Source organism: Lolium rigidum, chromosome 3 (genome assembly GCF_022539505.1).
Source record: "Lolium rigidum isolate FL_2022 chromosome 3, APGP_CSIRO_Lrig_0.1, whole genome shotgun sequence".
NCBI classification, from domain to species: domain Eukaryota; kingdom Viridiplantae; phylum Streptophyta; class Magnoliopsida; order Poales; family Poaceae; genus Lolium; species Lolium rigidum.
In genome coordinates this window covers 149,809,156-149,881,244 of record NC_061510.1, presented here as the reverse complement: position 1 = coordinate 149,881,244, position 72,089 = coordinate 149,809,156, and the positions used below count along the sequence as shown (strand labels likewise).

The 72,089-nt window shown below is 44.7% G+C and overlaps 3 protein-coding genes across 3 annotated transcripts; 1 reads left to right on the top strand and 2 right to left on the bottom strand.

Moving 5' to 3' along the window:
- Positions 1 to 29,010: 29,010 nt before the first annotated feature.
- Positions 29,011 to 33,297, top strand: LOC124698410 (peroxidase 2-like). The gene is made up of 2 exons (XM_047230891.1): positions 29,011 to 29,621; positions 32,931 to 33,297. The coding sequence occupies exons 1-2, from the start codon at positions 29,011 to 29,013 to the stop codon at positions 33,295 to 33,297; spliced, it is 978 nt and encodes a 325-aa protein (XP_047086847.1).
- A 264-nt stretch (positions 33,298 to 33,561) lies between these two features.
- Positions 33,562 to 46,785, bottom strand: LOC124698409 (flavonoid 3',5'-hydroxylase 2-like). The gene is made up of 3 exons (XM_047230890.1): positions 46,087 to 46,785; positions 45,726 to 46,011; positions 33,562 to 34,352 (listed from the first exon to the last, which is right to left on the bottom strand). Exons 1-3 carry the CDS (start codon positions 46,710 to 46,712, stop codon positions 33,723 to 33,725), a joined length of 1,542 nt encoding a protein of 513 aa, XP_047086846.1. The 5' UTR covers positions 46,713 to 46,785; the 3' UTR covers positions 33,562 to 33,722.
- Positions 46,786 to 49,811: 3,026 nt separating this feature from the next.
- LOC124702493 (peptidyl-prolyl cis-trans isomerase PASTICCINO1) lies at positions 49,812 to 59,801 on the bottom strand. Its single transcript, XM_047234635.1, has 20 exons — positions 59,540 to 59,801; positions 59,229 to 59,313; positions 58,537 to 58,606; positions 57,637 to 57,734; positions 57,407 to 57,529; positions 56,471 to 56,503; positions 56,125 to 56,183; positions 54,748 to 54,829; positions 54,229 to 54,387; positions 53,991 to 54,048; positions 53,402 to 53,550; positions 53,204 to 53,301; positions 53,058 to 53,127; positions 52,533 to 52,592; positions 52,064 to 52,120; positions 51,218 to 51,286; positions 51,010 to 51,087; positions 50,511 to 50,612; positions 50,361 to 50,432; positions 49,812 to 50,291 (listed from the first exon to the last, which is right to left on the bottom strand). The coding sequence occupies exons 1-20, from the start codon at positions 59,608 to 59,610 to the stop codon at positions 50,004 to 50,006; spliced, it is 1,881 nt and encodes a 626-aa protein (XP_047090591.1). The 5' UTR covers positions 59,611 to 59,801; the 3' UTR covers positions 49,812 to 50,003.
- Positions 59,802 to 72,089: the final 12,288 nt, after the last annotated feature.

Sequence of the window (72,089 nt, the reverse complement as noted above, 5' to 3'; positions counted from 1 at the left end):
TATCTCCAACAGTCTCCCACTTGCACTAGAGTCAATAATCTAGATTTACATTGTAAGGTACCTAACACCCATGGCATTCTTGTGTTGGTCATTCTTTGCCCTTGGGAGAGCTTTAGTCAACGGATCTGCAACATTCAGATCCGTGTGTACTTTGCAAATCTCTACTTCACCATCTTCGATGTACTCGCGAACCGAATGAAAACGCAGTTTGATATGCTTCAGCTTCTTGTGTGACCTTGGTTCCTTTGCATTGGCGATGGCACCCGTGTTGTCACAGTAAATGACTAGCGGGTCCAATGCACTAGGAACCACACCAAGCTCAACAATGAACCTATTCATCCATACCGCTTCTGATGAAGCCTCTGAAGCCGCTATATATTCAGATTCTGTTGAAGATTTCGCCACCGTGCCTTGCTTGGAACTGCTCCGACTTCTGCCGCACCATTCAATATAAACACGTACCCAGACTGAGACTTAGAGTCATCAGGGTCGGTGTTCCAACTTGCATCGGTGTAACTGATTACAACAAGCTCTTGGTCACCGCCATAACAAAGAAACATATCGTTAGTCCTTTTCAAGTACTTCAGGATATTCTTGACCGCTGTCCAGTGTTCCATCCCTGGATCACTTTGATATCTGCTGGTCAAACTAACAGCATGTGCGATATCCGGTCTAGTACACAGCATGGCGTACATGATAGAGCCTCTTTGCCGAAGCATAGGGGATCTTGCTCATCCTTTCTCTTTCATCTGCCGTAGCCGGACCTTGAGTCTTACTCAAGACCTTACCGGCAACATAGGCAAGAACCCTTTCTTGCTTTCATCCATTCTAAACTTCTTTAGAATCTTGTCCGGATATGTACTTTGTGAAAGGCCTATTAGGCGTCTTGATCTATCTCTATAAATCTTGATGCCTAAAATGTATGCTTGCTTCACCAAGGTCTTTCATTGAAAAAGACTTATTCAAATAACCTTTAATGCTTGCTTAAAAGTTCTATATCATTCCCAATCAATAATATGTCATCTACATATAATATCGGGAACGCTACTGAGCTCCCACTCACTTTCTTGTAAATACGAGGCCTCACCATGAGTCCGTATAAAACCAAAGTCTTTGATCACTCTATCAAAGCGTAGGTTCCAACTCCGGGATGCTTGCTTCAGTCCATAAATGGAACGCTGAAGTTTGCATACCTTGTCAGCATTTTTAGGATCGACAAAACCTTTAGGTTGTACCATATACAACTCTTCCTCAATGTCTCCATTAAGGAACGCCGTTTTGACATCCATCTGCCAAATCTCATAATCGAAAAATGCAACTATTGCTAACAAAATCCTCACAGACTTTAGCTTCGCTACAGGTGAGAAAGTCTCACCGTAGTCAACTCCTTGAATTTGTCGGAAACCCTTTGCGACAAGTCGAGCTTTATAGACAGTAATATTACCATCAGCATCTTTTTTCTCTTGAAGATCCATTTATTCTCGACAGCCTTGCGGCTATCAGGTAAGTCTACCAAAGTCCATACTTTGTTATCATAAATGGATCCCATTTCGGATTTCATGGCTTCTTGCCATTTGTTGGAATCTGGGCTCATCATCGCTTCTTCATACGTCGCAGGGTCCTCATCATTGTCGTCCACAATCATGGCATTTAGACAGGGATCATACCAATCAGGAGTGGTACGTTCCCTCATTGATCTGCGAGGTTCAGTAGCTTCCTCGTTCGAAGTTTCATGATCATCATCATTTGCTTCCTCTCCTATCGGTGCGAGCTGCACGGGAATTTCTTCCGACCTCTGCGCTACTCTGATATATGAGAGAAGGTTCATCAACCTCGTCGAGTTCTACTTTTCTTCCAGTCACTTCTTTAGTGAGAAACTCCTTCTCAAGAAAGGATCCGTTCTTGGCAATAAAGATTTTGCCTTCGGATCCGTGATAGAAAGTATACCCAATTGTTTCTTTAGGGTATCCTATGAAGACGCATTTCTCCGCTTTGGGTTCTAGCTTGTCAGGTTGTAACTTCTTTACATAAGCATCGCAACCCCAAACTTTAAGGAACGACAGCTTAGGTTTCTTCCCAAACCATAATTCATACGGTGTCGTTTCAACGGATTTAGATGGTGCCCAATTTAAAGTGAATGCGGCTGTCTCTAAAGCATAACCCCAAAACGATAATGGCAAATCGGTAAGAGACATCATAGAACGAACCATATATAAGAGAGTTCGATTACGACGTTCGGACACACCATTGCGCTGTGGTGTTCCCGGCGGTGTCAACTGTGAAAGTATTCCGCATTTCTTTAAATGCATGCCAAACTCATAACTCGAGATATTCGCCTCCGCGATCGAGACGCAGAAACTTAATCTTCTTGTTACGTTGATTTTCTACTTCACTTTGGAATTCCTTGAACTTCTCAAAAGTCTCGGACTTGTGTTTCATAAAGTAAATATACCCATATCTACTCGGATCATCCGTGAAGGTTAGAACATAACGATAACCACCGCGCGATGCTACACTCATTGGTCCGCATACATCGGTATGTATGATTTCCAATAAGTCTGTAGCTCGCTCCATTGTGCCAGAAAATGGAGTCTTAGTCATTTTTCCATCAGACATGCTTCGCATCTGTCAAGTGACTCAAAGTCAAGTGACTCAAGAAGTCCATCGGAATGGAGTTTCTTCATGCGCTTCACTCCAATATGACCAAGACGACGAGTGCCACATATAAGTAGAATTATCATTCAATTTAATTCGCTTAGCATCAATGTTATGAACATGTGTATCACTACTATCGAGATTTAACAAGAATAAACCATTCATCTCGGGTGCATGGCCATAAAAGACATTACTCATATAAATCGAACAACCATTATTCTCAGACTTAAACGAATAACCGTCTTACATCAAACAAGATCCAGATATAATGTTCATGCTCAACGCAGGTACCAAATAACAATTATTAAGGTTTAAAACTAATCCCGAAGGTAGATGTAGGGGGAGCGTGCCAACGGCGATCACATCGACCTTGGATCCATTTCCAACGCGCATCGTCACCTCGTCCCTTGCCAGGCTTCGTTTATTCCGCAGTTCCTGTTTCGAGTTACAAATGTGAGCAACCGAACCAGTATCAAATACCTAGGCACTACTACGAGAACCAATAAGATAGACATCTATAACATGTATATCAAATATACCTTTCTTCTTGACGTGGCCGCTCTTCAGATCGGCCAAGTATTTGGTGCAATTCCGCTTCCAGTGCCCCTTCCCCTGGCAGTAGTAGCACACAGTCTCAGGCTTAGGACCAGCCTTAGGCTTCTCAGGAGGCGCTGCAACTTTCTTGCCGCCCTTCTTGAAGTTGCCCTTGTTAGGCTTGCCCTGCTTCTTGAAACTGGTGGTCTTCTTGACAATTAACACTTGGTTCTCCTTCTTTATTTCTACTTCAGCAGACTTCAGCATGGAGAAGAGTTCAGGTAACTCTTTGTTCATGTTCTGCATGTTGTAGTTCATCACGAAGTTCTTGTAACTTGGTGGCAGTGATTGGAGGACACGATGAATACCTAGCTTGTTAGGGATCACAATCCCCAAGTCACTGAGCGTCTTCGCATGTCCGGACATGGCGAGCATGTGCTCACTAACGGAGCTGCCCTCTTCCATCATGCAGTTAAAGAACTGTTTCGAGGCCTCATAGCTCTCCACGGCTGCATGAGTCTCAAAGATAAGTTTGAGCTCACGCATCATCTCACATGGGTCGTGGTGCTCAAAACACTTTTGGAGCTACTGCCTCTAAAGCGCACAAGATGGCACGCTGAATTTCGGAGTACCGAGTTACCGAGACTCATAAACATTCTTTATGTCCTCGGACACTGCGAGGAGGTGGTGGGGGACCTAGCGGTGCTTCGAGCACATATTGCATGCTTACGCCGGTGAGGAAAATCCTCACATGACGGGACCGATCGGTGAAGTTGCTACCATTGCCCTTAAGCTTTTCTTTCTCTAGGAGCTGGTTAAAATTGATGGAGGGGCGCCATGATCTACAACATATTTGCAAAGAGTTTAGACTAAGTTTATGATAAAATGAGTTCAATTTTAATTCTTAAATTAACTAGGTGAACTCCCACTCAAAACAACATCCCTCACATTGTCTTAGTGATTACACGAACCAAATCCACTACACCGAGTCCGATCTTCACGAGAAAAGATGTAGCTTCAAAGGCGAACACTCAAAGTGTTCATCATATCATTCATATGACTCATGCTCTACCTTTCGGTATCCCGTGTTCCGAGACCATGTACGTACATGCTAGGCTCGTCAAGGCAACCTTAGTATCCGCGTGTGCAAATCGGCTTGCACCCGTTGTATGCACATGTAGAGTCTATCACACCCGATCATCACGAGATGCTTCGAAACGACAAGTCTTAGCAACGGTGCATACTAAGGATGAACACTTTATTATCTTGATATTTAGTGAGAGGGATCATCTTATAATGCTACAGTCGCGATCTAAGCAAAATAAGATGCATAAAAGGATTAACATCACATGCAATTCATAATGTGTGATATGATATGGCCTTTCTTCTTGTGCTTTTGATCTCCATCTCCAAAGCACGGACATGATCTCCATCATCAACAACATGGCGTCAAGGTCAGTGGCGCCGCTTCATGGTTGTCCATCACTTATAGCTACTATAACAACTACTTGAAATAAAGCTATTACATTATGAATAGACACGCAGGTCTTTAACAAAAATTAAAGACAACCATTAGGCTCCTGCCGGTTGCCATAATACAATAATGAACATCTCATACATCAAATATAATCATCATCACATCATGGCCATATCACATCACCAAACCCTGCAAAAACAAGTTAGACGCCTCTAATTTGGTTTGCATATTATACGTGGTTTAGGGTTTTCGAGCAAGATCCAATCTACCTACGAACATGAACCACAACGGTGATACTAGTGTTGACAATATAAGTGCAAATTACAATCTTCACTATGGTGGGAGAGACAGACACCCGCAAAGCCACTTATGCAATACAAGTTGCATGTCGAGCGTGGAGCAAGTCTCATGAGACGCGGTCATGTAAAGTTAGCCCGGGCCGCTTCATCCCACCATCCCGCAAGAAGCAAAGTACACAAACTAAAGCAACAAAAGCATCACCGCCCACAAAACCATTGTGTTCTACTTGTGCAACAGATCTATGCATAGACGTGGCTCTGATACCACTGAAGGGGTTCGTTGCATAGAAAACAAAAATTTTCCTACCGCAAAGCGAATAAAACCAACAGATCTAATCTATGGAACACCCAAGATCCAATCTACTAGATCTAAGCAACGAGATGGAGATGAGACTAACCCTCAAAGATTCCAAAGCCTACGAGATTAATCTCGTTGTTGGTGTAGACGATCGTCCCCGGTGCTGCAATCCGGAAGCACTTCCGTACTCGGTCGCGCGTACGGTGTCGATGAAGCTCCTTCCTCTCCCCGTTCCAGCGGGCAGCGGAGGTGTGGTAGATCTCCACGGAATCCCAACAGCACGACGGCGTGGTGGTGGTGGTGGAGAAGAATTCCTGCAGGGCTTCGCCTAAGCCGGAGCAGGAGAAACTAGGAGGGAGGAGAGGTGGCACATTAGGTTTTCGTACGGAGCAGCAATGGCCGGCCAAACTATCCCACTATTTATAGTCGGGAACTAGGGTTAGGGTTTCACAAAACCCATCTAGTGTCGGCGCCTGGTGGGCCCAGACAACACCCTGGCGCGGCCTGGGGGGGGCCCGCGCCGGCCTGTTGTGTGGCCCACCCCTGGCTCTTCCCCTTCTCCCCTTTGGACTCTGTTTACGTGACAGAAAAATAAGAACCTCTGTTTTTATTTCATCCAATTCCGAGAAAGTTTCCAGAACAACTTTTCTTGAAATACAAAACAGCAGAATTCTTCCAGAACAATTCCGGTCCTCCTCGTGATGTCTTGGATCCCATCCGAGACTCCGAACAACATTCGGTCTCCATCTCATATTCGAATCTACTTATGCGACATCGAACCTTAAGCGCGTCACCCTACGGTTCGTGAACTATGCAGACATGGTCGAGACTCCTCTCCGAGCAATAACCAATAGCGGGATCTGGAGATCCATAATGGCTCCCACATATTCAACGATGACTAGTGATCGATTGAACCATTTACATACGATGCCGATTCCCTTTGTCTCGCGATATTTTACTTGTCCGAGGTTCGATCATCGGTATCTCCATACCTTGTTCAACCTCGTTACCGACAAGTACTCTTTACTCATACCGTGGTATGTGATCTCTTATGAACTATTCATATGCTTGCAAGCTAATCGAGATGACATTCCACCGAGAGGGCCCGGAGTATATCTATCAGTCATCGGGATGGACAAATCCCTTTGTTGATCCATATGCCTCAACTCACACTTTCCAAATACTTAATCCCATCTTTATTGCCACCCATTTACGCAATGGCGTTTGATGTAATCAAAGTACCCTTCCGGTGTAAGTGATTTACATGATCTCATGGTCGAAGGATTAAGGCAACTATGTATCGAAAGCTTATAGCAAATTGAACTTAATGACTTGATCTTATGCTACGCTCATTTGGGTGTGTGTCCATTATATCATTCAACTAATGACATAACCTTGTTATTAATAACATCCAATGTTCATGATCACGAAACCATGATCATCTATTAATCAACAAGCTAGTTATACAAGAGGCTTACTAGGGACTCCTTGTTGTTTACATAACACACATGTATATATGTTTCGGTTAATACAATTATAGCATGGTATATAAACATTTATCATAAACACAAAGATATTATAATAACCACTTTATTATTGCCTCTTGGGCATATCTCCAACAGAGAACTCTGGCAGGGCTTCGCCTAAGCGTTTGCGGGAGAGGTATGAGGAGGAGGGCGGCTAGGGTTTGGGGAGAGGGGGTGGTGCGGCCAAATCATGGCTTGGAGTGGCCGGCCCCCTCCTCTTGCTCCTCATTATATAGGTGGAAGCCCCAAGAGTTGTATTCCAAGTCTTCGAATAAGACCCGAACACCAAAACTTGCCTTTGGTGGGAAACCTACTCAAGATGGGAGTCCTACTCAAGGTGGGACTCCCACCTTTCCTTGAGGGGGGTGGCCGGCCACCTTAGGTGGAGTCCACCTGGGACTCCTCCCCCTTAGGGTTGGCCGACCATGCTAGTGGAGTCCCTCCGGGACTCCGCCTTCCATAGTGATTTCTTCTGGACTTATCTAGAACCTTCTAGAACCTTCGATAAATGCACCGGATCATTTTCAAACTTATAAAATGACTTCCTATATATGAATCTTATTCTCCGGACCATTCCGGAACTCCTCGTGATGTCCTGGATCCCATCTGAGACTCCGAACAAAACTTTGAACTCCATTCCATATCTACTTAAACGACATCAAACCTTAAGTGTGTCACCCTACGGTTCGCGAACTATGCAGACATGGTTGAGACTTCTCTCCGACCAATAACCAATAGCGGGATCTGGAGATCCATAATGGCCCCCACATATTCAACGATGACATAGTGATCGATAGAACCATTTACATACGATACCGATTCCCTTTGTCACACGATATTTTACTTGTCCGAGGTTTGATCATCGGTATCACGGTACCTTGTTCAACCTCGTCTCTGACAAGTACTCTTTACTCGTACCGTGGTATGTGGTCTCTTATGAACCATTCATATGCTTGCATGCTAATTAGACGACATTCCACCGAGAGGGCCCAGAGTATATCTATCCAGAATCGGGATGGACAAATCCCACTGTTGATCCATATGCCTCAACTCATACTTTCCGAATACCTAATCCCACCTTTATAACCACCCATTTACGCAGTGACGTTTGATGTAATTAAAGTACCCTTCCGGCATAAGTGATTTACATGATCTCATGGTCGAAAGGACTAGGTAACTATGTATCGAAAGCTTATAGCAAATGAACTTAATGACGTGATCTTATGCTATGCTTAATTGGGTGTGTCCATTACATCATTCACATAATCACATAACCTTGTTATTAATAACATCCAATGTTCATGATCATGAAACTATGATCATCTATTAATCAACAAGCTAGTTATACAAGAAGGCTTACTAGGGACTCCTTGTTGTTTACATAACACACATGTATCAATGTTTCGGTTAATACAATTATAGCATGGTATGCAAACATTTATCATAAACACAAAGATATATTATAATAACCATTTTATTATTGCCTCTTGGGCATATCTCCAATAGTCTCCCACTTGCACTAGAGTCAATAATCTAGTTTACATTTGTAAAGATATAACACCTTGGCCTTCTGGTGCTCTATCATGTTTTGCTTACGGGAGAGGTTTTAGTCAACGGATCTGACACGCTCAGAAACGTATGTATTTTGCAATTCATTTGCGTCTCAACGCATCACTCATTTTCCAAATAAGTCGGCATTAAATATGTTTGGTCTTTCGGTGGAACCTTAATTCCGCGGTCTGAAATATGTCACTAATATTGTCACACACAATATAGCTTCAAAGTTCTGACACTATCGGAACTACACTAACTTCTCAAAGAACTTTTCGACTTAACATCCTTAGTCATTGTCAAAACAATGACATACTCTGCCTTCGTTTGTAGAATTCGTCACAATATTTAGAACTCTTCTAAATCTAGCATAGACAACTTCTAGCTCATTGTGCTACCTTTCAAACAACACTTAACCTAATTGAGATTTGAAATTCATTTTTATATGTGACCAACTAATATCGGTGCAACACATTACAACGATTTGTTTGTCATTACCACATACAGAACTATATATATATCCTTGGTTCTTCTAAAGTACTCAAGGATATTGTTACTGTCGTCCAATGATCATCACATGAATCATTCTGGTATATACTCATAACACTTTAGAGCACAGGACATCTGATTTTGTACATATTATTCGTGATCTATAATCACTCATGTGTTTTTACTCATTGAGTGTCATATACACTCAAGTCTTGTTAAACCTTCACATGAAAAGAACACCTTCTTAATATTTTTATATTGAACTACTTCAATATTCATTCTATGTACTTTGACTTAAACTTATTATGTGTTTCAATCTATCTTCATAGATATTGACACTAAATATGTTTCAGTCCATATCCTTTCATTGAAGCTAATTCTCAATGAAACCTTTTAATCAATTATATAATTACACTATTTATAATCAACGATATGTCAGCTACATAAAGTATTACAAATATGTCTCAGCGCTCCCACTTAATTTCTTGCAAATGCAAGCATCTTCATCGTTTCTGATGAAATAAAAAACTCTTTGACTATTTCATCTGGTGAAGATTCCAACTCCGCAATACCCACTTCATCCAATTGAAGTTCGTATTCCTATCTAGTATTCTATGGACTAGCAAAACTCTTGGTTGTATCTTGTATACACCTTTAATATACACTTCTGTTAAGTAATATATTTTGCCATCCTACTAACATATCTCATAAAAGAAATATGTAGCGATTACTAGAATAATCCACATAGACTATAAGCATTGCTATGGAAGATCTAATCTTATTGTAGTCAACTCTTTGAACTTTGTCGTAAACAACTTTTCGACAAGTCAAGCTTCTTCAAGGATATTTCATCCAAGTCCATCAATTTCATAGATTCATTTACTTTCAAAAAGTATTCACCTATCTTGGATTTCATGGCGCATAGCCATTTTAACAGAGTCAGGGCCCATCATAACTTCTTTGTATGTAGTTGGTTTATCATTGTTCAAAAACAATCCTTTGTCCACAAATCATTTATTTGATCACAAAGTAAACCAAACATACAATGTTCAATAGGTACTTCGATCTCCATGGCTAAAACACTTTGTAGTCATGGGAGCCATGATCATCGTGGCCGCTTCCAGAACCTATTTACGATGCTTGCGCTACTACGATCATCATGCTCAGGTTCATCAACCTTATCAAGTTCTATTGTCCTCCCACTCAAATACTTCACTAGAAAACAATTTCTTGGAAATAAGCAAGTAACATTAACAAACACTTTTGTCTTTTACTTCATAGTGGAAAAAATTCCCAATCAATTCTCTGGGATAACCAACAAAGACATTCATCCGATTTTGGTTGTAAACTCACTTACTTATGCTATGCATACCAAAATTTAAGAAAAAGACTATTATGGTTCATACCCATGCCATAACTCGTATGGTGTCATTTCAACGGATCATGATGATGCTCTATTTAGTGTAAAAGCGGTAGTCTCTAAAGCATAATCCACAAAAAATATAATGTTTTCATTTTATATTATCTCATCATTAATCCAACAAGGTTTGGATACATCTCTTGGATACTCCATCATCATTATGATACTCCAAGAAATGTGAGTTGTAGAACAATTTCATAACTCTCTTAGATGTTCGCTAAAACTCGTAATTCAAATATTTCCACCATGATCCAATCATAGATATTTGACTTTTCTATTACGATGATTTCCACTTCATGCTGAAATTTATTTGAATCCATTCAAATGTTTCAAACTTCTTCCTTATCGAATATATCCACATATATATACTCAATTCATTGTTGGAAGTTTTCATGAAGTAGAAGAATCTCCCGCACACAACTATGTCCAGTGAACCACATACATCATCATGTATGTTTCCACTAAGTTAGTTGCCCGTTCAACTCTTGGCCTATGAACGGTATTTTAGTCATTCTCTTTAGAAAAGATTTGCAAGGGCCAAACGATTCAAAAATCAAATGACTCCAAAAATCCATCTGCATGGAGTTTCTTCATGCGTTCCTTTCTAACATGACCTAAATGGCGGTTCCACAAATAAGTAGAATTCAAATCATTTGCCTTATGGCATTTTAGCGTCAGTGTTATGTATGTGTGTTTCACCATTAAGATTTATAATAACTTATCCATCGTAGATGGAGTAATGTCATAATTTGAACAACTCATTGTTTTCATTTGACCAGAGCAAAATAACAATTATTAAGTTCTTTATTATAAATTCTAAGGGCTAGGTAGAATGCCAACGACAAACATAATAACACTTTATTATGTTCCAGACGTGCATTATTACCATATTCCTTATCAGTCACTTAGGCCATCGTATTCTTGTATTGCGTTGTATTGTATGACATCTCATACCAACCAATCTGGTACAAATACCCAAGAATTTCATTATGTCACAAAACAAGGAATACATCCATAATATGTATATCATGTATACACACCTGAGCTAGACTTTCTAGTCTTTTCTTTCTTTTACGCCAAAATATCTTTTGTAGTTTCTCTTTTAGCTCTCCTCATTCTTAGAAAACACTACACTTTCAATAACTTCTAGGTCCATTGGTCAAATACCAATAACCTTGAGGTTCTTACTTTGAAGTTGATCATCATATGACAAGTGTTCCAGATTTCACTATTAGTAACTTTCTAATATGATGAACAATTTCACTCATAATTTTATCCAACATATCATGACGACTTTCCGAGACCATGTCTGTACATGCTAGGCTCGTAAAGTTTAACCTTAGTATTCGCATGTGCAAATCTGGCTTGCACCTATTGTATGCACACGTAGAATCTATAACACCCGATCATCACGAGATGCTTCGAAACGACGAGTCTTAGCAACGGTGCATACTAAGGACGATCACTTCATGGATATGCGAATGTTGTTAGTGCCCCAATAGTTGGAGCTATTCGCCTCCGCGATCAGAATGCAGAAACTTGATCTTCTTGTTACGTTGATTTTCTACTTCACTTTGGAATTCCTTAAACTTCCCAAAAGTTTCGGACTTATGCTTCATGAAATAGATATACCCGTATCTACTCAGATCATCTGTGAAGGTTAGAACAAAACGATAACCACCGCGCGAGGCTACACTCATTGGTCCACACACATCAGTATGTATGATTTCCAATAAGTCTATAGCTTGCTCCATTATACCAGAGAATGGAGTCTTAGTCATTTTTCCCATTAGACATGCTTCGCATCTATCAAGTGACTCAAAGTCAAGTGATTCAAGTAATCCATCGGAATGGAGTTTCTTCATGCGTTTCACTCTAATATGACCAAGACGACAGTGCCACATATAAGTAGAATTATCATTCAATTTAATTCGTTTAGCATCAATGTTATGAACATGTGTATCACTACTATCGAGATTTAACAAGAATAAACCATTCATCTCAGGCGCATGACCATAAAAGATATTATTCATAAAAATAGAACAACCATTATTCTCAGACTTAATGAATAACCGTCTTGCATTAAACAAGATCCAGATATAATGTTCATGCTCAACGCAGGCACCAAATAACAATTATTGAGGTTTAAAACTAATCCCGAAGGTAGATGTAGAGGGAGCGTGCCGACAACGATCACATCGACCTTGGATCCATTTCCAACGCGCATCGTCACTTCATCCCTCGATAGGCTTCGTTTATTATGTAGTTCCTGTTTTGAGTTACAAATGTGAGCAACCGAACCAGTATCAAGCTGCATCTAGACCAAGCGGATTAGGTAGTACTAGTAATGTTCTTTCCTTTCTCGATATCGGTTCTTTTTTCTCACCTCGAGATCTTGCGCATCTCTTTCCTATTAGAGCATCTCCAACAGGCGCTGTAAAAGTCCCGCGCGGCAAAAAACCGCCGTTTTGGCGCGCGCGGACGCTGCCGCGCTGCTCCAGCGGACGCGGGAAAACGGCGCGCGCGCTAAAAGTTTTGCCGCCCGCGCGCTTTCGCGCTATCCCGCGCGGGAAATCTGCCGCGTGCGTTGCCGCGCGCGCTTATAGATGACACGCGCGAGCGGCTCGGCTGCCACTCCGCCCACGCGTCTTCCTCCCGCGCCCACTCTTTCCCCGCCGCTCTCCCTCCCGCGCCGCTCCACCTCCGGCCGTTCCTCCTCGACGCGAAGATGCCGCCGCGCCGCCGCTCGTTCTCCGGCTACCGCGGCGTCCGCAAGCGGCCGAGCGGCCGATTCGACGCGGAGATCCGCTCCGGCGAGGAGCGGATCCGTCTCGGCACCTTCGACACAGCGCACGAGGCGGCGCGTGCCTACGACGCCGTCGCGTGGCGGCTGGGCCGCAGCCGCCGCGCGATGAACTTCCACGACGTGTTCACGCGCGAGCAGGCGGAGATGCTCGCGCCGCCGCCGCCGATGATCACGCGGGAGGAGCAGCGCCGGCAGCGGGAGCTGGAGCAGCGCCTGGTCATCGCCGAGCGCGACGAGGCGTTCCGCGTCGAATGGGCGCGCCGCTTCCCGGAGGACGTCGCCGCCACGGCGGCCTTCTACGCGGAGAAAGAGAAGAAGGAGGAGGAGAAGGCGGCGGCGAAGGCGGCAAAAAAAGCTTCCCGCGAGAAGCGTGATGGCGTGTAACTCACACGTTCGTTGGGAACCCCAAGAGGAAGGTATGATGCGCACAGTAGCAAGTTTTCCCTCAGAAAGAAACCAAGGTTTAATCGAACCAGGAGGAGCCAAGAAGCACGTTGAAGGTTGATGGTCGCGGAATGTAGATGCGGCGCAACACCGGAGATTCCGGCGCCAACGCGGAACCTGCACAACACAACCAAAGTACTTTGCCCCAACGAAACAGTGAGGTTGTCAATCTCACCGGCTTGCTGTAACAAAGGATTAAACGTATCGTGTGGAAGATGATTGTTGCAAGAGAAAATAGTAAAACAAGTATTGGAATTTGTATTGCGTATGTAAAAGAATAGGACCGGGATCCACAGTTCACTAGAGGTGTCTCTCCCATAAGATAAAAGCATGTTGGGTGAACAAATTACGGTCGGGCAATTGACAAATAGAGAAAGGCATAACAATGCACATACATGACATGATAAATATAGTGAGATTTAATCCGGGCATTACGACAAAGTACATAGACCGCCATCCAACTGCATCTATGCCTAAAAGTCCACCTTCGAGTTATCATCCGAACCCCTTCCGGTATTAAGTTGCTAAGCAACAGGACAATTGCATTAAGTATGGTGCGTAATGTAATCAACAACTACATCCTTGGACATAGCATCAATGTTTTATCCCTAGTGGCAACAGACACATCACAACCTTAGAACCTTCACGTCACGATCCCGGTGTCAATGAAGGCATGAACCCACTATCGAGCATAAATACCCCCTCTTGGAGTTAAAAGTAAAAACTTGGCCGAGCCTCTACTAATAACGGAGAGCATGCAAGATCATAAACAACACATATGTAATAGACTTGATAATTAACATAATCATGGTATTCTCTATCCATCGGATCCCGACAAACACAACATAGAGTATTACGAGATAGATGATCTTGATCATGTTAGGCAGCTCACAAGATCCAACAATGAAGCATAATGAGGAGAAGACGACCATCTAGCTACTGCTATGGACCCATAGTCCGGGGGTGAACTACTCACTCATCACTCCGGAGGCGACCATGGCGGTGTAGAGTCCTCCGGGAGATGAATCCCCTCTCCGGCGGGGTGCCGGAGGAGATCTCCGAGAATCCCCCGAGATGGGATCGGCGGCGGCGGCGTCTCGGTAAGGTTTTCCGTATCGTGGCTTTCGCATCGGGGGTTTCGCGACGGAGGCTTTAAGTAGGCGGAAGGGTCGAGTCGGGGGCCGCACGAGGGGCCACACGATAGGTCGGCGCGCCGGGCCCCTAGGCCGCGCCGGCCTTCGTCGTGTTGCCGCCTCGTGGCCCCACTTCGTTAGGTTCTTCGGTCTTCCGGAAGCTTCGTGGAAAAATAGGACCCACGGGTCGTAAGTTTCGTCCAATTCCGAGAATATTTCGTTACTAGGATTTCTGAAACCAAAAACGAGCGAGAAAACGAAGCGGCATCTTCGGCATCTTGTTAATAGGTTAGTTCCAGAAAATGCACGAATATGACATAAAGTGTGCATAAAACATGTAGGTATCATCAATAATATGGCATAGAACATAAGAAATTATCGATACGTCGGAGACGTATCAGCCTTGCCGGGTTCTTGTCGATTTAGAAGTGCACCGTCGCTATGAGGATGCTTGCATACGGAGCACCTATCGATACACTTGACGAACAAAACACGTCCCGAAATGTTAAATCCGACGCTATTTGGGGTCGTTTTAGGGACGCGGCTGGAGATGCTCTTACTTCATGCTCTCAGGTCACGGTAGGCAGATTTTCTTTTCACCGCAGGAGGTTTCATTGGGTAAAACCTTCTTACCATGCCAACTCAAACTAGTACTTCTCCGCCTGTCCTAGAAAGTATGACACAAATTTATCTAAATTAAAATATATCTGAACACTATTTATCATATAAATACATTTAATTTTTCAAAAAATTCTACACCATTATTTTGGAAGGAGTAGTATTTTACACAGTTTACGCGGCGATTTGACAAAAATAACTCTTTTCTGAAAGAAAAGCACTGACCCTCTGGCCAAATTATTTCACCGGACTAACCCTTTTGTGTGGCGCCTCCCCATCGGCGCCACACCTCACTGTGTGGCGCCCAAGCGAGCGGCTCCACACATCCATACCGACGTGGCGTGGTCGACGCTGGGTGCCGTTGACCAGCCGACTGAAGGAGATATGCCCTAGAGGCAATAATAAAAGTAGTTATTATTTATATCTCTATGTTTATGATAAATGTTTATATATCATGCTAGAATTGTATTAACAGAAACATTAGTACATGTGTGATATGTAGACAAACAAGAAGTCCCTAGTATGCCTCTTAAACTAGCTTGTTGATTAATGGATGATTAGTTTCATAATCATGAACATTGGATGTTATTAATAACAAGGTTATATCATTATATGAATGATGTAATGGACACACCCAATTAAGCGTAGCATAAGATCTCGTCATTAAGTTATTTGCTATAAGCTTTCGATACATAGTTACCTAGTCCTTATGACCATGAGATCATATAAATCACTTATACCGGAAAGGTACTTTGATTACACCAAACACCACTTTGCGTAAATGGGTGGCTATAAAGGTGGGATTAAGTATCCGGAAAGTATGATTTGAGGCATATGGATCAACGGTGGGATTTGTCCATCCCGATGACGGATAGATATACTGGGGGCCCTCTCGGTGGAATGTCGTCTAATGTCTTGCAAGCATATGAATGAGTTCATAAGAGACCACATACCACGATACGAGTAAAGAGTACTTGTCGGGAGACGAGGTTGAACAAGGTATAGAGTGATACCGAAGATCAAACCTCGGACAAGTAAAAATATCGCGAGACAAAGGGAATTGGTAATGTATGTGAATGGTTCATTCGATCACTAAAGTCATCGTTGAATATGTGGGAGCCATTATGGATCTCCGGATCCCGCTATTGGTTATTGGTCGGAGTGAGTACTCAACCATGTCCGCATAGTTCTCGAACCGTAGGGTGACACACTTAAAGTTGGATGTTGAAATGGTAGTACTTGAATTATGGAATGGAGTTCGAATATTTGTTCGAAGTCCCGGATGTGATCCCGGACATCACGAGGAGTTCCGGAATGGTCCGGAGAATAAGATTCATATATAGGATGTCATTTTATGTGAATAAAATGTCGCGGAAGGTTCTATGGAAGGTTCTAGAAGGTTCTAGAAAAGTCCGGAAGAAACCACCAAGGAAGGTGGAGTCCACAAGGGACTCCACCTCCATGGCCGGCCAACCCTAGTGGGGGAGGAGTCCCAAGTGGACTCCGCCTAGGGGCCGGCCACCCCACATGGGAGGTGGGAATCCCACCTTTGGGTGGGAGTCCTAGTTGGGCTAGGATTGCCCCCTCCTATGGAAGGATTTGGTTCGGGTCTTATTCGAAGACTTGGACACCACCTCTTGGGGTTCCACCTATATAATGAGGGACCAAGGGGAGGGGGCCGGCCACCTCAAACACCACCAAGGTGGCCGCACCCCTATAGTGGCCGGCGCCCCCCTCTCCCCAAACCCTAGCCGCCCGCTCCTCCACATCCCGCATAGCTTAGCGAAGCTCCGCCGGACTTCTACACCGCCACCGACACCACGCCGTCGTGCTTTGTCGGATTCAAGAGGAGCTACTACTTCCGCTGCCCGCTGGAACGGGGAGGTGGACGTCGTCTTCATCAACAACCGAACGTGTGACCGAGTACGGAGGTGCTGCCCGTTCGTGGCGCCGGAACCGATCGTGATCAAGATCTTCTACGCGCTTTTGCAAGCGGCCAGTGAACGTCTACCGCAGCAACAAGAGCCTCATCTTGTAGGCTTTGGAATCTCTTCAAGGGTGAGACTCGATACCCCCTCGTTGCTACCGTCTTCTAGATTGCATCTTGGCTTGGATTGCGTGTTCGCGGTAGGAAAATTTTTGTTTTCTATGCAACGTTATCCTACGGTGGTATCGAGCCGTGTCTATGCATAGATGGTTGCACGAGTAGAACACAATGGTTTTGTGGGCGTTGATGCTCTTGTTATCTTTAGTTGAGTACTTTGCATCTTTATGGCATAGTGGGATGAAGCGGCTCGGACTAACTTTACATGACCGCGTTCATGAGACTTGTTCCTCGTTCGACATGCAACTTGTATTGCATAAGAGGCTTTGCGGGTGTCTGTCTCTCCTACTATAGTAAAGATTCAATTTACTCTTCTATTGACAACATTAGTATCAACGTTGTGGTTCATGTTCGTAGGTAGATTAGATCTATATCGAAAACCCTAAACCACGTAAAATATGCAAACCAAATTAGAGAGCGTCTAACTTGTTTTTGCAGGGTTTGGTGATGTGATATGGCCATAATGTGATGATGAATATGTATGAGATGATCATTATTGTATTGTGGCAACCGGCGAGAGCCTTATGGTTGTCTTTAAATTTCATGTTGAGTAGTATTTCAAAGTAGTTGTAATAGTTGCTACATGGAGGACAATCATGAAGACGGCGCCATTGACCTTGGTGCTTCGCCGACGATGATGGAGATCATGCCCGAAGATGATGGAGATCATGTCCGGTGCTTTGGAGATGAAGATCAAAGGCGCAAAGACAAAAGGGCCATATCATATCACATATGAGCTGCATGTGATGTTAATCCTTTTATGCATCTTATTTTGCTTAGATCGCGACGGTAGCATTATAAGATGATCCCTCACTAAAATCTCAAGATAATAAAGTGTTCATCCTTAGTAGCACCGTTGCCAAGACTTGTCGTTTCGAAGCATCTCGTGATGATCGGGTGTGATAGAATCAACAAGTGCATACAACGGGTGCAAGCCGATTTTGCACATGCGGATACTAAGGTGGCCTTGACGAGCCTAGCATGTACGGACATGGTCTCGGAACACGTGATACCGAAAGGTAGAGCATGAATCATATGATTGATATGATGAACACTTTGAGTGTTCGCCATTGAAATTACACCTTGTCTCGTGATGATCGGACTATGGTGTGGTGGATTTGGTTCGTGTGATCACTAAGACAATGCGAGGGATATTGTTTTGAGTGGGAGTTCACCTAGATTTTTAATTATATTGAATTAAAATTTGAACTCAATTTGTCATAAACTTAGTCTAAGCTATTGCAAATATATGTTGTAGAGATGGCGTCCCCAATCAATTTTAACCGGTTCCTAGAGAAAGAAAAGCTTAAGAGCAACGGTAGCAACTTCACTGATCGGTTCCGTCATGTGAGGATCTTCCTCTCCGGCGGAAATCTGCAATATGTGCTTGATGCACCGCTAGGTGACCCTCCTACGAGACTGAAACCGATGAAGTAAAAGCTGTTTACGAGACTCGGAAAACTCGGTACTCTCAAGTTCGGTGTGCCATCCTGTGCGATCCGGAATCCGATCTTCAAAAACGTTTTGAGCACCACGATCCTCATGAGTTGATGAAAGAGTTGAAGACTATTTTCGAGACTCATGCGGCCGTGGAATGCTATGAAGCATCGAAACATTTCTTCGGTTGTATGATGGAAGAAGGCAGCTCCATTAGTGAGCACATGCTCGCCATGACCAGGGCATGCGAAGAAACTCGGTGACTTGGGAATAGTGATTCCTAACGGATCGAGGATTAATCGTGTCCTTCAATCACTTGCCACCAAGTTACAAGAATTTTGTGATGAACTACAATATACGAGAACATGAACAAGGAGTTACCGAACTCTTTGGCATGCTAAAAGCTGCTGAGATTGAGATCAAGAAAGAGCACCAAGTGTTGATGGTCAACAAGACCACTAGTTTCAAGAAACGAGGGCAAGTCTAAGGGAAAATTCAAGAAGGGTGGCAAGAAAGCTGCCACGCCTCCTATGAAACCTAAGAACGGCCCTAAGCACGATGCTTGAGTGCTATTCTTGCAAGGAGAAGGGACAACTGGAAGCGTAATTGCTCCAAGTATTTGGCTGATGCGAAGAGCGGCCTTGTCAAGAAAAAGAAAGAAGGTATATCGATATACATGTTATAGATGTTTATCTCACTTGGTTCTCGTTCTAGTACACGGGTATTTGATACTGGTTCGGTTGCTCATATACGTAACTCGAAACGGGAACTAAAGAATAAACGAAGACTGCTTGAAAGATGAAGTGACAATGCGCGTTGGAAATGGATCCAAAGTCGATGTGATCGCTTGTCGGCACACTTCCTCTACATCTACCTTCGGGATTAGTTTTAAGCCTAAATAATTGTTATTTTGTACCCGCGTTGAGCATGAACATTATATCCGGATCTTGTTTAATGCAAGACGGTTATTCATTCAAGTCCGAGAATAATGGTTGTTCTATTTTTATGAATAATATCTTTTATGGTCGAGCACCACAAAAGAATGGCTTATTTACGTTAGATCTCGATAGTAGTGATACGCATATACATAACATTGATGCTAAGCGAATTAAATTGAATGATAATTCTACTTATATGTGGCCCTGTCGTCTTGGTCATATTGGAGTGAAGCGCATGAAGAAACTCCATACTGATGGATTACTTGAATCACTTGACTTTGAGTCACTTGATAGATGCGAAGCATGTCTAATGGGAAAAATGACTAAGACTCCATTTTCGGTATAATGGAGCGAGCTCTCGACTTATTGGAAATCATACATACCGATGTGTGCGGACCAATGAGTGTAGCATCGCGCGGTGGTTATCGTTATGTTCTAACCTTCACGGATGATCCGAGTAGATATGGGTATATCTATTTCATGAAACATAAATCCGAAACTTTCGAGAAGTTTAAGGAATTTCAAAGTGAAGTAGAAAATCAACGTAACAAGAAGATAAAATTTCTACGATCTGATCGTGGAGGTGAATATCTGAGTTATGAGTTTGGCATGCATTTAAAGAAATGCGGAATACTTTCACAATTGACACCGCCGGGAACACCACAACGAAACGGTGTATCCGAACGTCGTAATCGAACTCTTTTAGATATGGTTCGTTCTATGATGTCTCTTACTGATTTGCCATTATCATTTTGGAGTTATGCATTAGAGACAGCCGCATTCACTTTAAATAGAGCACCATCAAAATCCGTAGAAACGACACCGTATGAATTATGGTTTAATAAGAAACCTAAGCTGTCGTTCCTGAAAGTTTGGGGTTGCGAAGCCTATGTAAAGAAGTTACAACCGGACAAGCTAGAACCCAAAGCGGAGAAATGCGTCTTCATAGGATACCCTAAGGAAACTATAGGGTATACTTTCTATCACAAATCCGAAGGCAAAATATTTGTTGCAAAGAACGGAACCTTTCTTGAGAAAGAATTTCTCACTAAAGAAGTGACTTGGAAGAAAAGTAGAACTCGATGAGATTGATGAATCTATACTCGTTGATCGGAGTAGCGCGATGCCGGAAGTTGTACTGTCACCGCCTACACCGGCAACGAGAGGAAGCTAATGATAATGATCATGAAACTTCGAACGAGGAAACTACGAACCTCGCGGATCGACAAGGGAACGTGCCACTCTGATTGGTATGATCCTTGTCTAAATATCATGATTGTGGATAACAATGATGAGGACCCTGCGACGTATGAAGAAGCGATGATGAGCCCGGATTCCAACAAATGGCAAGAAGCCATGAAATCCGAAATGGGATCCATGTATGATAACAAAGTATGGACTTTGGTAGACTTACACGATAGCCGAAAGGCATGTCGAGAATAAATGGATCTTCAAGAGAAAAACGGATGCTGATGGTAATATTACTTGTCTATAAAGCTCGACTTGTCGCAAAGGGTTTCAGACAAATTCAAGGAGTTGACTACGATGAGACTTTCTCACTCGTAGCGAAGCTAAAATCTGTGAGGATTTTGTTAGCAATAGCTGCATTTTTCGATTATGAGATTTGGCGAGATGGATGTCAAAACGGCATTCCTTAATGGAGACATTGAGGAAGAGTTGTATATGGTACAACCCAAAGGTTTTGTCGATCCTAAAAATGCTTGACAAAGTATGCAAACTTCAGCGTTCAATCTATGGACTGAAGCAAGCATCAAGAAGTTGGAACCGACGCTTTGATAAGGTGATCAAAGACTTTGGGTTTATACAGTGTCATGGAGAGGCCTGTATTTACAAGAAAGTGAGTGGGAGCTACGTAGCATTCCTGATATTATATGTAGATGACATATTATTAATTGGGAATGATATAGAACTATTAAGCGAGTGTAAAAGGTTATTTGAATAATAGTTTTTCAATGAAAGACCTTGGTGAAGCATCGTATATATTAGGCATCAAGATTTATAGAGATAGATCAAGACGCCTAATAGGGCTATCGCGAGTACATATACTGGACAAGATTCTAAAGAAATTTAGAATGGACGAAAGTAAGAAAGGATTCTTACCTATGTTACCGAGGCAAGGTCTTGAGTAAGACTCAAGGACCGGCTACGGCGAATGAAAGAGAAAGGATGAGTAATATCCCCTATGCCTCGGCGGTGGGATCTATCATGTATGCCATGCTATGTACTAGACCGGATATAGCACATGCTTGTTAGTTTGACTAGCGAGATATCAAAGTGATCCGGGAATGGAACAACTGGACAGCGGTCAAGAATATCCTAAAGTACTTGAAAAGAACTAAGGATATGTTTCTTTGTTATGGAGGTGACCAAGAGCTCGTTGTAAATGGTTACACCGATGCAAGTTGGAACACCGATCACGATGACTCTAAGTCACAATGCGGGTACGTGTTTATATTGAATGGTGCTTTGCGATAAGGTTGGGCAAGCTCGAAGCGGTGCACGGTGGCGAAGTCTTCAACGGAATCGAGTACATAGCGGCTTCGGAGGCTTCATCGAAGCGGTATGGATGAAGAGGTTCATTGTAGAGCTCGGTGTGGTTCCTAGTGCATTGGACCCGTTAATCATTTACTTGTGATAACATGGGTGCCATCGCCAATGCACAAGAGCCAAGGTCACACAAGAGGCTGAAGCATATCAAGCTGCGTTACCACTCGATTCGCGAGTACATCGAAGATGGAGAAGTAAAGATTTGCAAAGTACACAGCGATGCTGAATGTAGCGGATCCGTTGACTAAAGCTCTCCCTAGGGCAAAGCATGACCAACACCGGAATGCCATGGGTGTTAGGTATATTACAATGTAATCTAGATTATTGACTCTAGTGCAAGTGGGAGGCTGAAGGAGATATGCCCTAGAGGCAATAATAAAAGTAGTTATTATTTATATCTCTATGTTTATGATAAATGTTTATATATCATGCTAGAATTGTATTAAACGAAACATTAGTACATGTGTGATATGTAGACAAACAAGAAGTCCCTAGTATGCCTCTTAAACTAGCTTGTTGATTAATGGATGATTAGTTTCATAATCATGAACATTGGATGTTATTAATAACAAGGTTATATCATTATATGAATGATGTAATGGACACACCCAATTAAGCGTAGCATAAGATCTCGTCATTAAGTTATTTGCTATAAGCTTTCGATACATAGTTACCTAGTCCTTATGACCATGAGATCATATAAATCACTTATACCGGAAAGGTACTTTGATTACACCAAACACCACTGCGTAAATGGGTGGCTATAAAGGTGGGATTAAGTATCCGGAAAGTATGAGTTGAGGCATATGGATCAACGGTGGGATTTGTCCATCCCGATGACGGATAGATATACTCCGGGCCCTCTCGGTGGAATGTCGTCTAATGTCTTGCAAGCATATGAATGAGTTCATAAGAGACCACATACCACGATACGAGTAAAGAGTACTTGTCGGGAGACGAGGTTGAACAAGGTATAGAGTGATACCGAAGATCAAACCTCGGACAAGTAAAAATATCGCGAGACAAAGGGAATTGGTAATGTATGTGAATGGTTCATTCGATCACTAAAGTCATCGTTGAATATGTGGGAGCCATTATGGATCTCCGAGATCCCGCTATTGGTTATTGGTCGGAGTGAGTACTCAACCATGTCCGCATAGTTCTCGAGCAGTAGGGTGACACACTTAAAGTTGGATGTTGAAATGGTAGTACTTGAATTATGGAATGGAGTTCGAATATTTGTTCGAAGTCCCGGATGTGATCCCGGACATCACGAGGAGTTCCGGAATGGTCCGGAGAATAAGATTCATATATAGGATGTCATTTTATGTGAATAAAATGTCGCGGAAGGTTCTATGGAAGGTTCTAGAAGGTTCTAGAAAAGTCCGGAAGAAACCACCAAGGAAGGTGGAGTCCACAAGGGACTCCACCTCCATGGCCGGCCAACCCTAGTGGGGGAGGAGTCCCAAGTGGACTCCCCTTAGGGGCCGACCACCCCACATGGGAGGTGGGAATCCCACCTTTGGGTGGGAGTCCTAGTTGGGCTAGGATTGCCCCCTCCTATGGAAGGATTTGGTTCGGGTCTTATTCGAAGACTTGGACACCACCTCTTGGGGTTCCACCTATATAATGAGGGACCAAGGGGAGGGGGCCGGCCACCTCAAACACCACCAAGGTGGCCGCACCCCTATAGTGGCCGGCGCCCCCCTCTCCCCAAACCCTAGCCGCCCGCTCCTCCACATCCCGCATAGCTTAGCGAAGCTCCGTCGGACTTCTACACCGCCACCGACACCACGCCGTCGTGCTTTGTCGGATTCAAGAGGAGCTACTACTTCCGCTGCCCGTCCGGAACGGGGAGGTGGACGTCGTCTTCATCAACAACCGAACGTGTGACCGAGTACGGAGGTGCTGCCCGTTCGTGGCGCCGGAACCGATCGTGATCAAAGATCTTCTACGCGCTTTTGCAAGCGGCCGGTGAACGTCTACCGCAGCAACAAGAGCCTCATCTTGTAGGCTTTGGAATCTCTTCAAGGGTGAGACTCGATACCCCCTCGTTGCTACCGTCTTCTAGATTGCATCTTGGCTTGGATTGCGTGTTCGCGGTAGGAAAATTTTTGTTTTCTATGCAACGTTATCCTACACCGACGTGGCAGGGATGTGTGGCGCCGCTCGGGTGCCACACATATATGGCGCCGTTCTGAAGGGCGCCACACATCCACTTATGTGTGGCACCCGAGCCGCCCCCAGCATGACCCAGGGTTCCTCTCTCTCTGTTTTGCGTGAAGAACAAGGAGGCGGCCGGCGGTTCCTCCTCCTCCCCCTTCCCCCCACCAAATCCACCACCAAATCATTAGATCTGCCCTGCCAATCTCTTTCCAATCCCTTCCTCGAGGTATTCTCCCTCGATCCCCTTCGTTTCATCCATGATTTTCTCGGATTTAATTCGATTTAAACATGGAACCCTAGATATGAAAATCTTAGAACTTGAATCCATGTGCTCATGTATGTGTTGAAATCCATATTCTCACGTATCTATGTGTTGAAACCCTAGATTTGTTGAAACCCTAGACATCAAATTTCAATGAATGCGTATGTGTAGGAACCCTAGATATGTATACATATGCATGTATTTCAGACATATAGTGCAAACTACATGCTCACTTGCATTTTTTCACCAAACTTGGTTTAGAATATCTTAGATATATTGTAAGAACATACTCAAAACGATAAAGTATCATACATACTTCTATATGGTAGTATATTAGATATGTGTGTAACTACACCCAGGGGTAGGAAGTATGTATGTATGTATGTATGTATGTATGTATGTATGTATGTATGTATGTATGTATGTATGTATGTATGTATGTATGTATGTATGTATGTATGTATGTATGTATGTATGTATGCATGCATGCATGTATGTATGTATGCATGCATGCATGCATGTATGTATGTATGCATGTATGTATGTATGCATGTATGTATGTATGTATGTATGTGGCTCATAGATCATGAGTATGACAAAGATCACCGGGCATATCATATGACGGAAAAAGGGAAGGTACTAATATTTATTTTTGTTAACACCTCTTGTGTTTATTTCATTGGATATGGCATAATATTATGTGTCTTGATGTGCTTGTAGGTTCTTCATCCCTTGAAGATTCGTTACCACAGTACAATAAGTGACATGCCGTATGACGAGCGGTACACGGAGTTCATCCAGCCTACCGGTCTTCTCACGTTCATCACGCTTGTAAGCCGGGGGGTGCCGAACATGAACGTCGCAGCACTCACCGCCCTTGTCGACCGGTGAAGGCCGGAGACGCACGCCTTCCACTTGAGGGCCGGCGAGATGGCCCCTACTCTTCAGGATGTTTCCGTGATCCTTGGTATTCCTATTCAGGGCGAGCCACTGTGTATGAACACAGCTTCTGATGGGTGGCGCCAGCAAATGGAGGCACTTATTGGCATGGCTCCTCCGGAGCCAGAAGATAAAAAGGATAGATCTCCCGCCGGCGCACCTTTCCTTTGGATCAGGACTAACTTTGGTACATGCCCGGAAGGGGCCAACCGTGACACTATCAAGACATACACCCGAGTGTACTTGTGGTATATGCTTTCGAGGACTCTCTTTCCCGACGGTGGTGGGAAGTTGGCCCATTGGTGTTGGCTCAAGGCGCTTACGGTGTTGGAGCACCGGTGGAGTTGGGGAAGCGCGGCACTTGCCTACCTCTACCGATAGGTGATGATTTGCTATCTTTACTATTCTTCGATAGTAGTTTGCTTGACAAAGTACTAACCAAATGTCTTATGTACGCAGTTGGACGAAGGTTGTCGCAGGATTGGGAGCAGCGGTATTGGTGGATGTTTGCTCCTACTTTCCATATGGAGCTGGGACCGCCTATCAGTTGGGCAGCCGAAGAGACTCAACCGAGAGGCCATGGACTCATCACCGGAACAACCTTGATCGGGAGCCCACTTGGGCATACCTTGGGACAATGTCTCAGAGATGACGAACGATCCAAAGATCATGTACAGGCACTACACTGAGGAGTTGGACACTCTTACCGCTGAGCAGGTAACCTTTCTTAAGCCATCACTCTTTTGCTATCCTATTTCATAAATTCCATTGGCATGTTGTAAATTTTGAATTATTTGTATGCTGCAGATGGATTGGGAGCCATATGGTACCTTGCTACCGTATTGGCGCGGCGATGCTCGACCTCAACCCCAAGTGCACGTGAGGAGGCGCGGTTTTGGCGTATGCGTTGCACACTCATATGCATGTGGGCGTGTTGAATACCACCAGCCGCACGAGTGATGAGACAGTTTGGGTTGTATCAGGATAGCCCACCTCAATGGCAAGACACGGACCACGCGCTCCATAGGTAAACTTCTTGATTCATGCGATGTAAACTTGCTGATTCAAGCGATAGAATCTTACTTTATCCATTGTACTCCAATATCTTGCGGGCTTGATAGAAGGCAGCTGCGGAAGATCACAAATTGGTCTCGTCCATCATAGTGGTCCACGTGACAGCGTTCCAACACCGTTTGGAAGCGATACGGATCTTGGCGGCCATGTGGAGATTATGTCTCATGACTTGGCCGCTTTCAACAACTATCTCCAATGGTTTCATAAAAGCACGCGTATCGAGTTAGTGAAACCCGCGTATGATGACGACATCTTAGACGACCCCATCGAGTTCGATGAGGTTGCGCAAAGCCAACACGACATCTATGCTCGCAAAGAGAGATCGACTTCTATTGCTTTCGAGCTGAACTTCGTGGTAATGTATTCTCTCATTAGCTAGTACATCATCTATATTGGCATGTGCTCGCTTAAATTGTGTATAATATGTTTATCACAGCGGTCCGAGATCCAAAAAACAGCTGAGGAGTGCGAGGTTGTTTGGGATCAAAGCCATAGAGATCGAAAGCCTGTTGGAGCGATGCATTTCATTAAGGTATGATCACCAACTTTGAATGTAAGCTATTATGTTCGGGTGGCTTTGTAACCATGACTTCCATGACGCAGAACACTGTACGAAATATGCGGCGGTTAGCCAACTTGCTAGGTTGCCGCGACGCCGAAATCGCTACATCCTCTTCTGAAGAGGCGGAGGTATGGACTATTTTGTTGCCGTCAAACATGTGCTTACTAATTTCAACTTTTGTAATCTCATGTGTTCATGTTTGTGAAGATTCCTGACGACGACACCATTCTGAGTCAAAGCATTAGTCGAGGCAAGAAGCAAGCCACACGGTCTGCTTACCAGTTGAAGCCAAGGGGCAAGGCTCCAAACCGATACACTCCGGACGATTATGTCAACCGAGGAAAGAAGGTTGGCATTGAGGAGGATGAGGCGCCACCGCGGAGATCATCATTGAGGAGGATGAGGAACGATGAGCCGTTATCTTCAGAGGAGGAGGAGCAGCAGGAGCAGGAGGAGCAGCAGCAACAAGAGCCACGACAGCGAACGAAAAGGTTGGCCGTCCGGAAGCAGCCCGTGAGGAGGGGACGTCGTGGAGGATAGATGCATTTGCTACGTGTTGTTGTGAACTCTATCTTCATAAGTATCATGTTGTGAACTCTATGTCATTTCGAACCATGTCTATTGTTGCTACGTGTTGTTTGAATCTATGTGCTATGATGTGAACTATGATGTATGCTATGTGTATAATGTGTGTATGAAATTGTTGTTGAAAGTGCTATTGTAGTATTGAAAACTGTTGAAATAAGGTACAAAATTTCATGGATTAGCAAAAGTCATTGTGTGGCGCCGACGTCATGGGCGCCACACATCACAATGTGGCGCCGACGACACAGGCGCCACACAATGCAAGTTATATGTGGAAAACATCCAGGGCTCCGGAAGTTTAGTCTTTAGCCATTTTGGCGAGGCTGTTTGTGTGGCGCCCGTGGCACCGGCGCCACACCTCACTATGTGGCGCCCATGGCGTCGGCGCCACACATACAGCCTCGCCAAAACGGCTAAGTCCCAGGAGAATTGTCTTACAGTATGTTTTGCCAATTATAAGTGGATGTGTGGCGCCCCTCCATCAGCGCCACACATCCTGCCACGTCGGATGGGAGAACAGCTCAGCGTTGAGGCCGCCACGTAGGCTGGGAGAGTGGCGCCGCGGACACGGGCGCCACGCAGTGAGGTGTGGCGCCGGCTTGAGGGGTGCCACACAAAAGGGTTAGATGGGTGAAATAGTTTCGCCGGAGGGTCAGTTTGTGCTATAGTTGCAACAAAGGGTTATTTTTGTGTAAATCGCCTCAGACCTCTCAACGAACCTGCAACATGCTCATCTCATACCACATCAGGAAACTACAGTTTCGTTCACAACAAACCATGCAATGAGAGTTTCTGAAGTACTGGGAGAAGGAATAATTCAGTGAATGACAAAGATATATTAGCCAATAATTAAGCTCCAGCAGCCCCATGTTCCATAACAGCTAGATCACTGATGCTGATCAATTATTACGAGACCATGGCCACTCATATGATGATAGAGCCAACTAAACTTTGAACTTTCAAGTACTATAGTGATCTTATCAAGTTATATCTCGATGCATGCATGTGTGTATAAATAGCCCTTCCTGACAAGCAACATTTCAACACCTCTCATCACTTCATTATAACTCTTTAGCCCACGCTCTCTCGTACACAAAGTCTTGTTGTTAAGAGCTGAAGAAGATAATGGCTTCAGCTTCGCTTAAGCTTTCGATTGCGCTGACATGCGCGTTGCTCTTGTCGTCGGCGTGCCATGGCCTGCAGGTGGGCTACTACAAGAAGTCATGCCCCCGCGTGGAGGCCATCGTGAGGGATGAGGTGAAGAAGTTCGTCTACAAGAACGCTGGCATCGGCGCCGGGCTGATCCGCATGTTCTTCCACGACTGCTTCGTCGAGGGATGTGATGCCTCTGTCCTCCTGGACCCAACACCGGCCAACCCGCAGCCAGAGAAGCTCAGCCCTCCCAACTTTCCCAGCCTCCGCGGCTTCGAGGCCATCGACGCGGCCAAAGACGCCGTGGAAAAGGCATGCCCAGGCGTGGTATCATGCGCTGACATTGTTGCCTTCGCCAGCCGTGATGCGGCCTACTTCCTCAGCAGGATGACGGTCAAGATCAACATGCCGGCAGGCCGCCTGGATGGGCGCATTTCCAATTTCACTGAGGCCCTCTCTAACCTGCCGCCTCCATTCTTTAACATCACTCAGCTCATCGGCAGCTTCGCCGCTAAAGGGCTTGACACAGAGGACATGGTGGTTCTTTCCGGCGCCCATACGATTGGGGTCTCACATTGCTCATCCTTCCACTACAGGAATGGCGCGATACGCCGAGGGCCTTTTATACGCCGACGGCCAAAAGTCGGGGCCCTCGGCGTATGGCCTGGCCTGGCCAGCCTCCTCATCCGATCCTCGACGTAGCGCGGCCGTCGGCGTAGCGAGGTCTACGCCGAGGGCAACCCTCGGCATATCTTTGGCCCTAGGCGTAGACAGGGCTACGCCGACGGCCACCCTCGGCGTAGCCATTTTTCAAATTTGTCTAATTTTGTAAAAATCATAACTAATTCATATGATGTCAGAAAAATGCGTATGAGGTATCAAAATGTTCATAAAAACATCATCTATCCATTCATGTCAAAATCATGCATATTTGAATCATGTACAGTACCATGTTAATATAGAAACAATTCAATCACTTTCTTATATGTCCTCAGTGTTCCTGTTTTAGCCGGATGGCAATTTAAACGAAGTCAAAAAATCTCGCTGGAGCCGCATGGCATCATTTTATGTGTCTTAGTAACCACTCCAAAAGATGGAATTGGGATACACCAATTATTTTGGAAAACCTTTCACAAACAGGGCTATCACGTCCGGAGTTCTATGGCTTTTAGGGCAAATGAGTAGGAAACGGCCCGTGACACCACATAGTTTGTCTGAACGAGGCCATATTTCGCACGTGCGTGGTCCCCGGGATGGGAAGCAAGGCACCGGGAGCGGATTTCCAATCCGACCCATGGGTGATGGTTTTTTCATTTTCGAGGTGCCAAAACGGGTTTTTTTGTGAAGCAAGCCTACATGGGACGCATTTTAGTATTACGCGAGACCTCCGCGTAGTGGTAGGACACCGCCTCCGCACCATATATCACATGGCATATGTACGCGCTAGCTATCCGGGAATTCATGCGGCTTCCTGCGGTGTCCCGCCGAATCCGCCGGAAAGTGACATGATTTGAACTAGGGGTACACTTTCCGTCGCTCAATAAATTCCGGGAAAAATGTTTTTAGTTCTAGGACATATCACTTTATGTGTGAATTTTTTTCCGTTTAGCGCGATGGTAAACGGGGGCACCAGCGCGCTCGATACGGCCATACCGCATCTCCGTGGGGACCCGTTTTGGTCAAATGGCAATTTAAACGAAGTCGAAAATCCCGCGGAGCCGCATGGCGTCATTTTATGTGTCCTAGTAACCACTCCAAAAGTCAGAATTAGGATACGGCAATTATTTTGGAAAACCCTTCACAAATAGGGCTATCACGTCCGGAGTTCTATGGCTTTTAGGGCAAATGAGTAGGAAACGGCCCGTGACACCACATAGTTTGTCGAACGAGGCCATATTTAGCACGTGCGTGGTCCCCGGGATGGGAAGCAAGGTCCCGGGAGCGGATTTCCAATCCGACCCATGGGTGATGGTTTTTTCATTTTCGGGGTGCCAAAACGGGTTTTTTTGTGAAGCAGCCTACATGGGATGCATTTTAGTATTACGCGAGACCTCCGCGTAGTGGTAGGACACCGCCTCCGCACCATATATCACATGGCATATGTACGTGCTAGCTATCTCGGGAATTCATGCGGCTTCCCGCGGTGTCCCGCCGAATCCGCCGGAAAGTGACATGATTTGAACTAGGGGTACACTTTCCATCGCTCAATAAATTCCGGAAAAATGTTTTTAGTTCTAGGACATATCACTTTATGTGTGAATTTTTTTCCGTTTAGCGCGATGGTAAACGGGGGCACCAGCGCGCCCGGCACGGCCATACCGCATCTCCGTGGGGGCCCGTTTTGGTCAAATGGCAATTTAAACGAAGTCAGAAAATCCCGCGGAGCCGCATGGCGTCATTTTATGTGTCCTAGTAACCACTCCAAAAGTCAGAATTAGGATACGGCAATTATTTTGGAAAACCCTTCACAAACAGGGCTATCACGTCCGGAGTTCTATGGCTTTTAGGGCAAATGAGTAGGAAACGGCCCGTGACACCACATAGTTTGTCGGAACGAGGCCATATTTGGCACGTGAGTGGTCCCTGGGATGGGAAGCAAGGCCCCAGGAGCGGATTTCCAATCCGACCCATGGGTGATGGTTTTTTCATTTTCGTGGTGCCAAAACGGGTTTTTTTGTGAAGCGACTACATGAGACGCATTTTAGTATTGAGCGAGACCTCCGCGTAGTGGTAGGACACCGCCTCCGCATCATATATCACATGCCATATGTACTCTCTAGCTATCCGGGAATCCATGCGGATTCCTCGCGATGTCCCGCCGAACCCGCTGGAAACTGACCGAATTTGAACTAGGGGTACACTTTCCATCGCTCAATAAATTCCGCAAAAAATGTTTTTAGGTCTATAACACATCACTTTATGTGCTAATTTTTGTCCATTTAGCGTGTTAGCGAACGGTGCACCAGTCCCGCCCGATACGGCCATTTCGCATCTCCCGAGGGGCGCTTTGGCCACATGGAAAATTGGGAGTCATATTTGGATTCCTCTAATTTTAAGGTTCAAATGATGATATGGATGTTATATTTAGATTCCTCTCATTTTTCTGATCGATTTAGACATATTATTTGTGGAATTTCGATTTTCCGATTTAAAGATATTAATTATTCCATATTAAATAGAAAAAAGACCAAAAAATAAAATCATTTTATTGTTATTTGAATTTAATATTATTATTACTTATATATTCATTGTTGTCTACTTAAGTAATTGTTTGGGATTTTCCAAAATAAAGAGGTGTGCATCACGGTTCAAGGGTTAATAGGGTTGATATGCTATTATTATCAGCAAGAGTTGTCAATTCTATAACGGAAGCTCATCCGAATGGAACCAAGAAGTTAAGCGTGCTGGAGAACTGGAGTAGTGTGAGGATGGGTGACCGACCGGGAAGTTTAACCATGATTGTAATTTGACCTAAGATTAAGTGTAGTTAGAGTTAAAAGTGTATTGGGTCAAAGAAAAAAAAGAAAAAAAAAAGAAAAAAAAGAAAAAAAATTGTGTAAAAGAAATTAAAATTTCAAATTTTTTAAAAGTCTATGCCTAGGGTTTTACCGTCGGCATATAGAAAAATATATTTTTTTTTTCGAATTTTTTTTTTTGAATTTTTTTGGAAAATGGAAATTTGAATTTTTTAAAAGTCTATGCCGAGGGTTTTGCCGTCGGCATAGCATGCTACGCCGAGGGCCGGGCTACGCCGACGGCGATAGTTGCTTTGCCGAGGAGCTACATGCCGAGGAGCTATGCCGAGGGCGGCCCTCGGCGTAGCCTACGCCGACGGCCAAAGCAGCCTACGCCGAGGGTTCCCGGCCCTCGGCATATAGCTCCATTCCTGTAGTGTTCGTCTCTGACCGCCTCGCCGTCCCCTCCGACATCAACACCGCCCTCGCTGGCGTCCTGAGAAGGCAATGCCCCGCCAACCCGACCACAGCAAACGACCCCACGGTGCACCAGGACGTCGTAACCCCCAACGCGCTGGACAACCAGTACTACAAGAACGTCCTCGCACACAAGGTCTTGTTCACGTCGGACGCCGCACTTCTTACCACACCGGCAACCACTCAGATGGTGCTTGACAATGCCAACATCCGTGGACTATGGGAGGACAAGTTCAAGAAGGCAATGGTCAAGATGGGCGCCATCGGAGTCAAGACCGGTAACCAAGGCGAAATCAGGAGGAACTGCAGGGTCGTCAACCGCTACTAATGAACCATCACGGCATCCAATTTGTTTGTGCTCTTTATTTTTCTGCACCTGCTTGTGTCTTCCGAGTGAATTCACGCATGTAATTCGTTCGTTTCAACAGTTCAAATTCTTTGGGAAGGTATAGCATATTGGTGATGTTTTTGTTCACTTTTATTGGAAATAATTAGTATCATTTCAAGCGCTGATTTGGTGTTTTTCTTGGCGGCTTCACTGCGTCCGTATAGCACATTCGGCATAGCAACATTGGCAAGAGCGCGTGAGGTTGGCATAAGCGCAAACACGCGAGATAGCTGACAACATGCAGTAGTAGGCATAAATGGAACATGAAACCTTGGTTCTTATGCATGGACACACACTGAACACCACGCTGATGATCGACCCCAAACTCCAAGACACGGTGACATCAATTTCCATTCGCGCAGCGCTCAAACGTAGGCGGCGGGCACGAGGCGCGGCGTGACGACGGCCCTAAGGGGCACGGCCTTGGGCAGCGCCAGCCCGAAGGTCTCGGCCATGTCCACCTTCTCCTCGCCGTCCGGCAGCCGCCACTCGAACGCGTGCACCAGCGTGCCCAGGAAGTACTGCACGAACACCATGCCCGCCAGCTTGCCGGCGCAGATCCTCCGCCCAGCGCCGAACGGGATCAGCTCGAAGTAGTTCCCCATCGGGTCCACCTTGGCCGCCAGCCCGGAGAGAAACCGCTCCGGCCGGAACACGAGTGGATCCTCCCACGCGTCCGGGTCGCGGCCGATGGCCCAGATGTTGACGAGGAGCCGCGTGCTGGCCGGGACGCGGTAGCCGTCGACCTCGCACTCCTCGAAGGAGAAGTGCGGCAGGCTAAGCGGCGTGGAGGGGTGTAGGCGCATGGCCTCCTTGCAGACGGCCTGCAGGTAGGGGAGTCCGGCGATGTCGGACTCCTCCAGGCGGCGGTCCCGGCCGACGACGCGGTCCATCTCCTCCTGCGCGCGCGCCATGATGGACGGGTTCTTCATCATCTCCGCCATCGCCCACTCCACGATGATAGACGACGTGTCTGTGCCGGCCGTGAACATGTCCTGCATTCACGCGTGCACATCTTCTTAATTAGTTAGTACAGAAATTAAGTGCTTTTGCTGCATTTTCAGTAGCGTGCAATGGATCTTGGCTGCAAGCCGACAATTTTCCATAACACAAGCAATGGATTGTGTGGCTGATCCCCTATCGGAAAAGCAAAGCAAATCGCACCAACCGAGCTGTAGAGAAATCAGTGTCACCTCTTCTTGGGCCCAACTGACTAAACTACTTGATCCTCAAGTATTAAGATCAGCTTGTCTACAGTGAAATGCATGTCAAGTAAGGACGAATCAGTGCCACCTACTATCGATCGACATAAAGTGTGGCCGTGAAAAGGGTAACAGTTAACTAGCGTGCAAACATAAATTTTGTCTTGAGAACAGCTAGCACCATACCCGCATCATCCGTGATGTTTCTCTGGACTTGTGGAGTGGAGTGCAGTAGGTAAACATACCAGATTGTTATGCATGATTCCACCAATGCAAAGCATCTGACTAGTGCATATATATACGTCAGTGACTATATGTGGTTCAGGATTCACCAACTTCAGATCGAGACAGACAGATATGTGAGCTGCATTGTACAACCTTTTGAGATCGGGACGTGTCTACTCACTTTCTAATTATAAATATTATTCGGCAGTTCCCAAATTTGCTCCATTTCAAACAATGTTCGCCCAAAGTTGCCCATTTCGCACAATGGTCATAGTTCTTTTTATTTATTTTTTTATTAACAAAAAATATATTAATATTACGAAGATATCAATTACACTTAACATCTGCACTAATAAAATGCCTGAAAACATTAAGATACACACAAAAGAAAAAAAGAAAAAAAATACCCTGTCTCGGTGATCTAACACACGCAAGAGCAGCACTCTAACCATCACCAAAACAACATCCGCACTATAAAAAAAATCTTCAAAGACAAGACATTCAAGAAGGAAATAATACGCAAGCGTTGTCACTGATTGATCAAAGATCTTAGATTTTAATCCTGAAGAAAGTCCGAGTTTCCTGAACAACGCTTTCAACAAGACCATTGCAGGTATAACTAATAAAGATTGGACCTTGGGTTTTCATCTTGGAAATTGTGACTCGGTACTCAAGGAGCACCACCAAAAATGCGTTCGTCGTGTGCTGCCACCCCCGCATGTCGAGGCCGCTGTTGCAAGTTTTCAAACACCGATGCATAAGAGCATGTTCGGAATGGACAATGCCTCGCCAACCATAACCGTACATCCTCTGCAGCATAGTCTTCATCGCATCAAATGCACCCCTCCGCCATAACTTCAAACCATCCAATCACACCTGCTATGACATTCTGCACCTCGGTCAATACCATGGAAGTCCATACTTAGACATGTCTCATGGTACCAACAAGAACGTGAAGCTTTACGTTGTGCCCTCATGAAGTCGCACTGGCTAAAAATATAGGCAAGCGTGACCAGATCGTTTCGATCTAGATATATAGGGGCGAGATGCGCCCATCAGCGGAAATCTTCAAGAGTGAAGACCAAAACTTTGTCGGTGGACAGATCAAGGAGGCCAACATCAAGCAGAGAGGCAACTTGGTGCAAGAAAAGCACTAGGGCCAAACCACCTTTATTCATTCCAAGCTAGCAGCCCCCACGCCGCTAATCGGATCCCATCGAGGTCGGCCGTCTCGATCCCACCCCCACCCCCTCCGCTTGTATCTGTTGCGGTCAGAAACCCACCGGCGAGCAGCGACGGGCAACAATGTAGAGCCGGGAGGCTCCCAGGACTGCGGCTGGCCCTGGTCCCTCCGAGCGACGGCCCGCAAAGACTCGGCACGCACGTCTGATGCTGATACAAGGGCGTGCCACCTGACCTATACCCGGTCGTGAAGGTGTTGGATGTGCCTCGCTTAGTTTCCTCGCATGGCATACACGTAAACATTAAATACGAGCCTCGATCGGCTCTCGAGTTGTCCCGTGAATCGGCTCAAGGAGCCGATCCACCCATGATCCGTACGAGGTGTACGATCAGATGGTGGTCCTGCTTGATCAAGATAAAGCTAAAACGACCTACTACGATTTAGGGTTTTCACCGCATAATCGGAACATCCTACTCGTGATTGAGCCTGGGCGGCCACGCACGGTGATCGTAAACCGACCCTAGATAAGGCCTAAAAACCAACACGAAGTTGATCCTCGGAACATCCTGTCTAGGGCTAGCAAACTACACCCTACGCGCCACTGGATCCTTCAACCCGTTTGTAAGGCCTAACCATGCAGATATTAAACTAATCCTTGAAGAACAAGGAGCAATCATAACGGATCGGGTCTACTAAACAATGATCAAGCGGGGTGCCGCCCTTACACCTGAGATAGGTGTAAGGACGGCTAGACGTCTAAGGGTTGCACGACGACAGCATATGATACGATGAACAATGCTAACCCTAACACATCTATGATAACTACGTTGCTCGCCATCAAAAAGGCTTCAGCACGAGCAACGCATGAACAACGAATAACGTGTACTCGCCTAGATCGCAAGATGCGATCTAGGCAAGCATGATGCTTACCCGGAAGAAACCCTCGAGACAAGGGAGTTGGCGATGCGCCTAGATTGGTTTGTGGTGAACGTGATTGTTGTTTATTTCATAAACCCTAGATACATATTTATAGTCCGTAGACTTTCTAACGTGGGAATAATCCCAACCGGGCACGAGCCCAAACTCTATCTGACCGACACGTATCCTACTATGTTACAGATACACGGGCAAACTAGCCCAAACTTTGTATACAAGGCCGATTCATGTATTCCTTCCATGTACAATCTTCAAGCCCATCTTCCATCGCGGCCCACCTCTGATCCGGTCAAATTCTGGTGATAACACATGCCCCCCTGGTTTTGGAAATGACAATTCTAAAATCATTATGCTTTTCCTTCGTCGGGTCATGTCGTGGCAGAGCAGAACCGCCGCAGTATCCTTCATCATGATGCCTTGCCTTCCCGACTTCTATGCGCGATTCGACAATTCTTTGGCACCACTTCCTCGGAAACTGCTGTAACATTAATTCTCCCCAATATCCCATTATTTAACCGCGTCGAGCAGTTCGCCCCTTCACCCTCCTGCTTCGTACTAGCCATCGGCAAAAAAAACCCCCCATTCTTCCATAGCCATGTCTTCTTCCTCCTCCTCCTCTTCTGCCTCCTCAAACCTCTCCTACGTATCATCTCCCTTCCGTGAGCCGACGCCAGAGTGGGGCTCATTGGCGGCGCACGACATCCTCGCCCCAACGACATGGGACAAGGAGGAACACGATTCCTCCATCTAGTCTGAGGATGACAAATCCTTGACCGACGGAGAGGCGGATCTTCAATTCCTTGTCGACGGGGAGGAGGAGGCGGAGAGCGAGGACGACCGGTTCTCCTGGGACGACTTCACCTCCTCCGAGGAAGAGGCGGAAGAGGACGACGACGACTCCCTCGAAGGTTACCCACCGGTGAAGCGCCTCCGCGCCTGGTGGGACGATGACAGACGATGACGATGATGAAGAAGACGAGGCCCCCGTAGAAGGCTACGAGAGCGGTGATGAGGAGCTTATCGGCCAGCTGCGCCGGTGGCAGCGACGACGACGACGAGGGCAGCAACGGCCCTTAGATTAGGGACTAGTAGTAGTATTCGGCTTTTGTTCTTTCTTCCCCGAGCAATCGGCTCTTTCTTTGTAAGAAATTCCACTATTAATGAAGAAAATATCCCCAATTAATCTTGCTTTCTTGTCAACTTTGCCGATCGTCGAACGAAGTCGCTGTACAGAGAGCCGATGGCAGGGCATCGGTTTGTACCATAAACGCGATTTGAGGCCAAGCCGTTGCCTATCCACACAGTCCAACAGGTCTAGCTCACGTCCAAACCATCCTCCAATCTTAAACGTGCAGATTGAACTCCTCATCAAACTATTAGGAGATTCATCCCAAATATCCACATTTCTGGTTTGAAACCAATCTGTTAACCTGCTTAATTGAGCTTGTTCCTCTAGAGTCGATGGCAATGCATCGGCTTTTTATTATTCTGAAGTCGATGCCCGTGCATCGGCTGTACGCATACCGTTGTCTCCACATGTTTTCTCAAGTCGATGTCTGTGCATCGGCCGTGGTTTTATTATTTTATTTTTTTACTGGCCGATTCAAAATCGGCCTCCATATCTCACTGCCCATCATCCCACATGCTTGGGAAATACTTCTTGAGATGTTGGCCATTGACGGCCACTGGGAACCTCACACCATCCAACTCGTTCAAACATGTAGGCGTTGCCCTTCGTAACCTGGATGACTTTGTAAGGACCGTGCCAATTAGGAGACCATTTGCCATATGCTTTATCCCTGGTTCCTAGTGGCAACACGGCTTCCCATACTAGATCACCAACTTGAAACTCCTTTGGTTTTACCTTCTTATTGTATGCCCGAGCTACCTCGGCTTTGTTCTCTTTAATCTTCTCCAACGACCAAAGTCTAAGTTCCGTTGCATCCTCAATAGTGTCACTCATCGGGGTTGCGTACTCTTCCGGCGTCGCGATCATTCGAAATGTGACACGTCTCGATCCAGCTCGTAATTTCCCAAGGCAATACGGCCTCCTGCCCATAGACAAGCTGGTACGGCGAAGTCTTTATAGCTCCATGGCATGACATGCGATAGGCCCACAAAGCTTCTGACAACGTCTCATGCCACACCCTAGGGTTCTCGTCAATCTTCCTCTTAATCAGCTTGATCGGGCTTTGATTGGATGCTTCGGCTTGCCCGTTGGCTTGAGCATAGTATGGAGATGATCGGATTAGCTTAATCCCCATGTCATCGCAGAACTTTCGAATTCTTTAGAGACAAAGACCGAACCTCCATCGGTCGTGATGGTTTGGGGAATCCCGAACCTATGAATGACATGTTCTTTGACAAATTGGATAACATCTTCCGATTTTACTTTCTTCATGGGAACGGCCTCCACCCATTTGGTGAAATAATCCGTAATGGCCAGTAATCCACTCGTGGTTCTTGCTTGACGGAGGATGTATTTTGCCGATCATATCCATGCCCCAACCTCGAAATGGCCAAGGTTTGATGATGGGGTTCATCGCCGATGCGGGTACCATCTCGGATTTTTCCGAACATCCGACACGCTTGGCATCCCTTGTAGTACTTGAAGCGAGTCTTCCAGCATGGTAGGCCAATAAAACTCGATCGCCTAATTAACCACTTCATCTTATGGGCCGATTGGTGAGTTCCACGAGCGCCTTCATGCACCTCATGTAAGAGCCGATTAGACTCGCTTGGTCCCGGGAATTTGAGTAGTAACCCTTCCAACGTCCCGTAGAACATGTCATCTCCTATAAGGACATATTTCATAGCCTTGTATCTTATCCTTTTGGTGCCCTCGAGCCGAATCCTTCAAATAATTGAAGATATCGGCTCTCCAATCATCCTCGTTCCAGGAACCGTACCTGAACTTCCGTCCCGTCCGGCATGTCCTTATATCCCGACGCCATCCGTGCGAGATCATTGGCGTCGGTATTCTGAGACCTTGGGACCCAATTGAAATTGATGTACCGAAAATGTGTCATCAGCTCACGACACTCCACCCAATATGGAAAAAGTGACTCACTCTCGCACTTGTATTCGTCCGTGAGTTGAGAGATCACCAACTTCGAATCTCCAAAAAGCTCCACTGCCTCCGCCCCGGCTTCCAAAAGCAACTCCATTCCCTTGCGCACCGCTTCATACTCAAGCAACATTGTTGGTGCAAGGGGTAGATAGCCCGATGGCGAAAGAATATGTTGCCCCCGAGGCGACACGAGCAGAATACCGATGCCACAACCATCGTCACAAGCCGATCCATCGAAGAACATAGCCCATGCACGTACAGATAGTGCTGCTATATTAGTATTAATCCGTTCAGCTATAAGATCGGCCAACGCTTGTTCCTTGATCGCTTTCGCAGGCCGATACCGAAGATCGAACTCCGTCAATGCAAACATCCACTTACCAAGCCGGCCTTTCAAAACAGGGGCCGACAAGCATGTGCTTGACAATGTCCGACTTGCATATGACGATGATCTCTCGCCGTCAAAAGGATGTGATGAAGCTTGGTGCAGGTGAAGAACGAGGCAAAGGCACAGACTTCTCGACTTCGGGATACCTTGTCTCCGCGTCCAACATCCTTCTGCTGAGGTAGAAAACGACCTTTTCAACACCCTCATAGAGTTGCACCACCACCGAAGCGATGGACATGTCAGCTACTGATAAGTAGATATAGAACGGCCTGTCTTGTTGGGGTGGAACCAGCACAGGCGACGTTGTCAGATACCGCTTAATCTCGTCAAACGCCCGCCGTCGTTCGCCCCCGATGAAACTCGTCATCGGATTTAATCTTCACCAGCGCCATGAACGGCTCGATTCGTCCTGACAGGTTGGATATCAATCGTCGGACGAAGTTGATCTTGCCGATAAGACGTTGGAGCTCCTTCTTTGTGGTGGGCGGCTGCATGGTACGCACTGCCTCCTGACTTTTCAGGCCGATCTCAATTCCCCGTTCATGAACCGGAAAACCTAGGAACTGACCGGCCGTCACACCAAAAGCACACTTCTTTGGATTCATTCTCAGTCCGAACTTCCGAGTTCGGTCTAGGATGCGTCGCAAATCATCCAAGTGTCCCTCCATGGAGACAGACTTGACTACCACGTCATCGATGTAGATTTCCACCAACTTGCCGATCAGATCGTGAAATATATAATTCATGGCTCTTTGGTACGTTGCACCGGCATTCTTCAACCCAAAGGTCATGACCACATATTCAAACAAGCCTACTGCCCTCGGTACTCCGAATGCGGTCTTGTGTATATCTTCCGGAGCCATGAAGATCTCGGTTATAGCCGGCGTTGCCATCCATGAAGCTCAACACCTTGTGGCCAGCGTACTGCATTGATCAATGTTTCTCGCCACGGGCATCGGATACTCATCTTTTGGAGTGGCTCTGTTAAGATCTCGGAAATCGATGGCCACACGTCATCGGCCGTCTTTCTTTTCTACGAGAACGATACCGGAGATCCATTCAGCGATACCCGCATGGCCTAATGAACCCGGCGGCCAACATCTTCTCGATCTCTTTCTTGACCTCTTCCAGAATTTCGGCCTTCATCCGACGTGCTCGTTGTTGGAATGGCCGAAACCCTTTCTTAAGGGAAGCCGATGTTCAATGATGCTCCCGTCCAACCCAGGCATCTCCGTGTAATCCCATGCAAAGCAATCCGGGTATTCTTTTAGCAGAGCTATCATCCGACCCCTAAGATGTGGATCTAACTTCTTGCCGATAAAAGTTGGTCGCGGCTTATCCCCAGGACCGATGTCGACTTCCTCTAGCTCATCGACCGATGTAAACCCATACCCTAGCTTTCCGTCACCCGTGAGGTCGACACCAAATACAGGGAGAGCGTGTGGTACGGATAATGCGGGCCGATCGTTGGAACCGGCCTTCATCTTGATTGTAACCAGGATTTTTTGGAGGTGTCGGGGCCGATCGCGTGGAACAGCTTCCTCCTTGTCTTCGCTATGAGAGCAGCTGCCCTCGTCTCTGTCCCTACCAGGGTGGTGCCCGAGCCCTATCATGTTGATGTTGAACGAGAATCTTGGCTGGCACCCTCCAGGGTAAGTGTACTCCACCATGTTAACGGCGGATGCCGGTGAATTCGGCACTTCTGGCGCTGCCAACGCGAATGGCAGCGCGTGATCGGGACCGGAGTGGCATCTCCCCTTGGTGAGTCCCCGCAGCTGGTCCTGACGGAGAGTGCTGATGCCTCATGATTTCCTGGATCACGCGAAGAGCGACACGCTCCAAAGTGTTAACCAGGCTCTCAGAATGGCGGTGCAGCGAATGAGCCACCATGAAATTAATCTCCTGACGCAGAGACCTGGTGCGTTCTTCTGACGGGGCGGACAGGTCCACTCCATCGAGCGCGCTTCGGTGAGAACCCTTTCCACCCGATGCCGTGTGAGCGGGTTCTGTGAAAAGAGCCGATGAGATCGGCTTCGAGGATCGCTTTGACCTCGTCATGCTTCTTCTTGAGCTCCTCGGCCGGATCCTCGTACGTGATCGGAGTGCCTTCCGCCATCTCAGATGTAGATGGCGATGCGGTTGATGTCGAAGATTGTCCCACCGGGCGTGCCGGAATGTGTTGCGGTCGAAACCCACCGGCGAGCAGCGACGGGCAACACCGTAGAGCCGGGAGGCTCCCGGGATCGCGGCTGGCCCCGGTCCCTCCGAGCGACGGCCCGCAAAGACTCGGCACGCACGTCCGATGCCGATGCAAGGGCGTGCCACCCGACCTATACCTGGTCGGGAAGGTGTTTGATGTGCCTCGCTTAGTTTCCTCGCATGGCATACACGTAAACATTAAATACGAGCCTCGATCGGCTCTCATGTTGTCTCGTGAATCGGCTCAAGGAGCCGATCCACCTATGATCCGTACGAGGTGTACGATCGGATGGTGGTCCCGCTTGATCAAGATAAAGCTAAAACGACCTACTACGATTTAGGGTTTTCACCGCATAATCGGAACATCCTACTCGTGATTGAGCTCGGCGGCCACGCACGGTGATCGTAAACCGACCCTAGACAAGGCCTAAAAACCAACACGAAGTTGATCCTCGGAACATCCTGTCTAGGGCTAGCAAACTACACCCTACGCGCCACCGGATCCTTCAACCCGTTTGTAAGGCCTAACCATGCAGATATTAAACTAATCCTTGAAGAACAAGGAGCAATCATAACGGATCGGGTCTACTAAACAATGATCAGCGGGGTGCCGCCCTTACACCCGAGATAGGTGTAAGGACGGCTAGACGTCTAAGGGTTGCACGACGACAGCATATGATACGATGAACAATGCTAACCCTAACACATCTATGATAACTACGTTGCTCGCCATCAAAAAGGCTTCGATACGAGCAACGCATGAACAACGAATAAACGCGTACTCGCCTAGATCGCAAGATGCGATCTAGGCAGCATGATGCTTACCCGTAAGAAACCCTCGAGACAAGGGAGTTGGCGATGCGCCTAGATTGGTTTGTGGTGAACGTGATTGTTGTTTATTTCATAAACCCTAGATACATATTTATAGTCCGTAGACTTTCTAACGTGGGAATAATCCCAACCGGGCACGAGCCCAAACTCTATCTGACCGACACGTATCCTACTATGTTACAGATACACGGGCAAACTAGCCCAAACTTTGTATACAAGGCCGATTCATGTATTCCTTCCATGTACAATCTTCAAGCCCATCTTCCATCGCGGCCCACCTCTGATCCGGTCAAATTCTGGTGATAACAGTATCCTATAGGCCGAGCCGACAGAGAAGAAGACGAGCCAGGCCACGGCAGCTTTGAGCATGTTGTCGATGCAGAGCGAAGACTAGAACACCGCTGCTTAGAGCAACCAAATGAAGGGGAGATGACAGATGGCAACCGCCCTCTGGGCACACTACACGCAGCTGGCGCCCATTTCCATCGTGCTCCACCTGAGCGCCCCCACCATCCGTAGACTACGGCTACCGATCCGATCAATGCCACGCACTCTAGACGACCACATGCCTACGGCACACCGCCTTCAAGAGGATAAATTGTCCAGCCTCCACCTTCCATGGGGCGTGCCTCGGCTTTGCCAGTGGCCCTCCGATAGCAACGAGATGGGGGGTGGAGGAAAGGGAGGGCTTCTAGTGGCAGTGGCCATGTTTGGGTTCCTCCATGGTTGGCAGGGCGACGTAGAAGATGTGGTTCTGTTTCGCCCAGTCTTTTTCTAATCAAGATATATCATCTCATAGTTCTCTTAAAATATGTGGCACGTAAAAGGATATCACAAATTTGCGTCAGTTCACGCACCAGACATGTTGCTATGATCTGCTAGTAGCTACTTACTCTGATATAAAATAAGTGCCGCAACTTTTTCTAAGTACGGATGTACGAACTAAAATATGTTTATATGTATCTTAACTAGACAAAGTTGCGAGCACTTATTTTTTAAAATAGAGGTAGTATCTTGTACGCACTTGTTTATTAGTGAACTAGGAAAAGAAAGACTGTATCATATTCGTCGCTCCGATGTAAAGGCCGAGATTCAAACCTCCTCTTTCCTACGCTTACTTATGAACAAAAGAAATTAAAACTAATCCGTCAGCGTCATGGATTAATAGTTTGGGGCGGTTAATTTGGTTGCTTCAGTCTTTCCTACGCTAACTTATGATTGGTATGTCGCATTCCTCCACCAATGGAGAATTTAATATATGGCGGGTTTCCATTTTTTTCTGAAATGGAGGCATACGGCCGTCTTATGATTGGTATACTCGAGATGTCGCATTCAATTGATGCATACGGCCGTCTTTATTAATTTATTTATTGTCACTATATGTTAATTCGACCAAATACTCAGTGTCGCTGATCGCCTTAATTTAGCTGGAAATTTAAGCAATCGCGTCCCGGGCACCATGTACCGATGTACGTACGTAATACTGCCATGGATGCGTGGCTTGGCTACTGAACTTATTGCGTGGCAACAATGGAAAGACTTTGCAGCATATAGTCGTACGTACGGAGGCCTGGACGGTACCATCTGGTTTGGACTTTGATCTGACTAATCATCAGCTCTATGCTCTGTTATCTTTTCCTTAGAAAAAGGAAGGCTGATTAGTAGTTTCGAACATTTGATCGTACGTAACGAAACCACTACATACCCTGACGGGTTTGAACTGTAGCCATCCACATTTGTCCGAGAGCTGCTCGACGTGTCTCTCTTTTCAACAACTCCACTAGCTTATCTCTGCCATCTATTTCAGATTTGCATACTCCCTCCGATCTGATTAAATCGAGTATGGAGTGTGTTGCATCCGCGTTGATTAAAAACGGACCGGAGGTAGTACTTGTAAACAATTCACAACTAGATTGCATTTTGGTGGTTCCTAGCTATTTTGCTCACAGTACGACGCTCGTTTGTATATGAGGCTAATAAGTATTCTGAGGCAAAACTTTAACTGATAATTTTGACTAATAAAATATGATTTAAATGATACAAAAATATAATGTTGGAAACATCTTTCAAATAAGAATCCAATTATATTCTTCCGGTGTATAACTCATATTTGTTGGTCAAACTATTAGTTCAAATCCTACCTCGAAATGTGTGGTGTCATACATATAAAACAGAGGGAGTATTATTTTTCGCAGAAGTATAATTTGAAGCAAAAAAAAGGTTCAAAATATGCTCAATTAAAAAAATGATACAGTGATCTGTCAGAAAGAATGTGCACGAAATTTCATATTATCTGTTGAGAAGAAAAGGAAGATGAAGGTCTATGGAGCTTACGAAGATGAGTCCCTTGATGTTGATCTCGGTGATGGTCTCGCCGTCCTCGTCGTCCTTGCTGGCGCGGAGCTTGTCGACGAAGTCCAGGCGTCCCTCCCGCGCGCGGTCCTCGGCCGTGGCGGCGTGCTCCGCCAGAAGCTTGGTGATGAGTCCGTCGAACTGGATGTGGACACGGCGTAGCTTGGCCTGCACGCCCTGCAGGTCCATCCACGACAGCGCCGGCACGAAGTCGCTGATGTTGAACAGCCCCGTGCCGGTGAGGAGCGACACGATCATCTCCTTGTAGCTGCATATGCAAAATGCAGTTAGTTGCTGCGTATATTCGAAGCCTGAAGGCGTGCATGGATCAGATCAGCTCGACCTGTTGGACTCGTCGCCCTGCGAGTCGAACACCCGCTTGCTCACGGTGATCTGCCCGACGATGTTGGCGAGCGCACACACGAGCAGCTCCGGCACGACGACGGAGCGCCCGGCCTCGGCGGCCTCCGCGATGCCGCGCACGGCGCGCCCGGCCTCGTCACGGCGCACGCGCGCCCAGTCCGCGACCGCGCGCGCCCCGAGCAGGTGCACGCTCGCCAGCTTGCGCATCAGCTTCCACTTGGGCCCGTAGTTGGCGAACACCATGTTCTGGCACCCGTACGTGATGTCCGCCGCGCTGGCCACCGCCGGCCGGTTCGCGAACCGCGCGTCCAGCGCCTTCAGGAAAGTCCGCGCGGCCGACGGCGACGACGCCACCACCACGCCGCAGGTTCCCATCCTCAGGTACATCACGGGACCGTGCTTTCGCGCCAGCGCCGCCAGGCCGGTGTGCGGGGCCGGGCCGACGAGCGGCAACGCGCCGAGGAGCGGGATGCCAGACGGGCCCGGTGGGAGCCGGCGGCCTGAGGCGGAGGTGGGGCGTAGGGAGCGGAGGGCAAGGTGGAGGAGGAGGCAGAGGATGGTGCAGGAGAGCACGAATGGGTCGGTGAACACAGCGGCGAGCTGCATGGCGGCGCACTGCGGCGGCGCGTGCTGTGTGGGAAGAGAGGTGAACGTGGCAGAGCGCCTCGCGGTTGCCTTCACTAGCTCGTCAAGGAGTGGTATTGTCTGATGCTTTTTGCGGATATATGAAGGCTTCACTTATGCATGCCTTTCTTTGCTGAGATGGACTCATTAGGAAAAAGCACAAGCAATACATAAATTGTACTTGTGCAGCAAATACCTGATGTAGGAACACAAACTTCAAAACACGCATGGGTTGTAACACAAAAGACATGGAAAGCCAACACAGACACCATGAAAGCATAATGTAGGCAGCATATAAGAAACACAGTTGCAACATAAATTTAATCGATTGTTACCACCTCCATCTTAATGAATAAGGCGCGCGCGTATTTCAAGGCGAACTTTGAGACCTCTTGGTTCAGATGCCATGTCATATTGACTATGGTCTACTCGGATACATCCCGAGCCCTTTCCCTTTCTTCTCTCTATTTACAGGTGCACGTTGCGGTGCAAAGCTAGTACAAAGTACATGAAGGGTACGATCAATACACATATGTATGGGTACTAAATACCCTATTTCTAACAAACACCTTATGCAATAGTAAAGAGAAAATTCCATATTCACTCACCTCTCACTGTACATATTTGAGACACCGTTAGAGCAAGATCGAGAGACCGCATATTCCCCATGAACCCGCTATCTTCCGGAGCTTGGTGGAAAGAGCTCGATCTCCACCGTGAGGTTGGACATCCATGGCACGAGCTCCAGCGGCCTCCGTAGGGCCGAAATATCAACGAGTAGGAGAATGGGTTGAGGAGAAATAGCACCTTCATTTGTTTTCAGATACCTTCCTCCCAATATACAATAAACACTATGACGCGATTCTTTATGGCATTAATGAGAGCTTAGCAGGGACAACATGAGTTTATTTTAATAGGAGTGTGCAAGGACCTGCATTTTGGATTCTAATCGAAATGGATAGAAGGACCTACATTTTGGGAGAGTTCACTAATATCTACAAATAACCCATCTTGACCATCCTCTGTCGGTCGGTGGCACCTGAGACTCATGCGCGTTCGGTTAATTTGATTAATTCGGTTTGGTTTACACGGTTTGTCGGTAAATACGATTTTAATACTTTGGTAAATACTGTTTTGTACAAAAATACAATTCGGTTTCGGTAGTAACCATTCAACTTCGGTTAGGTTTCGGTAATAACCAAATTAACCAAAGTTGACGCGTATTTTGTAATAACACGTAATTTTAATGTTCAAATATTTTCAATTTTGCATATAGTATAACTGAACTAAATCTACTCCAACAAGACAAAACAAAGAAGTGGTTCAGTATCAGCAAAATAGAAAAAAAAAATAGCAAAGCTAGTTTGAAACTTGCAACCTGTACGTTAAAATACTTAATATGCATGTTCGAACCAGTGTAATAGAACGATTTTCATTTAAGCATTGAACTTGGCGTACTATATAATAGTTATATGCATAGTTTGGCTGGGTGGGACATGCAATTCTGTGTATGGATGGTCAATGTTCGGTTTCATTCGGTTAACTGTTTTAATTCGGTTTTTAAATGAAATAACTGAATTTCTAATGGTTAGCTCTTTGCTAACTGTAACCTAACTGAAAACTGAAAAAACCACAATTTTGGTTACGGTTAGGTTTTCTTCGGTTCGGTTTCGGTTTCAGTTCGGTTTTGCACAGCCGAACCTGAGACTGAAACAAAACACGTTAGCGTCGCTATATTTTTTGCAATTGGCTTAATGTGGTGGCGAGCGCTTGTTGTTATCTTGTCGCTTTGGCTATATAGAGATGATATGATATTTAGCGATAAAAAATACTCTCTTATTCAGGTTATTTAGGGCATGCCCAATGCACTGTCCTAGAGGTGCTGCTTCACACCTTTAGTTAGGTTCGGGTGGTCCAAAATAGGTTTGGATGAGGAGGCAGCCTCCTCTTCAAGAAGTGGGATCTTCAGTTCTAAAAGCATGCTTTTCGGAGAGAGAAAGAGATACATAGTGTCATATTTGGGGGTCCCTTCTCTCTTTTTTCTGACTAAAGTTGTAGCTTTCATTGGAGAGATAAAATTCACCATGTTGCTTCTTACAACTTTTTTACATGGAGCAGCTAGTTGTGTATGCCACCATTGCTCATGCCCTTACCGGTGGGATCAGTTTGCTCCGTTCATGATCGGCCAATCCAAAAAAAGATGAACCTTGTGTTGGGTGTTGGGAGCAGTAGACGTGTTGTGGTTGTGTGGGGCTGTGCGTGTTGACTATGATATCACGTTGGTAGTACTACTTCGTGGACCGTAGCAGTGCGCTCTGCACTTGGGAGGGCGTACGTGGTTGGGAGAGTGATACGCTCTGTTCACGGGAGTAGGTAAATGAGAGCGATGGACAATCCACATTCTGAATCTGGATGGCCGCAGATGCATCGCGACGGTGTCCTTCTCGCGGTTTGGTGAGCTTTAACCACCATGATATCCATATCACCCGCAAGGCAAATGGGAAAGGGATCAGGATGTACGGTTTTGGCTCGATGCGGAAAACTCAGGTTAAGCAGCTCTGGCGAGTACACTGCTGGGATCGCTATACGCATGGCTCGGTCCAGTGTTGCTATTTGCTCGCGCCGGTGGCCGTTGCCATGTCTCTGCCCTTTTGTGCAGTAACCAATTGCGACATTTTGTACTGTTGTGAGTGCAGGAACCTGCTGACACTTTCCGATACTAAAAGTCTTCACATACAGAAATCACACTTTATCATAGGTACAACACCAAGATAGTCTAGCTCAACTCAACATATTTGGACTTTGGTGGATAGAACCTGCGGCACCCTCCAGTAGAAACAAAAATAAAAATGTACTGCAACTCCACAATGGATTCCACCACTTGGTGTCAGGAGGTATCAGCTCCGCACCAACATATATAAGACGTGATAGCATTACTACAGTCTACACCACTCATTCTAGCGCCACCAACAACAGCGCACAATCTTGCTTTGCTTGAAGCACAAATGGCAAACAAAGACGGCTTCAACCAATGCATTAGACATTTAGACACAAACAGGGACTAATTTTCAGTGTTACATATAAACTGGTACCATTTCTCTGAACATATAAACTGATACAGTCCCCATACATAAATTCACACAATTAAGATTAATTCTTTGTACAGGACGACTGTATATGTCAGAAAGCCCTCAAAAAATTTGTTTACAATTTACTTTCCTCGCTATCACGGTAGTGGTACACCCGCTCAGAGTTTCCTGTTAGAGAACTTGCTCAGAGTATTGTGCACCTGTTTAGACCAAGAGAGGAGAAAATCCGCCTCGCCGAAGGCCACACGCGGCCAATAATGCCTGGCCTCTCTTCCTCGAAGGCATAATCTGGTTCTGCGCGCGGACTAGACTCCACGCTTCCATCTCTATCAGTACTTGTCACTGCCTCACTAGATCCTGCCGCGTCGCCCACGTTCTTAGCACCCTCTGATTCCGCACCAACTTCAGAAATCTCTCCTGGCTTCTTGTCAAAAAGTCCTTTGAACTGCTTCCTTGCCTTCTTTTCAATTTCCTTTGTTTACACAACAAATGTTAGTTACAGATTTTGAACGGTACGAGTTATTCATGTTTCGTTGTGTACCTGTTCCCTTTGTTTAAGTTTAAGAAGAGCAGCTGTAGCATCAGGCTCCGAAGACTTGTCGACGGTAATCATCTAATGATATGCAATGACATGTAGGTTAGAGTAGGGTTCTCCCAATCAAACATGGTACTGAAGTATGGTGCCACTGACCTTCTCAAAATCATTCTTTGCATCATCAAAGTCCCCACCTAACATGTATGACATTCCTCGGCGGTAAAGAGCTTTGACGTGCACAGGATTTGCATCTAGCACCTGTCCAAACAGAAGTTAATGATAGAACAATAGGACCATAATGCGAACCTTGTGCAAGCCCGTATTTAAATACTATCATCCAAACTTCTGTACTCCTGGACCAGTGTAGCAGATGTGGGTGGAGTTCAGAAGGTTAAGTGCAGAACTTAATCAAAGAGAGGATTAAGCAAAAATGCAAGCCCATATGACTCTTGAATCCCCCAACCCTAGTCCATCCAACATTTATCCAATGGTCATGTGATTGTTTTCATGGTAGCACCAACATGCATGACTGCACTACCTCTTCGATGTACTAAGGACAGAGCATTCTTTGTCTCTAAACCCCAATTATTATCTATTAGATTATAAATAGCCGCCAATAAACGAAGTTACACCCAATTTCCTCTTGAAAATTTACCTTATTGCATGCTTCAATAGATTTTCTGTATTCACCAATCTTCTGGTAGCAAGCAGCTACATTTAGATGTAGAGAATTCTGCATTCATAACAGCTATATTAGAAAACAGCAAGAAAGAGATGCTGCTAATCTGGACAAGTGTGGGAAAAAACGATCTAGAGACCAGCATGTTAAACGGTCTAAAAAGCTGAAAAATACAGGATCATACTCTTGAACTGGCAAAGATTTTTCCCTCTTCGTCATCTTGAGGATGCACGTGGTTATACTCCCGAAGTAACTGCATCATTAGAGGATAGATAACAAAATTCAGCAAATTATTAAAGAGCTTTTTTGGCATGGCTGGTCACATCTCAGCAACCCTTTATGTGCAAAGCAAGTTTTGGCAATGGTTTTCCATGGACACATGCATCGAATTGCATACTAGGTCTCGCTATCTCAGTGAATAGACAGAGCAGCACATAGGAATCTAGAAAGAACAAAAATGATGATCCCAAAGTCCAACTGTAAAATGCTTTTATGCAATAAAATGGGCATTATGAAGAACCTAGTTCTGCCAAAATAATAGTCAACTACAATAAGATACTCTGTACTCCAGCACATTTATCCCAACAAAACCACCAACAGTAGAGTATGCAAGAGCTCCAAGATTAAATGAAGTATTACTCTCATTATGGTTCACATCTCAATTTTCAAAGATGATCTGAGCAGCATGGGCTTGTTGGAATGGGCAGAAGCAGAACCTAACAACCTTACGCCTCAGGCCATAGAAGTTGTGACAGCCAGAGGTGCATATCTCGAGCCAGAGGTGCTCTAGGGTGCTGGACCTAGAGAGGGCAAAGGATTTTTGCGGAGCCAAGGGTAGCAAAAGAGTTTGGAGTGATCAGGGATGATGCGTGGAACACCGGCACAGGTGAAGAAAAAGGAATCATCTGGTAGAAGTAATTAAACTGAGGGACAATTAGAACCCTCAATGGCATGCTCATGCATTGCACTGGCACAAGTAAGGTTATAATAAGCATCAATTTATGCTATAACAAACTCAAACGACATATACCTTCTCGTATTTTGCCTTTGCAAGTTCAAATTTCCCTTCTTTAAATAATCTGTTACCCTGCAGAAGTGTTATATCAGTTGTTTATTATCCATAATATCCATAATAATAATGAAGTAGCAAATCACAATTATGAAGTTGCTTGAAACTCAGTACTGTTAAATGTAGGCTTGAAACTCTTGTTTTAAAGCCCAAAATTACTATAAACAAGAAGCTGATAATGACTCAAAACAAAGCACATGATTATCATCTGCTTATTTTAAACCAATTAACCATCTTGAGGCTTGCAAGACACTTGCCTAAAATTCATTTAACATGCTGATCTACCAAACAACATTCAAATAGCAGTTGAAACGGTATGTTCAAATAGAATAGAAAAAAATAGTAATTTTCAATTTTATCTCGTAAGTTCTTTCATATTATGAGAAAATTAGCAACATTCAAGAAAATAACTTAAGCTGTGTCAGCATACCGTGCTCTTAATTTTATCTGCCTCTTCCATGATTTCTTTGAAGTTCAAGCCAGTCCAATCCTGCATTCATATTAAGATCATGGGACAGAAGAGAGGAATATTCACTAGTAAAAATCATATGAAAATAATAACCAAAGAGGAAATATATATTATAAACAATAGAAATAATGCCATAGGTGAATTCTGTATTGAATTATGAGAAAATCCCCAAGATAAACCATTGGCATCTATCATGTGCAGATAAGCGACACAAGTAATACTTTTTACTAGTACTTTCTTTTGGTATTCATTAGAAGAGGAATTACAGATGCCCAAGTTGCCATAAACACCAACAAAAAATGGTTTGTATGCCATGCAGTTGCAGAACTCACCAGAATCATGCAACCGTAGATCCAAAACAAGCATTGTTGGACAAAGTTGGTGAGGGTTAAAAATTAATAGCAAAGCTACATCTGGTCACAAGCAGTGTCCACAATGGTACTATGACACCAGAAGAAGTAACAGAAAAACAAAAGGGTTTGCTACCTTGGGAACTTCAAATCCAAGTAGTTCAATTTCCCATCGAACATGAGCTCCTTCAGGAACATTCGCTGGCCTGTTGCAGTCATACCGGATTATTAGAAAGCTTCATTACAAGAAGAAAATAATGCTAGTATAAAGGTTGATACAACCTTGGGAATTTATCATATGCAAAATCTGGAGGGCAGGTGACAACAGATTTTTCACCAGGAAGCATTAGTCGAACACACATTTCAAATCCTTCAGGAACCTAAAGTGGATCAAAAGATCTGTTACTCTTCAATGAATTAGGATGAAACATATTTTAACATTCAATACTACAGATATGTATTTAAAGCTACAATATTTACCAGCCCTTCTCCGGAACAGAACTCCAATGGTTCACCATCATTATCAATTTTTGTATCATAAAATACCGACTTTGGTTCATCAAGGAGCATCCCCTTATAGTGAACTGTTAACAAGCTATCGTGAAGAGGACAATCCATAGGAAATTCACCTGATATTTTGGAGGAAAACAATGGAGCAAGATAAGCATGTAACATGGTATATATATATATATAAACGGGACAACTGCAAATAGGGATACTTAAAAGAAAGTAAAAAAATCTATTAGCACAAATGTGCTATTACATTTATTATACCATTGTCCTTGTTTTTTAGATCACCGCTAAATAAATTTTCTACTAATAAAGTGTAAAATCTTTAATTGGCGAAAAAAATCATGTATACGACACAAGTATCACAGTACACAAAGGACAAGAGAATACAAGAGCATTAAAAGATCCCAGTTAGCAGTAGGTGGACAATTAGAAACAAAGCAAAGTTTATATTATAGTTCTGGGAAAGATAAAGTTTGCACACAACACAAGTCAAAGTTGTTGAGATCAGAGGGACCGTAGGTAGTATGAACATGCAACAATGCACAAGGCTACCAACCTCTTCCATCAACTACACGTCGTTTTATGAGGCGGCCATCACCAAGCATATCCCTCACCTATTAGTACACCACACAAAATGTTAACGCAACTTTGTATGCTATTAGGCATAGCTATGGGCTAAGGCTAGAAGAAGAGCCCCCCAAAAGCACGGAGCACTAAGATTTCATAGGCTGCAATTCTAATTCTAAATTAGCAAATGTTTGATGGAAGTATCTAACAGCTAGTTATGACTGTACCTGAGTAAATTGAACAAGTTCAACCTCAAAATGAACTTCTTCAAGACCTTCAAGTTGTGGCATTAGTGAGGACCCTGTCAAATAGGTACTGCTAACATAAATAGTTGCTTTTTCCTTGCGTGCCATTGATCCAATTCCCATCTCAAGCCCTTTAGGTACCTAAACTAAAACAGTACAGAAAATATTGCATAACAAAGAGAAGTTAGAAGAATCGACGAGAACCATATAAGCCTTCTATGCATTTTAAATTGATAGAATCAGCAGACGAGTTCAAATTACACAAAGGGCATCATCTGCTAGATCTGAACTACTCAGAGAAGATGGGCCGAAATAATTAGCACAGTGAGCATCGTGTGTTCTCAGAGAAGTTGCAAACACTGACGCAAGTGTTTAGAAAAACAAATGATATATCTATATCTTGCATTCCTCTTAGTGCAATAGAATGTCAAAAAGGTATTCAAAAAGCATGTGATTAATGTCCTATGCTCCTACTACACACGTAACAAGAATGACACTGACCTCCGATTTACCCAGAGTAAAGAAATAGGGTCCTTCTTTACTTAGAAGAATATCTTTTCCATCTGCTGTTCTGGCTGTTATCCTGCAGATGATGAACAAAAGTTTCCTAGTTAAATTCATTTTTCATAAATAAGAACTCAAGATTTAATATAGCAAGGCAGCAGCAGTAGAAAGATAGTAATCCTTTTAGGGCTTCTTAAGTTAGTTTCCTTTAGGCCCCAGAGGGCCTGACATTTGGCTGTCATCAGGGCATCGTCTACCTCTTGGGACCAGGACCACCTAGAATAGGCTTAACTCCCCCATACATACCATGTCTTGCTGCACTTAACAGATATACTCCCTCCATCCCATGATATAAGATGTCATTTGTTCTAATAACATCTTATATTATGGGACAGAGGGAGTAGCAATTATGGCAGGGAAGGAAGATGAGAAAGCAGGCATGACTACCAGACAAAAGTTCTGGACAAGGGTAATTTAGACACAACACCCTGAAAGCACCCACGTCTTGCTCTTCACACCAACATGGTGTAAAAGACGCTATTTCTGTTTCATTTTCTCTAAACAACGCAATAAGAATTGCACCTTGTTTTACTGATAGAGCTCAATTAAGTTATTTAAAAGCCTGAAATATGAAATATGCTATAGCCAAGAAAACAAAAAGAGCGGTATACTCTAACCCACTGGGCAGGAGATAGTTGTATCTTCTTCGCACCTTATGTGAACCAAGAGTTTGCCTCCGATCTGATGATGTCTACAGGGCCAGGTAATGCTGGGCTATCATTGCAAAAAAATATGTTCTCCTTGGCATCCAAATCAACCAAGCAGTAAGCTGGATGATGGGGCTTGTTCGGTGCCTTGTCACGGAGGGAGTAACCCTAACTGCTGATTTCCACCAGTCGACAAATTCTCTGACATTCACCAGAGGTGGCACCGGTGATCTTATCCACGACAGCAACTTGAACTAAACCAGGCACGAGATGTCGCAGTTGACGAGCGCGTTCTTCCTTATCTAAGAGTTTATTTTGAAGAAAACTATAAGGGAAACCCCAATAACAGAAAACACAAATTATTGGCCATAAGAACTTGAACCGAGAAGGCGGGATTGCACATCCACTCCCCCAGCTGAGCTACATATTGTCTTGGTGATATGGATATTAATGTCAATTGATCAAATGCAACTTGGCATGTAACCCTCCCCTTCTTTTCTGTGCAAATTGGTCAACTAGATCATTTCAATTTTTTCAGTAATTAATTACAGACGTCAACTACATATAGCACTTACAGGTACAAGAGAGAATAACAACCACAGAGAAAGAAAATTTATGGACTTATGCTGCAAGAGCACTGAACATAACTCATTTGAAAAACAATTACCGTGCCGTCACTTCATATGGTTCTCTAGGTGTTTCCCATCCCTTGCCTTCGTCAACTATCTGCCACATCAAAAGGACAATGATCAGCTTTCCCTGGTCCTGAAGTATCCGCAGGATCTGCTATCATTTACTTGACCACTTCTTGCAAAACAAACAAAAAACCAGTCTAACATGGATAGCAGTTCAGAAATCTAAAACTTGATAGTTAAATCTTTTAACTGTGCTAACTTTGCAAAGCATGAGAACTATCTAACAGATACCCTAAGCATGAAGAAAATAACAATTTGAAATCCTAACCGCATAGAACTTAATGTATTTGCAGGAATCAGTAAGGACAGTCTCTTTACCTTCTTTACAACTTCTAAATCCTCAGATATTACCTGAAGAGGGAGAAAACAAGAGTTAGTAATCTAACCAAATGTAGGAAATAATATTTTGATGTGCCTGATTGGTACTCTACACGTTTCATTGAGTATTATGTCATGTAATTAAGAAATCAACTATCTTCAGACAGAAAAAGAAAGGGAGAAATTTGTACGGCTTGTTTGCATGTTCCAGTTAACTCGATAGCTTCCACGGTGGATGCATCTTATGATCAATATTATTTATGAAAAGATAAATACAACTCACTGTTATTTTAAAACAGTTTTTTATGTCGTACGCATGCATTCGTTTGTGAGATATATTGGTTCCATAAGAAAGATGGTAACATAATTAATCAGTAACCAAGAATGCAGTAAATAACAACAATGTTTTTGCATGGCAATAGCAGAAGACGCATACAAGAACAAAATCTTGCATGTTATCCAAGAATTGCATTGGTTGGGGTGGGGGGGGGCTTTGGACGCCTAGGCACCTAAAGCTGTTGATTTTCCAAGGCGGAGGGGAGCGCCTAGATGCCTAAGCGAGTTATAGTCATTCATATGAATACTAATTTGAAGGGATAGGTATTGCTAGGAGGGACAGGCAAATAATAGAGAAAGCTTTAGTCTCCTCGCACATCCAATAGGCCTTAGAGCATCTCCCGTGACAAGGAAGAGTCTCAGCAGCACTCATTGCTATGAAGATGGCATACGAAATCACATGATAAGGCATGACAACAGCTGTATTAGATGCATATTATGTTGCACACAGCATGTTAATTAACATACAATTATACAACTTTTCAGATATCATATCATACTGAAAAAAGTATTAAAAAAAAGGTTGGAAATGGTACCACCACTTTGCCATCATGATACTGAATATAGAGCATCTCATACTCAAGCTACAACAAGACTAACCTTGGCTTTAAAGAAATCCAACATCTCAATCTCGAACTGAAGTTCATCATCTTTTGGGAAGCCATCTGGAGTTGCAACCGGACAATCATCCTCCGCATAGTGTATTTTCGGCTCCATTTTGAACTGAAAAGATAAGATGTTTGTACATTTGGGACATGTGTATTTGAATCATTGCATTCTCAGAAAATGAGTCCCTCTAGAACATCTTTGTTATCAAAATTCACATTTACCATAGCAATTTCACCCTTCAGCATGGTTGGAAAGCCTTCAGCAAAGCCAAGGATCATTTTGCTCCTTCCTAAAACAAATCTGAGTGGGACTCCTTTACCTGTTACATAGTAACAATAAAAAAGATGATTAGTGCTCCAGTACCATGAACAGACTACCAAAACAAACAAGACAATGGTATCATTGCTGATAAATTCATGGAACTGTAAATCGTAAGATCGAACATCTTATCACGTCTAATATGTTGTAATGGAGGATGAAAGGGAGCATATGGCTACTGCTTGAAGGATTAACAAGCAAAGATACTTTCTCCGGGTCGGTTTAACAGGCGCGCACGCAGTTTAAGACAAAGTTTGACCATTAATTTGGTCAATACAAAATAAATTATATGTCTACAAAATCTATAGTGTTAGATTTATATTTAAAGAAGGTTTCCAATGATATAATTTTTGTGACATACATTCATATTTTATTGACCAAAATAATGGTCAAAGCATTTTCTTAAACTATGTGCGCACTTGTTAAACCGATCTGGAGGGAGTACATATCATTGAACATTTTTTTCTCTTTATTCGCTGCATGCACAAACGTTCATGCCACAACTACTAAAAATGACTTTTGTATCATACTATCACCATGGCGTTCAATTTACAACCAGGACCATAACAGAAGAATGAAAACCTGTTGATACTTGAAAACTACACGCGCAATCTAAAATTCTGAATATGCCCTCTTCATCATATAAGAGAGGCTTCAAAGTGTGCCAACTGTAAGATGGCTACCAAAGAACTAGATTCCCTACAAAGATAAGAATCGGTCGAGTCTGAAGCATCCTGATGGTGTTTGAAAACTAAAAAGAAATAGATATGTAGTGTCAAGTGGGAAGAAAGTTGCCTAATCACCTCCATGTTCCCTTCTTGTAGAATTTACAACAATGCCACCCATGGTGCGAGTAGTGCAATGAAGTATGACCTGCAAGACTAGAATTAGCAACAAAAAAAAAAAAGACCACCAAATGTCTCCATGTCTCATATAAAAAAGAAATCAGTGTTTGCCTAACGAAAGGTCAAGAGAGACATCAAGAGGGCCCTGAGCATTTGAACATAACAGAAATGACTTTGTCTAAATTATATGGAGTGCTGAACGGCCGATTCTTATCTTTGAACATAACACTTGAGCCATGAATAGATAGGATCATCCTTTTTAACTGACTTTATGGATATTGCACAAACTGATGTCACTCAATAAACTAGAGTTAAAGGATTTCCTTAGTAAATACTATGTAAGCAGATGAGATCAGAAAAAAAAAATGCATGAAAGGCTTCCAGTATTAACTGATGTAAAATTGGAGATAGTCCTTGCAAGAATATCATTGGAGTTGTAAAGCTACCAGCCAGAAAATGTATGTTTAGCCTCAACAAACATGTGTAGGTCATCACATCACACTGGGCAACTGTTACTAGATACTCTCATTTCAGTTCAATGTACTTACTTAGTTCAATTGTTCATAAGTTCGACTAAGCAGTTACTAGCTTCTATCAAAACATTCTGCAGCAAATGAGCTTTGTAACGAAGAAAGAAAACTAGTCCCAACCTGATCTCCGTCTGCAGGGGTGGCGTCGCCACTGCCTGACCGTATAACCGCCTTCATCAAGCTCCCAGGGGTAAGCTTCTCCCTCCTGCAGCACAAATTAACATGGCGTGAACAAAACTCACTCATTTGCAGCTTTGCTCCTTACGGACTACAGTACACCAAGTAGCTAGATGAACGAAGAAAGAACATGCGCAATTCTACCCCCGAAAAGGGGGGAAATGACTAAAACGGCCGTCCAGCGAATTCTGACGCCAATTCGTGATTGATTTCATAGTCGCGACGAGAGGAGAGGGGGTAGGAATAGCGCTGACCTCTTCTCGGCCGCCTCCTCTGCGGGCGATTTCTTCTTGGCGGCAGCCGGCGGGGGGTCGTCGTGGGACATGGCTGAAGCTTCCGGAACAGCGGCTCGCCGGCGGCGTGGAGATGGTTGTGATGCGGGCCGGGGGAGGGGATCGATCTATCTACTCTCTAATCGTGTGCGTTAGTGCGTGCTTGTGTGTGATTAATGGCGGATGTGAGCAGTTGAGCAGTTGCGGTAGAGGCAGCGCTGCTCACCTAGACTGGCTTGGACTTGGATCACCGCCGTCAACGGGCGGCGGAGAGTCCAAGGGGAAAAAATCGCGCTCCGGTGGACTGGCTTCACAGGCCTGGGCCTCCATGCCAAACCACTGAGCACGAGCCCACGGCTCACGGAGACATAAGGGGCCGATCCAAATCAACGATGCGTGGCGCTGTCCGGCCTGACGACAACGCGCGCAGCAGCGCGATCCATTCGGTCCGCTGGCAAGTTAGCCCACGCGCAGGAGAAAAAAAAATAGCGTGAGGTTTAAAAAACGCTCGAAAATTTGATAAAAATTTCATTGATTCAACATAATTTACATGGTTTAAAAATAAAATCTAAACTAATTTAGGTGTCGCCGCCTTCTTCGTCGTTGGAGGCGAGGTCGATGAAGGGCGGGGGGCGCCCACACCTGTTGCGCCCAAGCAGGGATCTCCGCTGGCAGCGTGTGCTGCGGAGGCGGTGGCACGTACTGCGGAGGAGGTGCGACGGTGTCGGTGGCGGAGGCGGTGGAACCTCCTGGTCGTCCCACGCCGCCTATGGTGGCGCGTACGGTGGCAGCGGTGGCAGCGAGGCTACGTGCTCTGCCACCATGGACAAGAGCTAGACGATGTCCTCATACCCTGGCCAGTTGGCGTCCTCGTCGGCCAATGATGCGGCCATTGCGCCGGCCATGGCCACGTCCTTGTCGTAGTTGCCGGGGACGACGTCCTCCAGCTTCACAGCAGCTGGAGGCATGTCCTCATCGTCGGCGACCTCGTTCTCGTTTTCGGGCGTGTCGTCATCGGGCGTGAATTCCCGGCGGCCGCGGATGACCCCTCTCGTGCTCCCAGGCGAGGAACGCCCGCCAGAAATCCTCCCGCCGGTACACCTCCTGGTGCTGCATCGCCGGCGGTGAAAGGACACGGATGCCGCATAGAGGGGGTGAATAGTCAGTTTAAAACTTTTACGATTATGGCTTAACAAATGCGGAATAAAACTAGCGTTTAATTTGTCAAGCACAAAACCTATGTAACTATGGTTCACCTATGTGCACCAACAACTTATGCTAAGCAAGACAAGCACATATGTGATAGCAAGATATATAAAATTTCAAGCATGAAGGCTATCACAAAGTAAAATGCATAAGTAAATAGCTCGGGTATAGGAATAAACAAGGTGAAGCGGAGACGACGCTCCCGAAGTTCACACTCTTGCGAGTGCTACTCTCCGTTGGAGCGGTGTGGAGGATAAATCACTTCAAACGCCACGAAGGTCTCGCCATATTCTCCCCGGGCCTTCCCACCAAAAGGGAAATTCTTGATCCACTATGGAGCCTTAAGGGTGGTCACCGAACCTGCACAAAGCTTCGGGCAATCTCCACAACTTAATTGGAGTCCCCCAAGAAATTCGCCACAAAGGCTTCACAAAGCTTGAGGAATCTCCACAACTTAATTGGTGGCCCCAAGAATACCACAAATACCACTAAGTCGTCTAGGGTTCCAAGAACCCAAGAGTAACAACCTCCTCACTTTCACTTCCACGAATCACCATGGAAAACTCAAACTGATGCACCAAATGCAATGGCAATCACCACAAAGATGCACAAGTCCTTCACTCTCAAATTCCAACAAAGCTTCTAAACCTATTGGAAGAATAAGAGAGGAAAAACAAAGAGGAGAACACAAATAACTCAAAGATCTAGATCTAGTATGTTCTCCTCACTTACAGAGGATATTGGTTGGTGGAAATGTAGATCTAGATCTCCTCTCTCTTTCCCTCAAATGGGGGCAAGAATCATGGAGGGATTGAAAGATAGAGCAAGCTTCTCAATATCAACAATGGAGGAGGGAGAGAGTAATAGAAGCAACTAGCCCAAAGAGGAAGAAGGGGGTCTTATATACCCCTCCCAATGGAATATGACCGTTAGGGACCTCCCGGGCCGGATTATCCCCCCCCCCCCGGATTCAAAAAATGGCTAAGGACTTTCAGTGTGACGGCCCTGGATACACCCCCACATTATTGGCGGATATTTTGTACCCGGGCCGGATTATCCCCCCCCCCCACCCCGAAAACTGGCAGAAACATCAACACGAGAATGGCCATCCGGACTCTGATTCGATGGTCCTGGGCTCGTAAGAAAGAAAGAAAACATATCAAGACCAAACCTTAATCTTGCGCATTCCACTTGATCTTGATGATGATGATCTTAATCGCAACAAGGTGGAACGCCTTTCTTGATTGTGCTTGCTTGTTGAAGTATTGCGAGTGCTCCCCCATAATCCACTATGGGAGAGCTTCTTATTCTGTGCATCTTCACATATCCATGATCACCATATGAATGTCAAGCTTCAAGCATATATGATCTATTTGATATGTCTCATCTTGAACTTGCACATCATTTCTTTTTTTCTTCTTTCTTCATTATGTTGATGTATTCAAGATACACATGAGAGATCACTTAATCTTCTTCTTCAATACATACTTGTCACTTGATCTTCGTCAATTTCTTATTATTTCAACCTTGAAGCCAACATATGGTTGATACGTCTCCGACGTATCGATAATTTCTTATGTTCCATGCCACATTATTGATGATATCTACATGTTTTATGCATACTTTATGTCATATTTATGCGTTTTCCGGAACTAACCTATTGACGAGATGCCGAAGGGCCGATTCTTTGTTCTGCTGTTTTTGGTTTCAGAAATCCTAGTAAGGAAATATTCTCGGAATCGGACGAAATCAAGGCCCAGCATCCTATTTTTCCACGAAGCTTCCAGAACACCCGAGAGTCGCCAGAGGGGGGCCACTGGGCCCCCAGATGACAGGGCGGCGCGGCCTAGGGGGGGCGCGCCCCCCTGTTGTGTCGTCGCCCCGTCAGCCTTCCGACTCCGCCTCTTCGCCTATATAAAGGTCCATGACCTAAATCTTCGATACGAAAAAGCCACGGTACGAGAAACCTTCCAGAGCCGCCGCCATCGCGAAGCCAAGATCTGGGGGATAGGAGTCTCTGTTCCGGCACGCCGCCGGGACGGGGAAGTGCCCCCGGAAGGCTTCTCCATCAACACCACCGCCATCTTCATCAACGCTGCTGTCTCCCATGAGGAGGGAGTAGTTCTCCATCGAGGCTCGGGGCTGTACCGGTAGCTATGTGGTTAATCTCTCTCCTATGTACTTCAATACAATAATCTCATGAGCTGCCTTACATGATTGAGATTCATATGATGATGCTTGTAATCTAGATGTCATTATGCTAGTCAAGTGGGTTTTACTTATGTGATCTCCGGAGACTCCTTGTCCCACGTGTGTAAAGGTGACGAGTGTGTGCACCGTGTGGGTCTCTTAGGCTATATTTCACGAGAATACTTATTCACTGTTATGAATGGCATAGTGAAGTGCTTATTTATATCCCTTTATGATTGCAATGTGTTTTGTATCACAATTTATCCGTGTGCTACTCTAGTGATGTTATTAAAGTAGTTTATTCCTCCTGCACGGTGTAATGGTGACAGTGTGTGCATCGTGTAGTACTTGGCGTAGGCTATGATTGTGATCTCTTGTAGATTATGAAGTTAACTATTGCTATGATGATATTGATGTGATCTATGCCTCCTTTCGTAGTGTGAAGGTGACAGTGTGCATGCTATGTTAGTACTTGGTTTGGTTATGTTGATCTGTCATGCACTCTAAGGTTATTTAAACATGAACATCGAATATTGTGGAGCTTGTTAACTCCAGCATTGAGGGTTCGTGTAATCCTACACAGTTAGTGGTGTTCATCATTCAACAAGAGAGTGTAGAGTCTAGCATCTATTTATTTATTCTGTTATGTGATCAAAGTTGAGAGTGTCCACTAGTGAAAGTATGATCCCTCGGCCTTGTTCCTAAATACTGCTATCGCTGCTTGTTTACTGTTTTACTGCATTTGTACTTCCTGCAATATTACCACCATCAACCACACGCCAGCAAGCACTTTCTGGTGCCGTTGCTACTGCTTATATTTATTCATACCACCTGTATTTCACTATCTCTTCGCCGAACTATTGCACCTATTAGGTGTGTCGGGGACACAAGAGACTTCTTGCTTTGTGGTTGCAGGGTTGCATGAGAGGGATATCTTTGACCTCTTCCTCCACGAGTTCGATAAACCTTGGGTGATCCATTTAAGGGAAACTTGCTGCTTGTTCTACAAACCTCTCGCTCTTGGAGGCCCAACACTGTCTACAAGAATAGAAGCACCCGTAGACATCAAGCTATTTTCACGGCGCCGTTGCTTGGGGAGGAAAGGTAAAAGGCACTCATACTCCGGTCCCAGGTAAAGTACTTTTCTGGCGCCGTTGTGTGTGTGCTTGAAGCTATTTCCTTTAGATCCTGCAATTGCATCTTTTTGTTTCTTGTTTACACTAGTTTGGCATAATGGACAACAATGAGCTTCTTATTCTATTTCCTGATTTAAGACATGGATGGTTTGATGCGAAAATTAAAAAACCCATGGAACATATTAGTATGAACACTTTGAATACCATTGTTGCTAATGATATAGAAAGTTCTAAGCTTGGGGAAGCTGGTTTTGATGAGCATGATCTTTTTAGTCCCCCAAGCATTGAGGAGAAAATTTACTTTGATGATACTTTGCCTCCTATTTATGATGATTATAATGATAGTAGTCGTTTAGTACCGCTTTGTTATGGAGGATAAATTTGATTATGATTACAATATGCCTCCTATATTTGATGATGAGAATAATAATGATAGCTACTTTGTTGAATTTGCTCCCACTACAACTAATAAAATTGATTATGCTTATGTTGGGAGTAGTAATAATTTTATGCATGAGACTCATGATAAGAATGTTTCATTTGATAGTTATATTGTTGAGTTTGCTCATGATGCTACTGAAAGTTATTATGAGAGAGGAAAATATGGTTGTAGAAATTTTCATGTTACTAAAATGCCTCTCTATGTGCTGAAATTTTTGAAGCTACACTTGTTTTATCTTCCTATGCTTGTCACTTTGCTCTTCATGAACTTGTTTATTTACAAGATTCCTATGCATAGGAAGCATGTTAGACTTAAATTTGTTTTGAATTTGCCTCTTGATGCTCTCTTTTGCTTCAACTACTATTTCTTGCGAGTGCATCATTAAAGCTGCTGAGCCCATCTTAATGGCTATAAAGAAAGAACTTCTTGGGAGATAACCCATGTGTTTATTTTGCTACAGTACCTCTATTTTATATTTGTGTCTTGGAAGTTGTTACTACTGTAGCAACCTCTCCTTATCTTAATTTTGTTGCATTGTTGTGCCAAGTAAAGTCTTTGATAGTAAGGTTCATACTAGATTTGGATTCTTGCGCGATTCTGATTTCTTTCTGTCACGAATTTCGACCTGCCTCTCTGTAGGTAGCTCGGAAAAATATGCCAATTTACGTGCGTGATCCTCGGATATGTACGCAACTTTCATTCAATTTGGGCATTTTCATTTGAGCAAGTCTGGTGCCTCGATAAAATCCATCTTTACGGATCATTACTGTTTTGACAGATTCTGCCTTTTATTTCGCATTGCCTCTTTTGCTATGTTGGATGAATTTCTTTGATCCATTAATGTTCAGTAGCTTTATGCAATGTCCAGAAGTGTTAAGAATGATTGTCTCACCTCTGAACATGTTAATTTTTATTGTGCACTAACCCTCTAATGAGTTGTTTCGAGTTTGGTGTGGAGGAAGTTTTCAAGGATCAAGAGAGGAGGATGATATACTATGATCAAGAAGAGTGAAAGCTCTAAGCTTGGGGATGCCCCGGTGGTTCATCCCTGCATATTTCAAGAAGACTCAAGCATCTAAGCTTGGGGATGCCCAAGGCATCCCCTTCTTCATCGACAACTTATCGGGTTTCTTCTCTTGAAACTATATTTTTATTCGATCACATCTTATGTACTTTACTTGGAGCGTACTGTGTGCTTTTATTTTTGTTTGTGTTTGAATAAGATCTGATCCATCATGCTTGTGTGGGAGAGAGACACGCTCACGTTGGTTCATATGAACACATGTGTTCTTAGCTCATAATGTTCATGGCGAAGGTTGAGCTGCTTCGTTAATTGTTATATGGTTGGAAACGGGAAATGCTACATGTGGTAATTGATAAAATGTCTTGGATAATTTGATACTTGGCAATTGTTGTGCTCATGTTTAAGCTCTTGCATCATATACTTTGCACCTATTAATGAAGAAACACCTAGAGCTTGCTAAATTTGGTTTGCATAATTGGTCTCTCTAAGGTCTAGATAATTTCTAGTAAAGAGTTTGAACAACAAGGAAGACGGTGTAGAGTCTTATAATGTTTACAATATGTCTTTTATGTGAGTTTTGCTGCACCGGTTCATCCTTGTGTTTGTTTCAAATAACCTTGCTAGCCTAAACCTTGTATCGAGAGGGAATACTTCTCATGCATCTAAAATCCTTGAGCCAACCACTATGCCATTTGTGTCCACCATATCTACCTACTGCATGGTATTTCTCCGCCATTCCAAAGTAAATTGCTTGAGTGCTACCTTTAAATTTCCATCATTCGCCTTTGCAATATATAGCTCATGGGACAAATAGCTTAAAAACTATTGTCGTATTGAATATGTACTTATGCACTTTATCTCTTATTAAGTTGCTTGTTGTGCGATAACCATGTTTCTAGGGACGCCATCAACTACTCTTTGTTGAATATCATGTGAGTTGCTATGCATGTCCGTCTTGTCTGAAGTAAGGGAGATCTACCACTTTAATGGTTAGAGCATGCATATTGTTAGAGAAGAACATTGGGCCGCTAACTAAAGCCATGAATCATGGTGGAAGTTTCAGTTTTGGACATATATCCTCAATCTCATATGAGAACACTAATTGTTGCCACATGCTTATGCATTAAAGAGGAGTCCATTATTTGTTGTCCATGTTGTCCCGGTATGGATGTCTAAGTTGAGAATAATCAAATGCGAGATTTCTCCTTAGATCTTTGTACAGGCGGCATGGAGGTACCCCTTTGTGACACTTGGTTAAAACATGTGTATTGCGATGATCTCGGTAGTCCAAGCTAATTAGGACAAGGTGCGGGCACTATTAGTATACTATGCATGAGGCTTCCAACTTGTAAGATATAATTTACATAATACATGTGCTTTATTACTACCGTTGACAAAATTGTTCGTGTTTTCAAAATGAAAGCTCTAGCACAAATATAGCAATCGATGCTTTCCTCTTTGAAGGACCATTCTTTTACTTTTATGTTGAGTCAGTTCACCTATCTCTCTCCACCTAAAGAAGCAAACACTTGTGTGAACTGTGCATTGATTCCTACATACTTGCATATTGCACTTGTTATATTACTCTATGTTGACAATTATCCATGAGATATACATGTTATAAGTTGAAAGCAACCGCTGAAACTTAATCTTCTTTTGTGTTGCTTCAATACCTTTACTTTGATTTATTGCTTTATGAGTTAACTCTTATGCAAGACTTATTGATGCTTGTCTTTAAGTACTATTCATGAAAAGTCTTTGCTTTATGATTCATTTGTTTACTCATGTCATTTACCATTGTTTTGATCGCTGCATTCATTACATATGCTTACAATAGTATGATCAAGGTTATGATGGCATGTCACTCCAGAAATTATCTTTGTTATCGTTTACCTGCTCGGGACGAGCAGGAACTAAGCTTGGGGATGTTGATACGTCTCCGACGTATCGATAATTTCTTATGTTCCATGCCACATTATTGATGATATCTACATGTTTTATGCATACTTTATGTCATATTTATGCGTTTTCGGAACTAACCTATTGACGAGATGCCGAAGGGCCGGTTCTTTGTTTTACTGCTGTTTTTGGTTTCGAAATCCCAGTAAGGACATATTCTCGGAATCGGACGAAATCAAGGCCCAGCATCCTATTTTTCCACGAAGCTTCCAGAACACCCGAGAGTCGCCAGAGGGGGGCCACTGGGCCCCCAGATGACAGGGCGGCGCGGCCTAGGGGGGGGGCGCCCCACTTTTGTGTCGTCGCCCCGTCAGCCTTCCGACTCCGCCTCTTCGCCTATATAAAGGTCCCTGACCTAAATCTTCGATACGAAAAAGCCACGGTACGAGAAACCTTCCAGAGCCGCCGCCATCGCGAAGCCAAGATGGGGGGAGGAGTCTCTGTTCCGGCACGCCGCCGGGACGGGGAAGTGCCCCCGGAAGGCTTCTCCATCAACACCACCGCCATCTTCATCAACGCTGCTGTATCCCATGAGGAGGGAGTAGTTCTCCATCGAGGCTCGGGGCTGTACCGGTAGCTATGTGGTTAATCTCTCTCCTATGTACTTCAATACAATAATCTCATGAGCTGCCTTACATGATTGAGATTCATATGATGATGCTTGTAATCTAGATGTCATTATGCTAGTCAAGTGGGTTTTACTTATGTGATCTCCGGAGACTCCTTGTCCCACGTGTGTAAAGGTGACAGTGTGTGCACCGTGTGGGTCTCTTAGGCTATATTTCACAGAATACTTATTCATTGTTATGAATGACATAGTGAAGTGCTTATTTATATCCCTTTATGATTGCAATGTGTTTTGTATCACAATTTATCTGTGTGCTACTCTAGTGATGTTATTAAAGTAGTTTATTCCTCCTGCACGGTGTAATGGTGACGGTGTGTGCATCGTGTAGTACTTGGCGTAGGCTATGATTGTGATCTCTTGTAGATTATGAAGTTAACTATTGCTATGATGGTATTGATGTGATCTATGCCTCCTTTCGTAGTGTGAAGGTGACGGTGTGCATGCTATGTTAGTACTTGGTTTGGTTATGTTGATCTGTCATGCACTCTAAGGTTATTTAAACATGAACATCGAATATTGTGGAGCTTGTTAACTCCGACATTGAGGGTTCGTGTAATCCTACACGATTAGTGGTGTTCATCATTCAACAAGAGAGTGTAGAGTCTAGCATCTATTTATTTATTCGTTATGTGATCAAAGTTGAGAGTGTCCACTAGTGAAAGTATGATCCCTAGGCCTTGTTCCTAAATATCTGCTATCGCTGCTTGTTTCTTGTTTTACTGCATCTGTACTTCCTGCAATATTACCACCATCAACCACACGCCAGCAAGCACTTTTCTGGTGTCGTTGCTACTGCTTATATTTATTCATACCACCTGTATTTCACTATCTCTTCGCCGAACTATTGCACTGATACGTCTCCGACGTATCGATAATTTCTTATGTTCCATGCCACATTATTGATGATATCTACATGTTTTATGCACACTTTATGTCATATTCGTGCATTTTCTGGAACTAACCTATTAACAAGATGCCGAAGAGCCGATTCTTTGTTTTACGCTATTTTTGGTTTCGAAATCCTAGTAACGAAATATTCTCGGAATTGGACGAAATCAACGCCCGGGGTCCTATTTTGCCACGAAGCTTCCGGAAGACCGAAGAGGAGTCGAAGTGGGGCCACGAGGCGCCGCCACCATAGGGCGGCGCGGCCACCGGCCCGGCCGCGCCGACCTATGGTGTAGGGCCCTCGTGTGGCCCCCACGTTGCCCTTCCGCCTACTTAAAGCCTCCGTCGCGAAAACCCCGGAACGAGAGAGCCACGATACGGAAAACCTTGCGAGACGCCGCCGCCAATCCCATCTCGGGGGATTACGGAGATCTCCTCCGGCACCCTGCCGGAGAGGGGATTCATCTCCCGGAGGACTCTTCACCGCCATGGTCGCCTCCGGAGTGATGAGTGAGTAGTTCACCCCTGGACTATGGGTCCATAGCGGTAGCTAGATGGTTGTCTTCTCCTCATTGTGCTTCATTGTTGGATCTTGTGAGCTGCCTAACATGATCAAGATCATCTATACGTAATACTATATGTTGTGTTTGTCGGGATCCGATGGATAGAGAATACCATGTTATGTTAATTATCAAGTTATTACCTATGTGTTGTTTATGATCTTGCATGCTCTCCGTTATTAGTAGAGGCTCCGGCCAAGTTTTTGCTCTTAACTCCAAGAGGGAGTATTTATGCTCGATAGTGGGTTCATGCCTCCATTGATACAGGACGGTGACGAGAAAGTTCTAAGGTTGTGTTGTGCTATTGCCACTAGGGATAAAACATTGATGCTATGTCTAAGGATGTAGTTGTTGATTACATTACGCACCATACTTAATGCAATTGTGCTGTTGCTTTGCAACTTAATGCTTGGAAGGGGTTCGGATGATAACTCTGAAGGTGGACTTTTTAGGCATAGATGCGGTTGGATGGCGGTCTATGTACTTTGTCGTAATGCCCAATTAAATCTCACTTGTACTTATCATGACATGTATGTGCATTGTTATGCCCTCTCTATTTGTCAATTGCCCAGCTGTAATTTGTTCACCCAACATGCTTTTATCTTATGGGAGAGACACCTCTAGTGAGCTGTGGACCCGGTCCATTCTTTTATACTTGAAATACAAATCTGCTTGCAATACTTGTTTCTTGTTTTCTCGCAAACAATCATCTTCCACACAATACGGTTAATCCTTTGTTACGGCAAGCCGGTGAGATTGACAACCTCACTTTGTTTCGTTGGGGCAAAGTACTTTGGTTGTGTTGTGCGGGTTCCACGTTGGCGCCGGAATCCCTGGTGTTGCGCCGCACTACATCCCGCCGCCATCAACCTTCAACGTGCTTCTTGGCTCCTCCTGGTTCGATAAACCTTGGTTTCTTTCTGAGGGAAAACTTGCTGCTGTGCGCATCATACCTTCCTCTTGGGGTTCCCAACGAACGTGTGAGTTACACGCCATCATGCACCTATTAGGTGTGTTGGGGACACAAGAGACTTCTTGCTTTGTGGTTGCAGGGTTGCATGAGAGGGATATCTTTGACCTCTTCCTCCCTGAGTTCGATAAACCTTGGGTGATCCACTTAAGGGAAACTTGCTGCTGTTCTACAAACCTCTGCTCTTGGAGGCCCAACACTGTCTACAAGAATAGAAGCACCCGTAGACATCAATGGTTCAAGAATTACCTACGGACAACACCTACAAATATAACACAATGCAAACATTAGTCCATAGGGATTGCCATTAATTACCAAAACCACACATGGTGGCTCTATGCACTTTCAATCTTCCCCATTTTTTGGTAATTGATGACAATCTCTTTGAGAGGGTTTATATAAAAATTTAAGTAACAAACAAGTTTAATACATAGAGCAAACTCCCTCATAAACTATGCACGTGTGAATGACCTTGCATTTCATTGCATATATTGGAAATCAAAACCTATTGGAGTTTCCTATAAATATTCAACCAAGCAAAGCAACAGGATGCAAAGCATGAAAGGAAAATGATTAAGCACAAAGCAAACACATAAACCAAATTTCCTTAAACCCTCGAAACTTCTCCCACATTGGCACCAATTGCCGACATGGGTGAAAACTTTGGAAGGCCAATATAGTGAGAGTTCCTCCATAAAGTGTGCATTTCTCATAATGTGAGTGGAACCAAATGCACATATCCAATAACGAATAGTCGGAGGAAATCACACTATAACGAGGATCAAAGATTGCAAAAAGATAACAGAGTCTGAAAGAACATCTCTCTAATTAAAGTTTTGTGTGTTTGATGACAATATGTGTGATACACTAATGTGCGTTGATATAGTGCAGAAAGTATTTGTGGTTGAATTTGTGTGAGAAACAAAGAGAAGGAAGCAGGAAATCAGCTCCAGGCCGGATAATATGGGGCCGGATATTTGCAGAATATTCGGCCCCTGAAAATCGGCTAAGGACTTAAGCGCCGAGCTTACTGGATCCAGGCCGGATATTTGTCGAGGCCCAGATATTCCGGTGGGAGGGGCGGGTAATCCGGGGTCGGATATTTGCAGAATATCCAGCCCCTGAAAATCGGCTAAGGACTTGGCGGCAGGGCTCTCAGTATACCCCCGGATATTTGGCCAGATATTCTGTCGTGACCCGGATATTCCGGGGGACCGGATTATCCGGCCCATACTTATGCCGGATTATCCGCCCCCAGATTTCCTGTAACGGCTCGATTTGGAGAGGGGTAAAAATACCCCCTTCTTCCTCAAGCTCAAGTTGTTCATTTCATCTCAAGTTCATCCACCATTGGAGCCACACAAAGAAAACACAAGATTCACTAGATCTCCTCCTCCAACCATCCAAAGCTCTTGATCTTTGGAGAATCGAAGGAGAAGACCCCGATCTACATCTTCACCGAAGCAATTTACATTTCCTCCTCATTTGCTTGAGGGCCCCTTTGCGAGTGTTCCATTTGGAAACCCTAG

Coding starts and splice junctions, on each gene's coding strand:
- LOC124702493 (XM_047234635.1), bottom strand. CDS start 59,610: ATGTCCCACGACGACCCCCCGCCGGCTGCCGCCAAGAAGAAATCGCCC. Junction 54,830..56,124: donor CCATATGAAGTGACGGCACG/GTAATTGTTTTT, acceptor CATCATCTGCAG/GATAACAGCCAGAACAGCAG. Junction 54,388..54,747: donor TTACTCTGGGTAAATCGGAG/GTCAGTGTCATT, acceptor GTTTTAGTTTAG/GTACCTAAAGGGCTTGAGAT.
- LOC124698409 (XM_047230890.1), bottom strand. CDS start 46,712: ATGCAGCTCGCCGCTGTGTTCACCGACCCATTCGTGCTCTCCTGCACC. Junction 46,012..46,086: donor CAGGGCGACGAGTCCAACAG/GTCGAGCTGATC, acceptor TTGCATATGCAG/CTACAAGGAGATGATCGTGT. Junction 34,353..45,725: donor ACATCAAGGGACTCATCTTC/GTAAGCTCCATA, acceptor GCGTGAATGCAG/GACATGTTCACGGCCGGCAC.
- LOC124698410 (XM_047230891.1), top strand. CDS start 29,011: ATGGCTTCAGCTTCGCTTAAGCTTTCGATTGCGCTGACATGCGCGTTG. Junction 29,622..32,930: donor GGGGTCTCACATTGCTCATC/CTTCCACTACAG, acceptor CATTCCTGTAGT/GTTCGTCTCTGACCGCCTCG.